This window comes from Perca fluviatilis, chromosome 18 (assembly GCF_010015445.1).
Source record: "Perca fluviatilis chromosome 18, GENO_Pfluv_1.0, whole genome shotgun sequence".
Taxonomy (NCBI): Eukaryota; Metazoa; Chordata; class Actinopteri; order Perciformes; family Percidae; genus Perca; species Perca fluviatilis.
Genome location: NC_053129.1, coordinates 15,344,691 through 15,416,779, shown reverse-complemented (window position 1 = coordinate 15,416,779; position 72,089 = coordinate 15,344,691). Strand labels below are relative to the sequence as shown.

General features: G+C 39.7%; 1 protein-coding gene across 2 annotated transcripts; it reads left to right on the top strand.

Moving 5' to 3' along the window:
• The first annotated feature begins 32,192 nt into the window (after nucleotides 1-32,192).
• On the top strand, nucleotides 32,193-69,020 carry syndig1l (synapse differentiation inducing 1-like). Of its 2 annotated transcripts, none has more exons than XM_039782715.1 (4): nucleotides 32,193-32,394; nucleotides 39,152-39,816; nucleotides 57,450-57,587; nucleotides 65,978-69,020. In XM_039782715.1, exons 2-4 carry the CDS (start codon nucleotides 39,316-39,318, stop codon nucleotides 66,134-66,136), a joined length of 798 nt encoding a protein of 265 aa, XP_039638649.1. In that variant the 5' UTR covers nucleotides 32,193-32,394; nucleotides 39,152-39,315; the 3' UTR covers nucleotides 66,137-69,020. The 2 variants fall into 2 exon arrangements, with proteins under 2 accessions (XP_039638649.1, XP_039638648.1); XM_039782714.1 differs by having other exon boundaries at nucleotides 32,193-32,640.
• The last annotated feature ends 3,069 nt before the right edge of the window (nucleotides 69,021-72,089 follow it).

The following is a 72,089-nucleotide window of genomic DNA, read 5'->3' as shown; positions in this document are numbered from 1 at the left end:
ATACAAAATAAATTGCAGTGTTGATATCAAAATTCCAGAGGTGCTATTTAAATTTCATAAGACATATGAAAAGGACTAAAAGGAATAATAACTCACCAAAACACCAAGCCAGACATCATCGAAATGAATAGAATAGTATTGATTTATTTCTCAAATGTCATTCTCCTTGTTAATGTCCTAAATAAACCTTAACGACATTGAAATTAACTGAGAAAAATGAAAAGTAAATAAGGAACGCCACATTTGTCTGGCAGAGAAAACATCAACCAAAGGTTCAAATTTAGCTTATGCACAAGTTCATGAAAGACTTGAGCACTATGTATTCCTAGACGTAAGCTGTAAGGTACATGACAAAAATATTATTTTATATTATCGGTCTCAATATATTTTGATTTGACATCATAAAACCTAATGCAGAGGCTAAGAAATCTTGATTTTTCATGCAGAGTTAAGCTCCAAAATCAGTGCATCCTTCCATAATGCAACTCCATAGTTAGTTTCTTACATTAAGCACTCCCTGACTGGTAAAGGCTCACATCTTTCCATTTCTACACCCAGTCTGTATAACAAGCTCTCTCTCTCTCTCTCTCTCTCTCTCTCTCTCTATTACCTACTATACATATATATATATATACATATATATATATATATATATATATATATATATATATATATATATATATATATATATATATATATATATATATATATATATATACATACATACACAGTACTGTGCAAAATTCTTAGGCAGGTGTTAAAAAATGCTGTAAACTAAGAATGCTTTCAAAAATATAAATAATGATTGTTTATTTTTATCAATTTACAAAATGCAAAGTGAGCGAACAAAAGAAAAATCTAAAATCACATCAATATTTGGTGTTACTACCCTTTGTCTTCAAACCAGCATCAAAAAGTCAGGGATTTTGTAGGTAATTATACTGCATCAGCAAGGTCTCTCCCAGACAAAGATTTTAAAGCAGACTGGTGTTTCAAGATGTGCTGTTCAAGCTCTTTTGAAAAAGCGCAAAGAAACGGGGCAACGTTGAGGATCGTAGACGCAGTGGTTGGCCAAGGAAACTTGAAAAACACATTCAAACTTATTTCCCTTCAAAATTGGAAGATGAAACCAGTGGGACCCAGGTACACCCATCTACTGTCCGGAGAAATCTGTCCAGAAGTGGTCTTCATGGAAGAGTTACAGCCAAAAAGCCATACCTCCGACATAGAAACAAGGCCAAGCAACTCAACTATACATGAAAACATAGGAACTGGGGTGCAGAAAAATGGCAGCAGGTGCTCTGGACTGATGAGTCAAAATTTGAAATATTTGGCTGTAGCATAAGGCAGGTTGTCCACCGAAGGGCTGTAGAGCGGTACAATAATGAGTGTCTGCAGGCAACAGTGAAGCATGGTGGAGGTTCCTTGAAAGTGTGGGGCTGCATTTCTGAAAATGGAGTTGGAGATTTGGTCAGGATTTATGGTGTGCTCAATGCTGAGGAATACAGGCAGATACTTATCCATCATGCGTTACCATCAGGGAGGCGTATGATTGGCCCCAAATTTATTCTGCAGCAGGACACCGACCCCAAACATACAGTCAAGGTCATTAAGAACTATCTTCAGCGTAAAGAAGAACAAGAAGTCCTGGAAGTGATGGCATGGCCCCAACAGAGCCCTGATCTCATGATCATCAAGTCTGTCTGGGATTACATGAAGAGACTTGAGGAAGATTTGGATTTGAGGAAGCCTACAACCACAGAAGATCTGTGGTTAGTTCTCCAAGATGTTTGGAACAACCTACCAGCTGATATATATATATATATATATATATATATATATATATATATCAGTCTTAACAAAGGAATACAATTGCCATTTGACCTTTTTTCTGTTTGTAAGTCATGGCTTTTAAACCTCCAAAATCCGTGTTGTCCGCTGAATAAAAGTTCTGGTTGCAAGTGCCACTCTGAAGGTATCTCTGGCCTGATCCAAGGGAGAATTTAAATGACATCTGGTTTGTGTGAACTCCATTTTCTCCTCTAAAAGGACCGGTTCACTGTATCAGTCATTCCCAGAGGCATCAGTTTAAATGTGAGACAGTGAGACAGTGAGACGGGACAGAGAGGAAAAGAGTGTGAGGGCTGACGATGCTTCGTCTTAACTAAGAGAGAAGGCTAGGTTTCAAAGGTGATGGGAAGGATAAGACGGGTACTAGAATGAAAACGAAATAAATAAATTACATACCATACCTGTTTTTTTTTAAAGGGGAACAAAATATAGTCACTATGTTATGTATAGTGCAGATTTCAGTTTAAACTTAATGTTCAACTGATTTTCTTTGACTAAAGGCATATTTTATTCCTATGTATTTCTTTTTTTTTCTATTCCAGAAGGTCCAGTGTAATCTTAAGCCTACATACATATACATGCAGCATACAATGCATACCCAAGATCACGGAAGGCTTTGAAATACAAACGCGGGTCGTATCACTAAAGAAGCTCAGCTAGCTCACAAACAAATCGCAGGGTTTTGAAGACTATAGAAAGAAGATAAAAGACAGACAGAGATTTGCTTCCTTTCTTCTTCTGCATCAGCGCTGCTTCTTCTCCCATGGGTGCAGGTAATTTTTTTGGGCATACGGGCCTTAGGGAGCATCTTTGGGGGCTCGACCACATGACAGCTTCAAGGAGTGAAAAGTGACTTTAAAGACAAAGAAGTAGAAACCACAGTATCAGTCTGCATTTCACTGCTGGTCTCAAAGATGTGGCACATTTGAAAGTAGAATAATGACTAATGGTCATTCTGTTGCCTAACTGAGACATACACCAACAGTGGTCTCTTAGAGACGGTGAAATAGTCCCATGGCTTTTGAGGATAATTTGAAAGTCACTGAATATGTCACTGCCTTCCTGCCTCCTTATTTCCTGACTGCCATGTGAATATTCAGCTTTTTTAGTTTGATTTTGGATTGATTTTTAGTTTGGTTTTGGCTTGTTTATTACCTTGACTTTAGCTTGACTTTAACTTGTTATTAGCTTGACTTTAGCTTGATTTTAGCATGCATATAATCAAATACATAACAGGTCAAAAATACTATTTTGTATTTACGGTCTCAATATATTTTAATTTGACATAATCCAACCTAATATATGTGTGTGTGTGTCAGTCTTAAAGGATGGTTTTCGCTTGATTTGTAGCTTAATTTTAGATTATTTTTTGCTTGATTAGGACATAAAAAAACATCTACTTGACTTAGCTTTGGTTTCAACATTATGCAGGTTTCCCCTCTACTTACATGTCATGATAGTTGAAAACACACAGGCTATTCCTCAAAGTACAGTGGCAAAAACATTTTGCGGCTGGATGCCATTTAAGAAATCTGCCAGACAAAAGAAAAGAGCCACAGTAGCTCAATCTGCGGTTGCCTGTGAAAATAAAATAAAAGTCAAAAAGGAATAATAGCTTCTGATTTGCTGAGTGTTACTGTGCAAAAGCTGGTTTTTATGAAGGGGGCCCAAATGCCGGCAACAGAAAAAGTGTGGTTTTAGTGGTACTGAGTAAATTAATTTAATTCTGGATTAATGCATGTCATAAAGATCCTCAAAGTAGTTTTAAAATGGTTAATTGCACTTGGTTCGAAAGGCCGCTATGTGGGGATAGGCCCACACTCGAGGGTGGGAAAACAATAATACGCATGCTCAAAGCCTTTAGCAATCAAAGTCAGTCCCTCCAGGATTTTGCAGCCTTTTTTTGAGATTGTTGCGGCCCGAAAATGCCTGATTTTGCGGGAGCTTTTGTAAAAAATTGCGATAAAAGTTGCGATGTCTTGTTGATATGAAGTTGCGGTAGACAGTGAAAGTTGCAAAAAAAAGTACAGTTTTTAAAAAATAAAGAGGAAACTTGTTTCGGGGAGAATAAAACTACTCTGGGCTGAGTTTTCCTAGTAACCTTACCAAAAAGGCTCATGATGTTGCAAATGTTGGTATAATATGAAAATGGCTGGTGGATTTAAGACAAAAAATAACAATTTATCAAATTTCAACATATGTGTCAGTGGCTTGTTGATCTTTACATTGTTAGTTAATTTCCTAACCTGGCCTGGGACACACATTCATACGGTTTGATAAAGTACTTATTGGACTTTAACTTATCATTTCACTTACAATAACGAGCGTAGCTGTCCTTAGTTTAGGTCATCGTGTCGTCTCATCTCCGGTTTTTCCTTCATCCATGTGTGTGCGCGTCAGTAGCGGGGGGAACTGTATGAGCAGCAGCCCCGCTTGCAGACAGCCGACAGGATTGAAACAGCAGCCGCTGACTTTAGAGTGAAAAAACGTTACAGCGTACATTGATGTTAAAATGTATACAGGCTGACAGGGCGGTCTGAAATGTTTTGCACGGTCTTTCGCTGTACGTCTTGTTGGTAAATGTGAGATGTTCGAGTCTCATCCTCATATCGGAAACAAGCTCTCTCTCACTCCCGCTTGGTCAGTGGCACTCAGAGTCACATTTATACTGACATTTAGTCTGGCACGTGGGACTACTGGGATTGGTTGAAGTCGCGGGAAACTCCGGTTATTGGTCAAATTTGCGGAAAAGTTGCAAGTCGCACCAAAGTCACGGTGATTGGTTAAATTTGCGTGATAAAACAAAATATATATTTGTTTTTATTATATATGTTTAAAGTATTGATAGTATATGTTGTTTTTATTTGTTGTTTGTATATCTGGAGTGGTAACGAAAATAATTTCCCCCTGGGATTATTAGTATTTCTGATTCTGATTCTGATTCTGAATTGGCGTGATCTCAAAATCCTGGAGGGACTGCAAAGTGGATGGCACTAATTTGATGGTATTAGCAGTAGGCCTTTGTCTGTTGCCCCACTGCAATTTGATTGGCTATTTTCCAAGTACTTCTGTTGTAATTTGCTTGTGGTTGGCAGTTAATATTTCTTTAGCATTTCTGTTTGGCAGATTACTGTGTGGATTACTGCATTTTTTTTCCTCAGGGGTAAACTAGTAGTAAAGGCCAGTAACACTGGACCGGTGTGTGGTGATATTTTATGCATATCCTGCCCACTCTGTTGAACTTTGGCTGCTGCAGCTGCACCTCTGACTGGCAGACAAATTTCTTTCCACTTATCAAAAGTCCCAATATAGGGTATAATATTATACAGATATCATACAAGACAAATGTCATAAACTCAGTGTTAATTAGCTTCAAACGAATGTATGTTATTATGTGATGGATTAATACTAAGATAATATTTGTACGCCACGATACAAGATGTAAATACAACAGAGCAAATCATAAATTACTATATTGATATTTTGAAGTGATAATACATGTCACAATGTGGTACTTTAGTAGTGCAGCATTTTAAGCTCATTGTAAATTAGACTGTACCACATAGTCCAGACAGAGATGTGATGTGAATAGTACAGTGATATTAAACAGGGATTAAAAGAGACACAGCAATTAAAAGGATTAAATGTGACCTAGGGTCTTATTGACAATTTATGTACTGTGTGTTTATGAACAATATAAAGAGGGCCCACGAACATACCTCTGCCTCCTTTCCGTCAGTAGGCCTACCCCGCCCCTGTTGCTGCGCATATCTTGACTCAAAATGTCACACTACCCCTTGGCTGCCAGAATCCCATTTGGTTCTCTGCACTTCATGCGACCACCAGAGTGGCTTTAGGGGCAAGTTAAAATAGTGTGGACACTTTTCAGAGTAAAGAACTATAAAAAAAATATAGTGTAATATGTGCTTTTAAGCCCTGTGGATGTTCCAAGGTTACGCATGAGTCCGAGCTCTGAAGTGTGATGATGGTTTCCTCAAGCTATTCAAAGGTGATGGTGGACATTAGAGGAGCTGTTAAAACGTAAAAAGAACACGACATTTCATCTCAGCAAGCATTTCTACTGCACGATAAAACGTTAACAGGGTCCAGGGTTACTGGGATCATCCATTATTACTTTCTGTACTGATAGACATTTTTTCTATCTTTCTATTGATGGCAAATACCCCAGAAACACACTGTTCTGTACAAAAGGTCCAAGAGGTTCCTATTATAATCTCTGCCAATGAGAAGATGTTTTCAATTCTGTCCGTTTGTTGTTTAGCAGTACATCTGATGTCTACGGATTGCAAAAGGCTTTTGCAGAAGGTTAGGCCTTTAATTCATTCTGTGTGTGAAAATATTTAAAGGATACTCTTACAGTAGCATCAAGTCAGCAATGTGTCTTCTCCAATGCATGTGAAAGTTAACTTTAAGTTAATTGAAGGAGTAATTATTTGCCCATTTGTTGTAATATGTCTTCTTTTCAACCTGCTTCATATGTTTCTTCTTTAGATAGTGACTTCCTACATTTCCCAGAATGCTTTTCAGGGAGAGTGAACCTAAACCCTTTTCACACTGAGCTTAGAATTACTGGTGGTCTGAAATAAGACCTCTTAAAACACTTTGAGAAGGTAACCAGCATGACATGCACTCTCTGCTCAGCAAGCTTTGTAAATGAGATCTTAGTCAGAATCTGCGATGTCATTAACAACATAAGGTGACATATTGAAGTATTTGTACTGTAACATTCCTGTTCTTAGCTTAATTTTACAGATTTAAGCTTGTTCCTATCTGCTCTCCTTTTCATTGCTCTGATGGAGATATAAAGAAGTTATTACTCCAGTGGAGTGTTTCAAACTGATCTGCTCATGAAAAAGAGCACCAGTGGCGGCAAGTAACTAAATACATTTAATCATGTGCTGTACATAAGCACAATTATCAGTGAGTATTTGAATTTGATGCTACTTTATACTTTTATTCCACTACATTATTTGACAGCTGTAGTTACGCTGTAGTCACGTTCCACATGATTTTAAAAACCTATACCAAACAGAATATATAAACGAGAAAAAATGATAACATATGTTACTGCATGAATAGTAATGCATAGTGAGTAAGACTTATACATTAAAGTGATGGTTCAGAGTAATTCACCCTAGGGTCCTTTGCACCATGACCTCGAGCCAAACACCCCCCCAGAAGCTTTTTTCACCTGGGTCGAACATTGGGAGAGTTGCGTAGCGTAGCGTTCTCAGCTGAATAGCTTAGCGCAGGGGCTAATGGATCCGAAGTGTCTCTTAACATTACCCCACTAATAATGCCCGAAATGATACCAAACGTCCACAGTAGTACATATAGGTTATGCTCTCATAAAACGATGGATTGTAAAGTTTGTAAGTACACCAGAAGTTTATGTAAATAACACTTGCCTGCTGGCTTCTCGTCGCTGCTGCTGCTGCTGTTACTACCGGGCAGTAAGGCTTAGGGCCGTCTACAAATTACAACACCGAAAAGAGATGCAACAAAAACGTTTATTCATTTAATGATTAAATAAGGTAATGTCTCCAAACTTACCTCAATTGTAACTTGTCTCCTGCTAGTTATACTACAGCACTTACTTTAAAAAACAAGTTAAATTAATAAATATTTTTGTTGCATCTCTTTTCGGTGTTGTAATTTGTAGACGTCCCTAAGCACTCGTCTTACAGCAGCAGAGAGCAGAAGCCAGCAGGCAAGTGTTATTTACATAAACTTCTGGTGTACCTACAAACTTTACAATCCATCGTTTTATGAGTAAATAACCTATATGTACTACTGTAGACGTTTGGTATCATTTTGGGCATTATTAGTGGGGTAATGTTAAGAGACACTTCGGATCCATTAGCCCCTGCGCTAAGCTATTCAGCTGATAACGCTACTCTATGCTAACTCTCCCAATGTTAGACCCAGGTGAAAAAAGCTTCTGGGGGGGTGTTTGGCTCGAGGTCATGGTGCAAAGGACCCTAGGGTGAATTACTCCGAACCATCACTTTAAGTGCTTTTTTTCTGAGACGTCTTCCCATCTAGCTTTAGACCTGTTTTTCTTGAGTAAGTTAGCCCTATGTGGCTAACCTCAGTCAACACTAAGAACCTGTAGCTGCTTCACAGTAAAAACTCTGCCAGTGATGTGGTTTCTGACTTTTTTTTTATTTCCAACATTGTGAGAAATGTAAATAGGACTATAACTCATTCTAACGTGATAAAAAAATTACTAGTGCAACTGCCTCGTCTATATAGCCCTTCTATGTTGAATGCTGAAAATTTTTTTTAACACAAACTAAAGCTCTAACTTTTTCAGAGGCTAATGCGTCTGCTGATGTCAACTCTGATGGAGCTATAAAGAACACAGACTGACAAGACATTGCAGCATTATGTTGTGGGGGGATTATTCTACAAGAAAAATGCACCACAAAACAACTAAATAGACCAAGAAAGACAAATTGCATAACGAATAGAGGTTTTGAACAATGCTAAGTTTAAAAAAAAAAATCTTCTTTCCTATAAATAAGCCACACACCCACATAATAATGAAGCAGTACTAAAACAAGAGAACACAAAGTATCTGAAAAAGTATGAGTTAATGTGCCAGTTTGTTGTCATAGCAATGCCTGAATACTGGCCACTATGAGAAGATACGTTCTGGCTGAATGAGTGACTGAAGGATCATAACCCTGGACCCATAAAGTGCTTTGCATCTAAAAACCAATCCTACTTACAGTAAGTAACTCTTTCGGCACAAGCCTGATATCTTTTCCTCTCTAAAATATCACTCTAGAACGAAAATACACCATAGACCCATGTGGCTGCTGAAAATGTGCTACTTAACAGTTTTATGTCAGAGTGCATGTCTATCCAAACCTATTACTGGTACAGCACATAGACACACAGCAAATAGAGTTCAGATCCCTCACCTGGGAAGCTCTAATGACCTTGGAAGTGAATGGCCACTCTCTTTGCATCTATAAAAAGATTCCCAGTTAGGCTACACTTGTTTGGCTGAGATAGTAGCAAGGAGGGAGTCACAGCTGTGAGCCCTGACTGCATGCTCTGCCGTGGGGGTCAGGCAGCAGCCGCAGAGTCCATTAGCACATTACACGGCCCTCTTAGCCAGGAAACGAGAAAAAGCCATTGAATGTTCCATTCCACCCCACCACTCAGATTAAAGTGGCGCTAATGCAGCTGTAGTAAGGTATGAGAGGGAGAGGAGGGAGACAAGAACAAGCGGGTGAGAGCAAGTGAGAGAGGCAAAGAGAATATAAGAAAGAGAAATGAAGAGGCAAATGAAGTGTGCACCACTGATGATCATTCTCTTTGATGGTGCATCGGTCTAACATTCAATAGACCGCATACTCATTAGGGGATGGGAACAGAGTGCCATTTCCCTCCATATGTCAGGTGAAAAGAGGCCAAAAGTTAAGATGACAAAACCTAATGAACAGCATATCAATATTCATCCTGCTTCATCAGCACAATGGTGCAATTTGGAAAGTGACAATCTTGTCTTTTTATTTATAGTCCCTCTGATGACAAGTGTGTAGAGGAAAGAGTAAAACATGTGACATCACTCCCACTGGAAAACGGTGTGGAACATGCTCCCTGTATGCTTGAGTTGAATGGTAGGGCATATATTGCATCCTTTTAATACTTTGTGTTACGGTTTGTGGGTTTCTGGGCCACTGCAAGTGCAACAAGAATGTGTCAATGCATTTGTTGTGTGTGATAAATTGTCCAACTCCCCTGGTTCTCAGTGAGGATAAAAAAAAACCTGCTCCATGCTAAAGGAGGGGCTGTTAAATGACTCCAAAGTGCTTTATTCACTTGTTGTATATCACTGCTACCATCGGCCAGTTATTCTCCTCTTCCGTCCTCTGGGTTTAGTTTGTCCTTTGATCCCTTGATAATGCAAACTGCCTCAGAGGCAAATGGAACCAATCCATTTAACCCTCGTATTATGTTGAAAAAAAATGACATTGATGATGTTACGGGTCAAAATGACCCGTACAGTGCAAATACACTCAAAACTAACTTTTTTTCCTCATCACAAACATTTTTTCCCCCAAAACTGTTTTTACCAATTATTTAGTGAAAATATTTCCGGTATACACTTGCATATTCCATGCATAGTAGCTAGATTTGGCATCCTAGGATGCCCATATTTTGATGCCATACTGCAGGCTTGTTGGGCATGTACTGTCAGAAGGGACAGCGCCCCCTGAATGGAACAAGGTGTTCATACAGTGACATGGGGACCAGGATTGTACAAGACAGGTACAATTTTGACCCATTCATCCCATACATCTCTGATCTCAGCTAGTTTGTCTCTTTCACTCGACCAGCTCTGGTGTTGCGGAACACCCAAGCTTTCGTATGAATTGACTCCAAAGACATTGTTGCTAGAAATATTGGCCTTCCACTCTCATCATTCCACAGACTGACAATTGCTTCTCCCTTTGACTTGTACACTCCAGCTAATACTATTCAATTTTATTTTATTTATAGTATCAAATCATAACAAGAGTTGTCTCGAGACACTTTACAGATAGAGTCGGTCTAGACCACACTCTATAATTTCCAAAGCCCCAACAATTACAGTTATTCCCCCAAGAGCAAGCATTATCAGTGGCTGTTGCTACAGTGGCGAGGAAAAACTCCCTTTTAGGAAGAAACCTCGGCAGACCCAGACTCTTGGTAGGCGGTGTCTGACAGGGCCGGTTGGGGGTGTGATGAACAGTGGCGATAATAGTCACATTAGAGATAATGGAACAGTGACTTTGAGGTAGTCATGGAAGTTCATGTCATAGCAGGGCACATTGTGTTGTACTGAGTAGTGCAGTCTCCAATACCGGATCCTGACTACTCTGTGGGAATATCACAGCAGGTTGTTGGCGGGATGTAACATGGCACTGCAGAGAATGGGTGGATGCTGCGGGGCGTAGCAGGACTAGGATTTCAATGTATGCATGCAAGTCAATCTTATCCAGTGACTTCCATTTCTTTTGAAATACACACCTCCCCTGCAAGTTGGTCATGTCCACTATTATCCTATCTATTGGTTGGGATATGAAGAGATGAAATGGTGATTGAATATCATCAACTAGTGTGGCAGAAAATCTTGTGGGGCTTGGAGTCATCTTGATGACAGTCTGCCTTGGCGTCAGTGTTTTGATGTTGACCATTTTATGTTAGCATCTTTAGCTGTCCATGTTGAGGATGATTGCTGCCCATTGTTTTCAGCTAATGTATACTACACCAGACTGGTCCCCTGAATCCTCTTCATCATAGGAAAATTCACAATCCGGATCGTCAATAGCATCGCGCACACACACACACACACACACACACACACACACACACACACACACACACACACACACACACACACACACACACACCCCACACACACACACACGCGCACACACACACACACACACACACACACACACACACACACACACACACACACACACACACACACACACACACACACACCTAAATGGGTGTTGAAAGTCTCCGGGTCAAAATGACCCGCAACATCATCTTTGTATACAAACTCTGAACAGACATTCCACTACACATCAGTTGACATCCAGATCATGACCCTAAATGAGGAAATGTCATACAATTTCATGGAGAAAAAGATAGGTTAACCAGTATTTTGGTCAACACAAAAACCCAAATGGGTCAATTTGACCCTTAACATAATATGAGGGTTAATAAACTTTTTTCCGCAATCTGTGTGTGCGTCTGGCAATGGTTCATCAAAGAATAGGCTTACAAAAGCTTTCAGAGTGTGTGCGGCCTTTTTAATTTGCTTGAAATCATTAACCAATCATCACACTTGTTCTTTTTTCTTCTCATTTTCCTCTGATCAGAGGATGTTGACAGAGGGGATGGTTGGGGCAATGGAATAGAAATAGAAATGGAAGCATGTAGGCAACTCATCTCTATTACATTTATTTTTGAAAAGCATTGTAAGAGAAGGGGAGTGGAAATATTGAAAGTGGTTGAAGGGAGGGATCTGGGTGCAAAGCGATTTATTAGAAATGTATGATTTGTAAGCTTGGTCAAATTCCCCGCTATCTGCCCTTGCAGATATGAAATCCATTTGGGTATACGTATGTGGAGGATGTGTTATATTGAATGCCCTGTCCATTGGATCAACAGATGGACAGATAGACAGGAAAGCACTAACAATCTATTATTACATTTAATATACCCAGGGGCGTAGCACAAAATTCTGGGCCGTGTAGAAAGGCATTCTCTATGGGCCCCTCCCTGCATCAACCGCTATTCATTCTGGCATCTTCTTGGGCCCCCCTCACATGAGGGCCCTGGGTACTGAGTCCCATTTCCACCCCCAGTCTGACACCCCTGAATATACCCCTGTGGTATGCAGGGGTATATTAAAAGTGGAATCTTTTGAAAAGCTGCATTCCTTGAGCTTTTGCCCAGCCTGTCATAAATAACCACTTTTCTTATATGCTAAAATAATGCTAATAATAATGTTTGTCTTTATAACTTTATGAGTCCAGTGAGACCTCACCCTTTAATCATCGAGGAAAACATATTTGGCCACCGTGTCACGCCAGTAATTTCATCCAGAGGCATTGCCACCGTCTTTATGCTAATATTCCATTAAACTAATCAGTGTGCTGTATTATGTGCGAGCATACTGCTGGTATGAAAATAACTCCTGTCACAACATGTTGCTATAGTGACTAGTCTGTCTTACCTAATTTGTAGCTAGTGTGGATGTTTTTCATATAACGTAATATATTGTCCTTTTGTCCTAAGAATGTGTGTCCTCTCATGATTAGCTAGTGAATTGATTAGCTTATTGATTGAGTAGCTAGTCAAGATTTCTCATAATTTACATTTCATTAAAGTAATTAGTAGTCATTGTACATCGCAGGCATGCAAATACATTTACTGGACATATTTGCAGTTTGTGAGGATTTTGTTGCAGATTTGCAATTTTCGTAACACAACTAAAATAAAAGTTCACATCTCAAACAATTATTGAAGAATTTGGGATGAAAAGCTAAAGTTTCTTTCTTTGTTTGTGTGTGTATATGTATTGTGTGTGTGTGTGTGTGTGTGTGTGTGTGTGTGTGTGTGTGTGTGTGTGTGTGTGTGTGTGTGTGTGTGTGTGTGTGTGTGTGTGTGTGTGGTGTGTGTATGAGATGCTGCTCCTGTCGCACCTTCACATCTCCGGTGCATTTCAAATCTAGCACACGACAGAAGTTGACATTTTCTCTCCTAAATTTATCTCTCTGCACAGAGACTACCACCTCTTGTTCCAGACACAGAACACAGTAGGCTCATTCATTCCTGCAGAAGTCTGTCACTTTCCATAAAACGCCCCCTTAGTTGAAATGCCAAGCAATGGCAAAGGTATTGCAGTAACACCTCCTTTGTTTTAATCATAGACTTGTCAGATAAAGAAAATTCAAATAAAACTGTAGGGCTCTCTCAGTTATACCCTTTATGTCCAGCTGGGCTGCACAGGACTTTACAGGAAAATGTAAAGAAGCAAAAATATGTTGGTAAGTTTAGCATATGAGGCTCATGCATATTAATCTATGAATCTTTAATGATCTAAAGTGAAGGACTGATTCCCTGCAAAGTAAACAGAACATCTGTTTAATAAGAAAATAAAAGTAGTCACTAAAATGTATGGTGTTGGCCATCAGATGACTAATTATACACACCCAGCATCAAATTTGAGTCCTTTGACAACTGCAGTAAAATCTAGTTTTTCTTCTTGGCAATTATGTTTTGATTTATTGCTGAAAAAACAATTAATAAAACACCCGTGATTATTTTGCATTCATGTGAACACTAGTTTTATGCCAAGTCTGTAATGTGCAATATTTCATATACTCTATTATTGTTGTATTGTGACGAATTGTGCAGGAACACAAAAAGTCAATCAATTACTTCTATTTCAAGTCATTGATTCCATTATTCATTTATTTCCCCTGCATCATAAAAATGTGTATTCACAGTATGCACAGAATGATGCGTATTATTGTTAGGAACAAGGCAAAGACAAAGAAGACATGTGTGACATCAATGATAGTTGAGCGACCGAATAGCTTACATCAGTAGCAATTCCTCTGACAAATGTCTATTTGTAATGAAAAAGCATCTCTTAGAAAAAAAGAAGACAGGCTCTGCAAAGACACAAAGACCCAGACAGGAGGGATAGACAAACAAAACAAATCAAACCCTGATGCAAAAAATGCTGCCTCTCATAACTTCCTAGTCTAAGCAGATTCTAAAAGACTGTCAATCTCTATCTGTCACTCAGAAAAGCCAGCATTTATGTGCCTTCTACTGGCTATTGTCTGTATTTTGGCAAGAGAGAGGGAGAAAACAGCAATTGAGGTGAAGGCAAGGTGTGCTTATATCCTCATGCATTTGAAGCCTATAAAAACACTGGTGAAATACAGCATTAGAAGGTGATAAGCTGATTAAACAGCCAATTTGGTCGACAATGTTGTGCTGTTTTAAAAATAGCCTTTACATAAAGCCACGTAAACGGCTTTGGTTTGTTCTGGGCTTGTTCATTTAGCCTGTTCAGCTCTTCACAGCATAATGGAGCGAAAATTGCCTCTGCCTGCTCAGGGATGAGGGTTTTTGGAAGGCAGGAGCAGAGTTGGATAGTGTTGACATAAACAAACAACATGCTATTTTTTGCCCGGATTGCTCAATATCAATATTGTGCTGATTTGGGAAAATACTATATATAACTCCAGTGTCTGAAAAATATGAACACACACATAAAAAGCTTTTTTTCGCAAGCATGGCACAAAAACTTCACAGAGTGGTCTAACGGCTGTATATGATATGCAGCACTGTATGTAGATTAGAAGTTTGGCTCACATTTTTGATAGTACTTAGGGGACAAAATTGACATTCAAAGAGATACTGGATGAAAGGAACATAATGTACATGTAGCATCTGACAATCTTCCCAGTTGCCACAGTCTCAGCCACTAGGGAAAAATGAAACATCTGAATTTGTAGCTTTGATGATGTTTTTTCTAATGTTTCCATGCATGCCTTTTCCTCTATAGTCTACTGTTTGCTGTCAATCTGTCCACTAAGGTCAAGAGCCAGACGCTTTATATTCACTACTACTGATGAACTGATTGTGTTCATTCTAAGATTTTATCAGTGTGAAAAAGGATTGTTGCAGGGATGACATATTTGTAGGCCGACTTGGAAGTTAGCATCGCCCTGATTCCCTTAACAAATGCCAATGGGATTTTTCCTTTGGTTTTTGGATTATTGCAGAAAATGAGCTCTGTGGCAAACAAACATCGATTATACTTACACAATTTGTTTAGCAAGATAATCTTCGCAAATTAACACCACTTTAATGATTTTTGAAGCGTATAAATGCTTATGCCACAGCAAACTACACCACGGTTGCATATACTGTATATCCCCAACACTAGCTTTTAACTCAATGGCTTCCAGCTGATTTTGCGTGCTCGACCTGATGACACCACAAATTGCCTTTTAAGACACACACAAGCTTCAAAATTCACGACGTTTCTTATGTTGTAAAACCAGAACCAAATGTAAACATCTCTTGAGCTTGTGTTAACCTGCAGCACTCCATGTCATCTGTTGCTCATGTTCTCCAGAGGGCAAATCCTTAGGTTTTCAGCGACGGCCTTTTTAAAATGTGATCAAAATCAGAAATATGCTGGCACTTACTAACGTCTCATTTATCGGTTCCTAAAACTAGAAGAAAAATGTATCTTAGCCAGGCTGAATGCAATTCTTGTAAGCCATTTTGAACAAAACTATCTGTGCTTAATGAATGTAATGTGATGTCATGTAAACTATAAAAAGTCTAATGAACAATAATTGCACACATTCATGCTACCCAAAGGTTGTACCCATTTAATTTTGGATATTCTGTGATTTGTGCTCTTGCGCTTCGTTCACTTGATAATGCACCATGCAAATTTATTTTGCACATTCAGTACATTTACATGGACACCAAAATTCCACTATTATTCAGAATATGACAATTTTGCGAATTTGATACAGGTCATGTAAACAGCATATCCAGGTTGGAAATTCCGAATAAGGCCTCTTTCCAAATATAGCATTTTCCAATTAAGGCATGTGTGATATTCCGGTAATATTCTGGTTTTAGAGGCATTGTTTGGACATGTATATAGCGCATTCGGAATATGCGTCTCAATCGGGGTTTTCACCGCAGGCTTATAGTCAGCTCTGTGCTTTGCTATGCTTTCTGTACACAAACCAACCAGCCAAAAGTCTGCAAGGCTGGAGACCCGATAAGAAGGAGAAACACAGCTACTTTTAAACACTATCAAAGACTTGGATATCAACAGGTTTTTGGATATGCGCACACATCGCTACGCCGACCTTTTCAAGAAGTTGGTTGAAGGAATGAAAGAGGGACGCTGTGTTCGCACGGTCGAACAAGTCCACCACCGCTGGTAAACTTTGAAAAAATCCTGTTTTGCACGGCTACATGTAAACGGGAATATTAGTGGAATACTCACTTTCATTAGCCATGTAAACAGCATAGTCGGAATTAGGTCAAAAACTGGAATATGATGTGCATGTAAACGTAATGCTCCCAGGATGATAAACTATTTTGATTCAAATAATAGCTTTTTCTCTTATGTCACTTACAGGAGAAAATGTTTATCTTTTTGTCCTCAGTACACTGGGAAAGTTGTGGTATCAACAAGTTATTTGTACCCACATGTATCTAACAGTTTTGTAAATTACACTGCAGTCCTTATGGAAGGCAACAGAGCATTGGACTTTTAGTCTTGTTTGTATGTATACACTGCTCTCTCATACACCAAATTAGTCAGGGTGAGTCACTCCCTGCATGTGTTGTCAAAAATAATGTCGGAGCACTCAACATCATTTCAGTGATAATCTACGACATACCTGGAGCAGGCTGGTGCTGGAATACTGATAACATCTGACTGTTAGCAAACAAGAAAAAACAACAACACGGGTGAATAAATCTCCTCCATGACAGGACTAATGGTTTGGCAGCTGTATTAATCAATCCTCATCTGTAAAAATGGCAGATTTATGTTATCCATACAGAGCTGTGCTTTGTCTCTGTCTGTCTACTGAACCGAAGATGATGTGCAAGAAATTGCAATTGATTTGGTTTCGCACACAACATGCAGATGTAGTAATTACTGATTAGTTACTTTAAATGAACTATTTTGATGTGTAGCCTATTTGAGTATTTGATGTGTTCCTATTTATTATTGACATAAGAGGCAATGTGAAAAATACTAAACAAAGTAAGTAATCATGTTGTAAGTAATTAATCTGTCTGCTTAGATATATAAAATATCGAGGTTACATTTACTTATTTATTTATCTTCCATTAACGTTTAGTGGGATAGGACTGCAAATGACAAATTAAGGATTTTATATAACCTGCAACAGGTCATCAGCTCCAACTACTATGTGCTCTTTACTCTAATAAACAATTTGCAGTTTTAGTACAAATATATAATCTTAATCAAATCATGCACTTTTCTAAATACACTTGACCGAAGAGAAATTCTCTTTGGTCTACGGCGTCGACAGCGCAGCAGATTGAGAGGAGTCGACCAAACTTTCATTCAGTTTCCTGGCTGCTGTTCCATATTTTTGAGGACCTTGTTGCAAGCTGCTTTATGGAAAAAGTAATTTACTTACAGGGCAGCCACTCAAATCACCAACCTTCCCACCCACTTGCTCTACTCCTCTGTCCTCTAACATATATAATACACCCTGGCGTTATGCATGGACCAACACAAAGTCTGACATTTTAATTGAATTTACAGAGAAGAGGCCTTGACAGCCATATTCTCTCAGCGTGGTAGAGCAACTTTTAGTTCAGTTTTATATCCACCTCCGGCTGAGTCATTCAGTCATAATATCCGTCGCTGGAGGGTGTCATCACTTTCTGGAAAGTGATAGGAAATGTATCGCTCCAGTTTAGGCTATATGAGATGTGCTAAATGAGGCTTTAATTGAATTGGGGGCATTAACAAGAAGCACATGTCCACAAACCTATTAATTCCTATCAACCCCATATTTGATTTAATTCAGTTGTGAGTATGTGCTGTTATAACTGGGGCCACTCTGTGGATCACAAAATCACAGTGCAGTGAAGAGATAATAATGTATGTAAATGAATAGGCCCCCATATTTGAATAGAAGTTGGATAACTGCACGACTTAACACATTGATTTTAACTAGAGCAATTAAGTGTGAACAAGTAATTGTATGGCTAATACTGGAAAAAAGAGGGAATATTAGTAAATGCAATATGTTTTGATCCACCTTTTATCAACACAATAACGTCATAATTACAGCAGTATATACAGTATATAGTCACATAGATGAATAATTGCAGGCATGCCTTTAATATTTTTAATATATTGGAAATATATTTTTGGAACTAGTTGTTCTTGCTGAAATAGCCACATCTACACATTTTGCTTAAATAAGTAAATTATAAAAGTTGTAGAGAAAACTCTACTAGGAAAGCTCACACTATTTTATATTAATGTCAAAATGAGCTCAACACTAGAAACAGTTTGAGCTAGAGACCAGTGAAGCATGGTCCTGATTCTGTGTCTTGTTTTGTAGTCATTCTACTCTCTCCTCTCCAGGTGTGTCTGTGTCTCTGTGTGTGTGTGTGTGTGTGTGTGTGTGTGTGTGTGTGTGTGTGTGTGTGTGTGTGTGTGTGTGTGTGTGTGTGTGTGTGTGTGTGTTTCCGAACTCAGCCTTGGCTGATGATTAGACTCCCTTGCCTCCTTCAGCAGTCAGCTGTGAATATTCCTGCTGCATCCCTCATTGTGCATTCTGACTCATCCAGAGATTTATTCTGCCCACAATGAAGGTGAGTCCAACACCTATCTTTCAGCACAAGTAAGACAGGTTTGCATTGTCAGTATACAAAATAAAAATATGCAGATATGTTTCAAACTCATTTGACACTTTTTGTTGATCTCAACTCAATAGTCAAGTCCAGTTTATGTGTTACTGTAAGCTTAGTATCACAATTATGTATTTAATAATTATTATTAAACTCAGATTAAAAAAATAGCTAATTGGTTCAAACCAAATTTAATTGTGGATTTTATTTCTTTTTTTTCGAACAAAAGGAGACTTCAAAATAGTTGGTGTATTGAAATGTTGATAGCCCAAATATGCTTATGTGGGAACAGAAAAGGAAAAGAACAATGGGAAAGAAATGCAAATGAGTTGATGAGCATGCACCAGACTCCCTCCAAGTAAATAAATAAATTAAAAGAACAATAGTGACCTGGGGTCCACTGAAGAAAGCAGGTTTAGTAAAAACTCTGAGTTTGTTAACCCTGAGATGAGGGTAACTCTGGGTTTTCTGTTTCAGAAAGAGAGGTAACTTAACCTCAGAGTCAGTTACTATGGTAACTGAGCCAGTAAACTTAACCTGGTCGGGAGCAGGTTTTCTTCAATAAACCTCAAGTTTCTCTCAGTCTCCTCCCTCTGACACAGCACCCTTTCATTTCCTCATTCATTCATTCAGTCTGTATCAGGCGCATTTTAGCACAGTTTGTTATCGGCATGAATAAAAAAAAACAGGGTTGGTTTATTAATTTATTATGTTAGGCAGACTATAAAATGTTTTTGTTCCGAACATGGCATTTCCTTTTGTCGACGATCCCGTTGATGAAGAAGCTGTATTACTTCGTTAGTTAAACATACGTCGGGAGATGATATTGGGGCCCAGTTAGATAGATAGAGATGGATTTTCATTTCCAGATAACTACCTATTTGAGCGATATCGTTTTTCTTCCCAGTCCATCAGATATGTAGATACCTTATACGTCCTCATATCACTAACGTCACCCATGGTGGACATGCTCTACATTCCAGCAGATTATTTCTGTCGCATTACGTTTTTTTGCAAACGGCAGTTTTCTTTACAACATTGGTAATGCGGAGCATTAATAAAGCCACTGTAGCAAAGCACCATCAGAAGACTGTGACTCACTCTGAAACATTTTTTAAACGTTTTTGTAGAGTTCCCTGGACACAAACCAGTAAGAGACATTAAGAAGAAATAAATGATTGTAAATCATAATTCTGTTAATGATGATGCTGCAACCTCAGAATGGGATTAGTAGTAATTTACTTTTTGACCCGCAGGATTGCACCTAAATGAAATTATAGGTGTAGCCTACTACCATTCCAGTTTTCACCAGTAATATTATAGGTTACCTGTGATTAAATATGAAATTAATACACTATATTAGAGCTTACGCATTGACTCGAGCAGCAATTGTCTCCCACACCAATTCTCGCTATTTTGCAGCAGCAGCCGTGTTGCTTTTTTTTAACAAAATATATATTCAAAATAGCTGTATGTGCGCATGAGTATTTCCGCCGACCAGTTTGTTTGTGGTTGTTGCCATGGTGAATCGTAGTATCATGGTTCCATTCATGCTGCCTTTTTATAGTGGTGGTGCACACGCTTAACCCTGAGTGAACCTACTCCGAGTTGATTGAACCAACTCGAATCAGCTGTTCTGGAACCGAAAACTCTGAGTTTCCCATCTCAGGGTAAATCAACTCAGAGATCAGGATTAGACTCAGAATGTCAAACCTCCTTCCTGAAACGGGCCCCAGGTTAACCTGAAGGGTGTTTATTACAGTGTGAGCTTGAAAGCCCAAAAAAGAAGAGCAGCACATGATCCTGGAAGCAGAGAAGTACAACACATTTGAGCAGAAAGCCAGCAGGTCACACAGCTATGAGCCATCATCAGGATTGATGGCAACATACAGCTGAGTGTCATCTGCATACAAGCAGAAATGTATGCCAAAAATGTAAATACAATCACCCCTTTACATGAGCATTGAGGGAAACTATATATAACAATATGGATAGACTAATTGCTATTGTTAGATAAACTAAGGTGTCTCTCTTTAAGGTAGGACTGAATTAACAACAGTGCTGGCTAATTTAAGTTCATTTAGTAAAATGTTATGATTGATGGTATGAAAAACTGTGCTTGGATCAGGAACTAAAACTGAGGTTTCAGAGGATTTTGTAGTGAGAAATACATCGTCAGGTACTTTGGGTAAGGTGATTTCAGGCAGTGAGCGTAAGAGTCTAATCTGACAGTTAGTTAGCTACTTAACATTCAGGGATTTTTAGGAGGAATGGTGGATGAGAATTTGGTCTGATATTATTTATACCGTCTGGGCTTGGTTTATTAAAGGAAAGGTTTAATAGCAGATGTTTTAGAGAAAGAAAGCATCTTGAATTTTATATTTGCTAAACTCAGGAAGAATATGTGCCATCTTCCAAAATCTATGAGCAATGCTCAACAACCTTCTCTCCTACCAGGCCAGCATTGCAACTGTCTTAATTCCTTTCCCTATAGCAATCTGGATACCCCCCTGTCTCGACTACTCAGACAGATTTGTCCGTCATGACTCCCAGTATAGAAGCAATGTTCCAAATTCTACCAGGGTTGCAGTCTCTCTGTTTTCCAACACAAGCTAAAAATATATCTGTATGTCACTTCTGATTAGAGAAAAGAAAAGAAGAACATGAACTCAGCAAGATTGTTGGAATGTGCGATAAATATTAGGAGGGCATCAATAAATACAATGCTATCACAGCATGTGTTAAAATCAGTTCCGTTCACTTAAGCTGTGCAGATGACATCACCACAGAGAAAGATTATCTAAAAGTTTGCACTGATAATCAGAATTTTACACAAGGAGCTGCATGAAATATCAACTGTGCTCTTTGACTGGCATGTGGACATGCAGCTCTACTGATTACCTAGGGTAGCCAGCACTGTATGCTCTGCTAATAGGGCAAAACTGATATGCTGTTCATTAGTGGGGCCTAGTACTCAAAGGTACACAGGCCCTCATTAAACAGTTGCCAATCACATACCCTGGATCAAGTCAGATCAGCCGCAGGAGGCTTTGCTGAGCATCAGGGATGGTAAAATTAGGCCTGGTATTCTGACAGGAACCCTTCTTTTATGATACCAACTGAAGGATGCAAGTGTATATGGATTTAAGTTTGATTCCATGCTGATTCTTAACCCCTGAAGAAGCAGGTTTCCCTTCCCTCAAAAAAATGGATGAAAAGGACTGCCAAATAAAAACACAACAGACTATCAGGGAAAGATAATAATAATAATAATAATAAAAAATTTTATAATAATAATAATAATAATAGAGGCACATTCTGCCCAGCAGTGCAACTATTTCTCTAATATATTTCCATTAAGATAATTAAATTTGCATTTTTAATTAATTGCCAGAGACTGTGCTGCTGCAGTCACAATAATGCATGCCGACTCATTTGTTGGTGATACTCGTTTTCAAACATTGATGGCTCAGTTTGTTTGTTCAGAATTCCCTGGTGGGGGGGTCGTGCGATTGTAAAGCAGCCTTTAGGGGTTATCCGTGGTTACTCAAGCAGAGATGCTGACTGGTGCTGGTTGGTGGCTAAAAGAGTCACAGCACAACAAGTGCAGGCAGGTGGTGGAATCAAGGAACCAGAGAGATGCTTAATAGGATATCCAAAGGCTGGCAGTGATGCAACAGAAATGGAGAGGGTCCTGATCAAAGAGAAGGGTGAGCTGAGCGCAGCCATTAGTGGAAATGTATCTTATTGTTGCACTGTATCTGGCATATGGCTTAATTTGAATGCAAAGTGCAGACAAAATACCAATCAGACGGATACAAACATTGGCCCTTTTGACACAGCCTTAATGGTAAGTACTTGCATTAATTAACATGTACAGGTATATATATATATATATATATATATATATATATATATATATATATATATATATATATATATATATATATATATATATATGTATAAAATAGCACCACACTTCCATGGTAGCATAATGAGGGTCCCTACATGTAAACCGAAGCATTGAGAACTTTGTGTACAGACAGTTTACTAAAAAGATAGTTTATAAAGACTGTACCGTTCATGTATACAGGCAGGCGCCATCTTGGGAAAACAGTCACGATCAGTCAAACGACAAACGGCATGCTTGAGCTATGTTACTGCTTACTGGTTGCACAGCGCGAATGTGACTCTTTTGAGCCTTGTTAGTGGTTTTTTCGACGACTAGCGTTATAAGCTAAATAGTGGTTTGCGCTAAAACTGGTCACATTCGATTAGCATGAAAACATATCCCGGAAAACAGTCGACTCGGTACAAATGTGTTATTAACCCCTAGGTTCATTTTGCATCAAAATAAACCCCTGGATGTATTAAGAGAACCAAGGAGATGTAATTATTATGTCATGCTACTAGCTATCGCTTGCAACTAGCCGATAGCTGGCAGTTTGGGAACAGAAACGTTAATAACGTTATATCCAGGTTACAGTCTTTACAGCATACAGCTCTCGGATGTATTATAAGACAATAGAAATTATGAATTACAGCAATTATATCTATTATTACAGCTACAGGAACTCGGGAGAGCCGTCATATGATGCTGCAGTGCAGGGCGGCTCAGCCGGGCGCAGTCCCGTGGGTTTGCTATGTGTACATTATGCACATTCATTATGCCTAGTTAACTAACTCTGGATTTGGCTATTAGTGCATGTTACAACTTTTAAAACATAATGATTTAAATAAGGACTATTTATGCGTTCGGACTGGTAAGTTGATGTACCTCAAAAACATTTATTCGCTGATATGTAGGCATATCTTTCGCCATGTTAAGTCTATGGGAAAAGTCTTTCTGGGCCAGAGGGCATCACATGACGTTGCAATTCCTTCGTTTGGCGGAAGGATTTGGACCACGGATTTGGACCACACAGTGTTTCCTCTATGTTGATTTGACCGTGGCAGCCCCCCACGGCAACATTTCTGCCCCCCACGGTATCAGAAATAGGGCTGCATTGTTAGAGTGCATGTCGGAGAACAGAATGGACATGCGCTTCACACAGCGAGCGGCACATGCGTCACTCGGCAGAAAAGGGAGAAAGGAAAAAGAGACGCTGTCCGGATGATAAGCCAGTTGAGATCGTGTGTGTACGTCGTTGAGAACTGTAAGTCGTATAACTTATGTTGTCAGTTCATTTAAGCCTGGTCTTGCAAATTTAAATTAAGTTAACTTAAATTAAGGTGATTTTCATTGTTTGTATTCTTCACCTGCAAGCTAAATTGCATGTGGCTGTTGATTCAATAGCGATTGCTGAATGCCCTTGCTCACGTTTGTATTTTAGGTACATTATTTACATGCTGAAGTAGTTACACTGCATTAAGATAATGCAATTAATAGTGGGTTTATTGTTATTTGCTACAGCATGCTTAGTCTATATGTCAAGATCATAGTTGGCCTATATAGTAACTCAAAAAATACAGTTCAATCACAACTGAAAATATGCTTCATTGTGTATGTGAATAGAGGTGAATAAATAATGTTTTGTGTTGCAGCGAAGTGTCAGTTCTGTTTCACTGCTAAAAAAAGCCTAAAGGAAACACTGGGACCACATATGAAAATAGCCCAAATTAAAAATGGAAAAGATCAGATGCCATGTGACTTGGGCTGTTCACACTGTCAAGAAAAAATCTGATATGAGCAAAAAAAATTGGATTTGGGTTACACTGACATGCAGTCTGAATGTAGCCTTAGAGTTTAGTGCAAACACACACACACACACACACACACACACACACACACACACACACACACACACACACACACACACACACACACACATACATACATTGTCAGATCCAGGGTTAAGCCTTGAGCCATGCCAGGAGCTTCACAGGTTCACCTTCAGGCCAACGCTGCTCTATTTTTCATCTCTTTTCCTAACATTAAAGGGAATTTCCTTCATGTCAACCCTTTATTGTACATTCATCTGGCTGAGCAACATCATGGCCTGTATTCAAAGCGACTGGCTACTTTACCCTTATCAGTCATTAACACTATGAGCCTGGAAAGGTTTATTCCATTTGGGACTTTACAATTTTTTATTTAATTCTCTTATCTTGAGAAGTATTCATTAAAACAACTGACAGTTGAAATATTACTTTGCACAGTTGAACCCCCAAACCATGTGAGACTTTGTGGTGAAGGATTAATCTCAGTCTGAGTAGGTCTATATGGCTGAATTAACTCTACTGCTTTTTATGTCTACTTCCGCCTTTATGCACCATGAATTCATTCATCTGAACAGTTTTGATAGATAAGAAAGAAAGATATGAACATTTGTATGACTTACCTATACTGTGTGTGGTTAACAGAAGATACTTCCTCCATATGGAATAATTTTAGAATGACAATAACAATGCAATATAAAATGAACAATTGCTTTCAAAGGCACAAGTATTTACCCTTCTTTTATGAGAACACTAAATACCCAGAGGTGGGATTTTATTTGGACTACAGAAAGAACAGTAAAGAGAGTTATTTTTAGCAATCTAAAAAATAAATGGATCTGTGGTGAAAAATTTAAATTGGGGCATGATTTTTAAAGGTAAAAAGTGGGCAAAATGTCAATCTCAACAAGGAACCGAGGATTTCCAATAAAGCATATTAAAAGGCCAGTTAATATAAACAGAAGGGTGCTTAGGAGCGTAAAAACAATTAATGTTTGACAATAGCGGTGGGCGAGAAAAAAAGCATCGTTGAGGACTCGTCATGAATTTACACTAAAGACATAGCTGCTGTGGAGAGATATGTCTTGACAGCCTCAGTGCTTTCTCCAATAATCTGCTATGACTGCTCTCTTCATATTCAAATGGCAACCGTTTCATGAAAGACTTTCAAAGGCCTTTTTAGTGTGTGTTCAGCTACAAGGATGGTTACACTTCTACTGTAGCTTGACTATGTTCGCACAGTTTTTGTTCTCCATTTTGTTTGGCGGAGAGAACAAAAATATCAGTTTGAAAAACCACTGTGATCGGCTCTCGTTCATTGTAAAATTCCATGAATGTGTAAACAAAGTTGAAGTCACTTCTAAATATAAATGGGATTTCATTAAATCACTGAGGCAAGTGTCTTGCAGACTTGAAGTCAAAAGATGAAACCGCAATTAAAAAAACCTCTAGTTTGATTTTCTTCATGTGCTGAGCTCAGAGGGATGACAATGGTGTGTTGATAGCATGCAGGCAACAGTTACGGTCTCTCTTCAAACCTTGAAGTTCTCTCAGAAACTGCAGCACTGGTGTGTAGGTGCTATGCTATGTGTGCATGACTCATGGTCTGACCTACTGATTTTACCTTCAGCACAGAGTTTCTAGTCCCCAAAATCTCTATTTTGTTTACCTTGAGGTGGTAGTGTTTAGTATGCTGCATGCAAACCTTCAGCTCTTCTGCAATAGCCACATTAAACACACAAAGCGAAGGTTAGACTCTACCCATCTTGCAGCTATTGACATGATCGAACACTTGGGGGTCATAAATATATTTTTTGATGCATTTAACATGACTTCAAGATGATTCTGGGCAACTTTTATATAGCCTATAGAGTATTATATACATTATTTATTTTCATATTTGAAACTCCTTACCACAAAGTAACTTTTTTTCAATGCATATATTGCAGGGCAAATAATTGAATAGCTCACAGACATATTAAAGCTGTTGCATATTGTATTGGTGTTATTGTTGTTTTTTAGTTTTTCTTTGTGTGTGTTAAAGAGATGGTTAAATATTTAGGCAAATACACTTATTCGCTTTCTTGTTGAGAGTTAAATGAAAACATTGATACCACTGTTACGTCTCTGTAGTAAATATGTAGCTGCTACCTGTACAGACACAGTCATACAGCTGGTTAGCTTAGCTTAGCATATAGACTGGAAACAGCTAGCCTGGCTCTGTAAAATATCCTACAACTATTAGCTTAAAAGCTAATTAAGCAAATTAGTATTTAGCTTAATCTAACGTTTTTTAATCCCCAATGACTTTTTTTAAGCCAATGTGCTGTCTGGTTGTGCCAAAGAAATATTCAGCACATAATTGTAACTGATTAAACAACAGATATAACACTAAAACCAGGGTGCTTTTTGTGAAAAAAGCAAAGGGGATGGTTGTTTTCAAATGCACAACAAAACAAAACTTAAAGCAAGAATTAAATCCCTGTTTCAGTACCATGGATACATTGCCACTTGGCCAGGCATGCCAAAACACTTATTTATGCACTTCAATATCCAATGGAAAATAATCTCAACATGAAACGTGGTGTCAACATAACACAGCGCTTTCAAGTCAGAGAGCGGAGTTCACTTTGCGACGAAAACAAAATACTTTCACCCAGGAACGCGTGTTCGTTCCTCTGGAGTGTTTTAACCACAATGTTTTTGCTAAACTTAACTAGTCATTTTGGTGCCTACACTTAACTGTCATCGCCGCATGAAGCTCACTTTTTCTGGCTAAATTCAACAACCATGGCCCCTGAAAGGACCGTCATCTGGCGGTGTCTGAAGCCAGCTCACAGTTACCTATTGGCAGCTAAACAACTGCCGCATGTGCTGGTGCAGGTGCTGGCATAATCAATAATCATAATCAATGTTAAAGTTCCAGAACAGATGGCAGTCCATTTTTACTGTTGTGACTAACTAACAAAATTATGGCAACTTATTTAATAACCTTTATGTAGTATGTGTCAACACAAATGTGTTTTGGGAGAAAAATTAATACAACACACCCTACACACAGATTAAACATTTAATGCATGCAATGTAAACACTGCATAATGTATGATGATTTATATATCGGTGATTACCATCCACCATCTGTAAATATCACCATCATCTGGCTCAGCTTTCTAAAAGTTATGGCTTCTCGAAACTTTATTTTCACATTATTTCTCATTTGTATTGCCTCCTGTTCCTCCCTGTGAATGTCTGCTGAGAGGTAAGAGTGACTCGAGATGTTGTAACTCTGAGCACGACACTGTAGATGAGGCTTCTACCTTCTTAACTCATTTGGGAGAAGGTCTCAAAAGGTGACAGATGAAACCAATGAAGGGAAGGCAAGAAAAAAAAGGTGGGAGGGGAGAACAAGGGTTTATAAAGACGAAGGTACCGAAGGTCTTAAAAAATTCCCCCCATGCAGCTGCCATTATCCCAGTTTGCCTGTCTCCTCTCTCAAAACAGAGCTGTGAGCCGCTGAGCCCAGGGATATTAATTTGCAGCCCTAATGTCCTGTGGCCAAGGAATTGGAGTCATCTCAACACAAACAAATTGGTTCTTGCAGCTCATCTGTAATGCAAGCCATGCCTGCCTGCTGCCGGTGTGGCGCCGAGCTGAATGACCCCCTACGACAAGCAGGAGGAGGATATGGCTAACTTGTCCGGCATGACAGCGGTTCAGTGACCAAGTTAGGTTCATAATAAAAGGAACGAAAGAAGGAAGAAAAGCTGTGTATGATATATGATGAACACCTGTGTAGTACAGCTGGCCAATGGATCAGAATCTATTTGTCAAAAAAAAAAAAAATCGGGAAAAAAATAAGCCAGTAGATGACAGACAATATGGAGAGAAAAAAAACAGAAATATATTGAGAGTGGAAAAGCAGTAACAGACACCGCTGGGTAAGAAAAGAGGGTGGTTTGGGGGAAATGTTGAAATGGAGGTGTGATCGGTGTTTCGGAACGCTCGGGCTATTACACAGCCCGTCAGAGCCACCTCCCTGTGTGCTTGTGCTCTTTTCTCTCCCCTGTTGTCCATCCCCTGGTCAAACCTCAGCAATGATCAGTGCAGCTACAAGACTATATTTGATCCTCCCTCTTTCTGGCTATTTGTTGACCCCCCACCCCCCTCCCGTCTTGTACTTCACATGTCCACATGCCAAAAGCACACTATATATTGCACATGAAAGGAAGGAATTGTCAATACCAAAATGCCAAGATAATGGTCAGGACCACTGGTGTTAAAGCAGATTTAAATCCTAGATAATGATGTAGGATTCCAGACCTGGAGCAAGGCTACCTTTAAAGTGCATTCACTTAAAGGAGCTCCTTGAACTACACATTAACCCCGTGGAGGCTGTCTTGAACTCTAAATAATAACCTTCATTTAATAGTAGGAACATAAACCACACTTATTTAGGAGTTATAGCCTATAAATCAGAAAGTATTTATATTACATCTACATTAAATCAGACTACTGCAATGATGACGGGCCCAGCTTTTTATGATCACATCACATTTCTAAATATAAAAAAACAGCAGTCAAATGACACTACACAGTACACATTTATAGAGCAGAGTCCTTCAGCACAAAGCTAGTAAATTGCTGCACTCTTCAGTTTTCACTTCCACACAGCATTAATAGAACTCACTTTTCCCTTTAAATTCTTTAGGAGATATTTGTTGAATTTTCGTGTGCATTATTGTCTTGTACTCCAAAACATGGCTACAAAAATCTCGTGCGCACAAAAAAAGCAAAACATGCACACAGAACATGAAGTCTGAGAGCTTTGAATTAGTCAGATCAAAAAACAGTTTCCCTCACATCTTATAGTTGTGCGTGTATGCTTGATTTTTGGTTGTTTTTTACTAAACCAACAACAACAAAAAGACATTGAAGATAAAATGGCAGCTAGCCATATATAGAAAGTTTTGATTTGCGAGTGCATGTGCATTGAAGATAAAAGGGCAGCTAGCCATATATAGAACGTTTTGATGTGTGAGTGCATGTGTGCATTAAATCTATAGCATGGATGGTCAAAACAATGCGCTTATTAATAACTGTCAAAAGAGGCAGGAGGAGATTTACAGTGCAGGCATCAGCTCCACATACTGTACAGGGACATAAATAATTCTTAAGTCTCCAGGAAGCTGATGTGTGTTGACAGATTTTCCAATAGAGAACATTAGTGATAGTCAGTTCAACAGTATGTTTATTTAGTAAAAGAGTAAAGAGTAAAATAAGATTACTATCATGATTGGAGGTTTAAGGCTTGCTGAGATTGACAACAAGTTATAGGGCGGTGTCAAAGGGACCGCTCTGAGCAATTATGGTGGATAGAGTTAATATGATGTGTGTCCAAAATTGGGATGCAAGGGGACAGTTTCATAATTGTCAGTTACTTGCATGATGCAGTGATGGCTGTTTTTACCAGTTTTCAATAAAGTTCTGCAGTGCAGGTACAAGAAGGGGGGTCTAAGGGGTAATTTCATAGGAGAAAGTTTTGATTTAATAAATTGACATATCTGCATTTAGCAGAAAGATTGGTTTGGAGGGAGGGAATTGTTTTTAGCTAATTGCTGAAAGTGTATTGTTCTATATTATATGTCCAAGCTGGGTAGTACAATAGCTTGCCAAGTTCAGCCCTGACCTTGAGTTGTGTTAGTGCGTGTCGATATAGCAGATATTTCATTAGCCTATTATTATTATTATTATTATTATTATTATTATTATTATTATTATTATATTGTTGGTTTCATATCCTGCTCTAAGTTTTCTCGATGACATTATATTTTTAGCAACATTTATTAGTTAAACATTCTTAGTTAATATTTATCAAGAGTTCAACATCCAAAACTCAACTAATCTGCATCATTAGAACTGGAGGATGAAGGAAGAAGCCTGCTTTATTAATCCTGCTAGGGAAAATTCAAGTTGCACGTACACACACACACACACACACACACACACACACACACACACACACACACACACACACACACACACACACACACACACACACACACACATTATCAGGGGCGATTCTAGGATCAAACCTTTAGGGGGGCTCAGCCCCTAATGAGAATGTGACACAGATATAGTGCCTAGCAAAAGTGCCCCCCTCCCCCCCATTAAATCAGTAATTTCATTAGCCGATAATCTCCGAGCTAGCTATTAAACAACTAACGTCAGCTAACGTTTTTGACACTATTAACACTATGATGATGGAACTAAACCTGAGAATGTATAAGTCGCAGTAATAACGACCAATTTGACACAATGTTCCATTCAGCAATTTTAGTTGCTTACTTTTCAATTTGGGTTCTAATCTGCACCATTTAATTACCAACTTCTTCTCTTTCTCTGGGGACTACCAACATTACACTTCTTAACCGCACTCCTGCTCTCCCTCTGACAGATAGGACAGAGCGACATTCAGCCAAAGGCGGGATTCTGGCACAACCACCTCCGATTGGCCAACACTACATTTTTGTTAACCCTTTCCTTGATGGGGTTACAGGTGCATAGCATCGGCTACAGTGACACAGGATATTAAACCTGTTTCAAGCCCTTTGAACCTGTAATTGTTTGTCCTCTGTCATGAACAGACAAGTTCGCAAACTCTAACTTGATGCACTTTTTTTTTTTATTATTATAATTTTTAGGGGGGCTGAGATGAAATTTAGGGGGACTTGAGCCTCCCTAAAAAGGGTCTAAAATCGCCAATACAGAGAAACAGAGATGTCAGTGCGAAGGGGCTTCCTCACAAGATAGCCCCCCCAGAAGTTGGGGGTTTGGTGCCTTGCTCAATGAGGCGAACTGGCATCTCTTCCAAGCCAAGTTGCCATAGACCGAGCTACTCCACCCCCTTGGTGTGTTTTGATCGAAATGGGTTGACAGGGGCCTGGCAATCAGATTTTGATTACAATGTTGCTTGAATCTGATTAGCACTTAGAGGTATATGACATCATCTTTTTCCAACGGAGCCCCGCCCACTTCTAACCAGTAAGAACAGCCGGACAAAAACAGAAATGCATGTCATTTAATTAAAAATAAATGAAAAAAAAAACGTTCTAACAGAAAATGTTTTGCTCATGCAGGACATCATCACTTATAATAAGAAGCTGATTGAGAAAATAGGTCTTCAGGGCTCTTTATGTCTTCATTAGCCTCTCCAAGTCTATTTTTAAAACTGAAAAAACTCTAAGTGACTAACTTGAGTGCCACAAAAATGTCAGAGAGTGCTTTAATTCCCCTTGAACTAATCAAATCAGCGGGCTCACGACATACATCAGTGGTCCACTCAGAGTTAATTGCAGTGGCAGTTTAAGAAAGGTGCTGTCCTGAGAGACTTTAACTCATGAGAGATGGCAATCCAGCCACCCAGTCATATCCCTGCTCAATTCTAAATTTAGTGACGATTATGTGGTATTTGTTATACCCAGACTGTAGGGTTGTGATTTAAATAAATGGTGACTGAAATGGTCTGTACTATAATTGTCCAGTGCTTTGGATACTGCTGCGTGGTGATGGTTTGCAGGAAAAAAAACATCCGCTCTAAGAGAACACTGACCTCGCTTGCACACTGGAACTCGGGGAAAGTAAGCGCATGCATGCAGGGAGGGTGGACGTTGTTTTCTCTCTTTGCGCGCTTGCGAAGCGCATCGGGCTCTCCTCTCTCCAACTGCGCCTGCAGAATTCATCCCTCCCTCCCTGTTTCTCTCTCTCTCTCGCTATCCCTCTCTCACAGAAGGTGTTTTAACTTTACGAAGGCGACAACATTTCATTCTCAAGGTAAACGCTTTATTGGGAAGGGAGACCTTGTAGGAGGAGAGGGAGATAACGAGACTGTGACGGCGGCATTTTGCCGAGCGGAGACCTGTTCAGCCCGAAATGATTGACTATTTCTTGAAATGAGAAAGTCTTAGAAATGTCTTTTTCCCTGGGCGACACCGTCAGCATCACAGCCACAATGTACAGGCGGAAACAAGCGAGTGTTTGCATCCTCCAAACAATATTTGGATTGTCAAGAACTCAAAGGTAGGACATTAATTCACCAATTAAAAGCTAAAACTGCCCAGATTTTTGAGTTTGCTTTTAATAGCGCGCGTTCTTAAAGCTAATAATAATTGTCTAATGATGGGTGTCTTTACGGAAAATATGTTTTTACATTTACGCACATGATCACATGTGTTTAATAGAAATAAGTGATGAAGTGTCGCATCGCAATGTGTGATGGAGGATGTTGTTGATAAAGAACTCTGCACACAGTTTCCACCTGCGACTGCTGGAGCATACGTAAATCCCATCCTCTTCTCTTTGTGTGTGTTATAATGTGCGATATGCCTTTGGCATGAAGTCATCAAATGACTCTTTGTACTGTAATAGCACCCTTTTTTTCCTCTGTGGAGATTGGTCAGAACACTTGGTCAGAGTGAATTCAAGAACATTTTTCACCCTGTAGCCAAGAAAAATAGACAATAGCTAAGAGCGTGAAAAGGAGTGGTTCAGTGTCTACATTCAGGATATTTTATTATTATTATTATTATTATTATTATTTTCAGCATGCAGTACGTTGTTGTATAAGGTGAAAACAGGGATAAATGTTGCAGCAAATATTTAGCAATTTGTGCAAAAAAGAGGTATGCAGCAAGGAGCTTATTCTCTCTCCACACACACACACACACACACACACACACACACACACACACACACACACACACACACACACACACAACACACACACACACACACACACACACACAGCTATCAATCCCTACCCTTTCCTTCTGATGTACCCCTGGTGCCTGCAACAATTGGGATGGCACAAGTGATGTCAGGTCTGATCTCTGCTTGAACTGCAGTCCTTATAGATTGCAAAACCATCACCAAAAAGTACCTGGTTTTCAACTAACAGCTTCAGTAGTCATTTTTGAGGGAAAAAAACATATACGTTTCTAAAATTAGTTTCAGGCTCAATCCGGGACACATTTACTTCAATGTCTGATTTTAAGTTAGCTGTGAAGATCTATCTATCTATCTATCTATCTATCTATCTATCTATCTATCTATCTATCTATCTATCTATCTATCTATCTATCTATCTACAGACAAAACACAATCTAGATTCATGGTGTCTTGCCATTAGCTACTGGAGATCTATAGTCAATGAAGACAACTTAGCCAGAGCCTGCCTCTCACTAATGTACATGGCTGCTATTGACAGCAAGCTTCCCATTGTATTATTCTATTGTATTATGTGGCAGAGATTTTCAGGGGAGGATTTACACATGAAGGAACACTTTAAATCATGTGATGGAGGTGTGGAAAACACTAAGCCAAGTGATAAAAGAGGAGAGGAAACAAGTGTCCAGAGGAGTCTTGACTCTTCTGTGGAAGGTTCCTTGCTAAGGGTTTAATGTCTTATCAGCTCCACAGATAGACGTGTAGACAGAGGGAACAGACTATCAGCAGCGGCTGCTGACACAGGAATAGGATTCAGATTAATTTCAAGTGGATTATGACATTTTTACACAGTCTCCTTTGATGATAATAGTTCATAACGGGATCAGTCAACGCGGTTATAAGCCCATTACTCACTTCATCATTTCTGTTGCTTAATCTGTCAGTGGACTTTCATGTGCTGAGGCCAGGGGGTAAGGTTTACCACGAATGGGATGCATTTGCATTTTCTGCAATGAGCTCTCATGCATTATCCCAATGTGCGATCATCAATAACTACCTGGCGTTACCGTATTATGCACATTATACGCCAGCCAGCGCTTCCAAAATGAAATTACAGAAAGATGAAGTTGTTGTTGTCGAGTGCAGGGAGCAGATGCGGCATCCAGGAAAAGGAAAAGCTGTGAGAGACAGGCCGGATGAAATGGGTTGGTAAACATGGCCGACAGATAAGACACATTGGTATTCAGCTGCATCTCGCCACGCTGGCCTCAAGGCCTGGCCGATAATACCCGCTCTCGGCTTCAGGGTCAGAGGTCTGAGGTTGATTGGCAATGGGCTGACACAGGGAAATAGAGTGTGCTGACTGGAGTCTAATGGGGTTGAAGCGCACCGATGTCTGAGCGTGGCTGGCATGTTAGCGATGTCACGGTCCCACTCTTCCCCTCGCGCACCTGGAAGCTTACAGGTTGTTCACTAATCTATTAGCTCCTTTTGTCAAACACCTCTGGGCTCTCTTACACAGCAGCACTGCAACACACAGGCCGGTGCTTGTGCCATCTCTGTCATGCTGGATTGTTTTCCTCGCACACAGCGTTTGCTCCATTCTCCGCTGTAACTTTCGCCCCCCAGCCGCTGCTGTCTACCAACACGCCCAAGTGCACTCAACCAGAGAATCGCCTTTAAGTATGATATCTCTCTTTTGTTCCCCATTTTCTCTCTCTTTTCTCTTCCAAACACATCCACCCACTGGTACACATGTATATTTACTCACAGCCGTCTATGCACAAAACACAAACGCCCACAAACAAATGTGTGCACACATAAACACGCAGAACAGTGATTCTTTCTATGACTCTCCACTGATTCCGAGGTGTCCTACATTGCTCAGCTCTCGCTGAAATAGCTTATTCACACACAAAAAAAAGGCCCCTCTCTGCACCAACAACATGGCAGCAACGTATTTGGAAGCATTTTTTTCACCAAAAAGATTTCTCAGAGCATCCCTAAGTAATGACATGAAAAGTAATCCGCTGTCAGCTCGTAGCCTTTGTGCAGATCAGAAGTGTTACAGTGGCAGAAACAGGGAAGTACTTGGAAGATACTTATTATGACAATATGCATGGCAGCCACTGGTTCCATGTCAGAGAGTTCATTTGCATTGATCTGTTGGCAATACCTAATGCCCATCACTTACTGAACAGAAAACAAAATGGTCATTTTTGTCTCTTAAATATTTAGCTCTTTTCGGAAGAGCAACATGCTGTTTTGCGCTGTTGAGGCAATATCTCTTTGAGCTGCAAAATTCCACCATCAAATCTAAACTGTGGTGTAGAAGCCAGTAGAAGTAGCTTGTCCTCTGGCACGCTGTCTCATTTTATTATGGTATCCAAAGCAAAGCTTTAGTATTAATGCGGTGGTGATTTATTGATGTTGAAATGCTATTTGTAGCCCCTTCAACTTAAGTGCCATTCTCTGATTTGAAAAATATACTTTCTGACATTCTAAAAACTCACAAGGGTGCGTTATGTAAAAGTTGCCTTTGACACCCAGTTGGAACCAATGAATAAGGAAGCTGTACAAATTCAAGAAATGTAGTTTATTTCCACAAAATCAGTTTTGATTACTCATTAACACCACCCAGGAGCTCAGAGCCAACACAGCAACAAATTATCAGTATTTTAAGGACATGTTAGCAAGGTCACGGGGCTTGAACCTTTAGCAGAGACCATCCCGCTCCAGGAAAGCAGCAGTGTACGCAACAATAGTATCCTTAGTAGATGGCAACCTCAGCACCTGCTCATCTTTAGTTTTTCATGAGGATTTCCTTCATAACGGAAAAAATACTCACACTTTCACTCAACTGACTCAAGAACTGCATGATTGTGCGATCCCTGGAGCTATATGTGGACCAAAAGGCGCACTGGTGTGGAACAACAATGTCAGCACATTCCGACGCAGGAGGTCCAACAGGGAGGAAAACTTTGTTGGTTGTCCGGTGAGCTTCAGGAAGCCTGGGAGCGTGAGGCTTGTGTTTTATTCATGGGGCAGGAAAATATGAAAAGTACAGCAAACGAAAAATCCTACATTGGGGGAAATAAGGAAGAGAAAGAGAAAGATTTAGAGCGACTGAAAGAACTGCAACATAAATGAGTAAGGGAATCTAAGAAGCATGTGATGGTTACACTGTAAATGGAAGATTAAAACAGGAGTTAAAGCGTTACGTGACAGAGGATGCTGCATAAAGGAAAAGTGGGAATGTAAGACACAGCAAGTTATTGCAGTCAGCCTCTTTTTTCTGTCTGATTGAAGGCTATGTTTACAGCTCCATAATATCCTGTAATATGGAGCTTAAGAAGTTGAAATGAATTTTTTCATTGCATGTCCTGAACCTCTCGCGGAAAGCCATTTATAATGGACGTCTCTTCTTTTTAAATTAATGTATGACACAGAATTTGAAGGTTAAGCAAAACAAAGAGGATGTTTGCTGAATGTGAATCAGCAGAGGTTTCTGACCATGATTAACCAAAGGATAAAGGAAATATATGAATCGTTCGTGATAATCAATGTATAAGTTATTAACCTGTGCAACAACAAGCTATTGTCCATATCCCATCGCCACAACGCTATTTGGCATTATGTGTAATCTTGTTGTCTTCGATTGGAAATGCCCTCTCTTTAAGCATTTGGAAATGCACGATTGGGGTCAGGACCCCCAAGAAATAATCTGCTTTTGGCATTTCTATTTTAAATGCAGATTAATCAGACAAAGGTCAAGGGTGACAGCTAAGAAGGAGAACCCTGGTGGGTTTTTTTTGCAATGTGGAAATAACTGAGAAGAAAAGTTTATAATTTTGTTTTGATTCTTGTGATAGTTAAATGTTATGTGCCTCATTTTACAGCTGATCAGGGCATATTAATCATGTGGCAAGTACTTAGTCTGAGCACCACAGGGTGTCCCCTGTAGGAGAGACACCCAGAGCAAATATAAGCATTCTGCTGTATGGTTGCATCAGTATTATGAAGATTGATCAATGGTGGCTTAAGTATGCAACTTCTAAAGTCTGTAACCATCTGTTTGTATATATGTGCTTCTTTGGTTTACATTTATGGTGAAATGTCAGAACATTTAAGGCCCTAACCTCGCCAGCTTTGTTGCAAACAGACACAATTTATGCAGGACCTTTACTTGCAACAAGGTATTTTTTGTAGCGTTGTATTAGTACTTTTACTTAAGTTAAGGATCTGAATATTTCTTTCGCCAGTGCAAGAGGCAAAGCAATGTGTAACCCTCGGTCCAGACTATTTACCATGGGAGTCGGGAACATCATCAAGGTCCTTATCTTATCCTAACCTCGAGACACCCAGAGACTCCTCACACAAAGCAGGCCAAGTGTGAAGGACTCTGACACCTCACAATACAAAACCATGACAATGTACAAATCATAAATCCTTTCATGTCTAATCATTTTCTACCACAACAACTGATTTAAATGGCTCAATTTCAATAAGCTCAATTCAGATCCAAATATCCAAGTCAAGTCAGAAAATCCGGTTGTTCAATTTGACGTGGTCAAATTCAGACACTAGAATTGATCCAGTAATGATTAAACTTCACAATTACATATTCAGATGCTTACACCCAACGCATTCTCATGAACAGGTCCGTATGATATTGTACGAAAATGTATGCACACCAAAACGTACGATAGCCTACGAAATTAGGAGACCGCCGGCTGGTCAGGTGACGCCGACTGGCTACGAGCTCCATGACGCCGAGCGGCAGTTGCTTTTTCTTTAAGCCGGTACAGAGCTTTGCAACGTGGGCTACAGACCTCTGTTGTATAAGCGGTAGTTGGTGCTTAAGCGACCCGAAGATAGGTGACTTTGAGTTGGGTACAAAGCACCGCGAGCTGGCGGTCGTTTCGGCGGACATTATGGTTAAATTTATTCCCCAGAATATGAGCATTTTGCCACGACTAGGCACAAAACGATTAGTTAAGATAAGGATCGTGGTTTGGATTAAAACACTTCTAACGAACACGTATTTCCTGGGTGAAAGGCTTTCGTTTTCCCCGGGAAGCAAACTCCGCCCTCTGGCTTGAAAGTCCTCAATGTTAATTCCCTTCTATCCACCCTGACCTCCTCCCTTCACGGCCAGCCGGGTTCAGCAAAAAAAAACATAGAATGCTCACGAATTACAGTGCAAAACTTTTCGTAGCTTTTTGACAAATGGTTCATGAGAACAGGCTGCAGTACAACATTCAAATCATTATGGTCATTAGTGATTCCATAGAAATGAGGCAGACATGGCCATCTTACGTAGTTAACTCATCATCATTTGTGATTACTATACAAATAATGACACTTTAAGCTCTGCCAACTGGGATCCTCATCATCAACCTATTTATTTTTTACTTTTATCATATATTCCTATAGTAAATATCGAATGTATATTCAGATGTGGAAGATTATAGCCCTCTGAGCTTTATAGGCTTCAACTGATCCATATTAGAAAGTCAGGCTGACACCTTTTAAGGCCTAAACAATGGAGCGATACAAATCTAATTAGATGGCAACACTTTGATGTACTGCTGTTACTACTCTGGTATGTGTTACTTTATGTGTCTAAAGTCAGGCAGCAAATTAAACTTAATTGAATAATCTGCAGGGTGCCGCTCTTGACAAGTGGGATTGCTGTAAAAAGTTGTTGTTGCTGAGGGAACGACGGCTAAAACTTTCATCTAATGTGAGCAGTTGTTCAATGTTCGGTAAACTGTTACCTGCTGGTAGAATGTCAAATAAAATCGTCCTTCCAGTTTTTATATTGAATCTAAAAACTCTCTCTGTCTGTGTGTTATCTCTCCAGATCTGAGAGTGCTGAATGCTGAATGTCATTAACAACTTCACTGAAATCAGCGCACGCCATTGAGGAACACATCCTGTTTTATTTCACCTGTCACTTTCCCATCTCTTTGCAAGAGCTAACATCACTAAGAAGCTCCCCCTGTGTACCGTTTGACACCAGTTGCTATGGAGAATCTCAGTGAGCTCCAGAACCCGTTGTTGGACAAAAACAGTAAGCACATGGTCAACGGTTATGGGGGTGACTTCCCTAATAACCAGTACCAGGAAAACATTATTAATTACTTTGCTGGTGGAGGAGAGGGAGGAGGAGGAGGAAAGGTGAATAACGGCAACGTAGTGAGCGGAAGTAGTTACAATACCAATGGGAAGATGAAATCTCAGCAGCTTTTGGACGCCACCTCACTGCATCTGGCGGTAGAGGCATTCTACAGGCCTAACTTCATCCTGTACAAGGAGGACAGTGGCAGCATTAAGGCTAAGGAATATAAAAGCGAGTGCTGTGAGACCACATTCACAGAGAAGAAGGCGAAGGAGGCATCCAACACAGCGGGGGCGGACACGCCTGGCACCGAGGATCCCCAGGCGAAGCTGCTGGAGGACGGTGAACACATCAAGATCCAAACCGTTTCCTATGAGGTCGAGGAGGAGGAGTATGTGGAGTATGAGGTAAGAGAGAAAAAGCACAAGTGGAATAAAGAAAGCAAAGAAAGCTTGCATTTGACCAGAAAGGATTGTTTTTAAGGTGAACGAGATCAGCTGTAAATAGACAGTTTGTTTCAGTGTCAATTTTGATCATTTTTTAAAAATAATAAAATGTGTTTAGTGTGTAGCACTTAACCTAGTGCTTTACAATAGTTTATAGACCATCAAGGACGAATAAGATCCATGCAGATGAATGGATTTTAGATTAGTGAGAGATTTTAAGGCAGGTGAGGTACTTTTATCTGGGGGTCAGGGAGAAACTTGTGTGATCTCAGTGTTTTCAATGAAATGCTCATATCAGGCTGATATATCCATCCAATCAAGCCTTGGGTACCTGAAGTGTAGTGCTGTTTGTGCTAAATTAGAGAAAGAGCGAGCATGCTGGTATCCCTGTGGTATTTGTACACTTGTATCGTTACACGATTGGGCTCGACGCCTGGATCAGACTGACGTTTTACTAACCACAAATCCCATTTGATCCACTGACCTTGGCCTCAATTCCCAATTCTAGTAAAATTCACAGTCGGATAATAATAAATCACCCATGCCTGGCTCACCCAGGGATATTAGGTGCTACAGAACTACAGCATTAGCCACAGTATTTTCACTTTCAACTGGCATGGCCAAGCACAAAGCACTCTAAAGGATTTAGGGGATTGGACAAGCAGAATAGGGTGTTGAGTTTGACCAGTGTCCTGGCTGCAAGACCTAATGGACCGACTGCCACACACGGGCGAGTCTGCTAGAATGAACCTGGATTGCTATGATAAACATGTAGCTGCTGAAATGCAACGTGACATGGGTGCATATAGCTTGGGGGCTCTGCAGAGAGACATGGTTGCTCACTAACTTCAAGAAAAACATTGCAGATGCCAAAGAGCAAATAGCCTAAATAAATTATCAAATAAATATATTTTCTGACGTGATTAAGTTCTTCCTGTTGTACTTTTTCACTTAATAGAAATGATTTTATGCATCAACTAGAGGCTCCTCTTAGCCATTCAAAGGTTAAGTGAATGCATTACCATATTGTTCATATATTTCCACGCGCTTCCTGTTCACAAATGAGCAAGCATATAAAAAATGGCATCAGTGACAAGATGCAAAGAGGAAAATACACAGTGGGACTTATCATGTACCATCCCAGCAGTAGACCATTGACACCACAAAGAGCAGTGTGTGTCCGCCAGCCTTACCACACTCAGGCACAATGCAAAGACCTCTGACAAGAAAGCCTCTCCGCTGACATGCACGGATTAGTTGGTGTTTTAAGGCCCGGGCACACAGAGCCGATAATCGGCCGTTGGACAGTCTGGCGAGGTCAGTGACTCGAGTCTGTTCGGTGTGTTCCGTGCCGTCGTCTGTCCGAGGGGCCATCGTCCTTCATTTTGGCCGATTTGACATGTATAATCGGCGGGGCGGGCAATGCCGGCAGTCGGACTCAAATGACCCATCTGATTGGTAGAGTGCTAACCCGGAAACGGGGAGCGGAATGAGGTGACTAGAGTCTCTCAAAATCTGACCAAAATCTTTTAAACTGACCTTTGTCGATCTGAAATGAAGACAGATTCAGCAACTGCATGGCCTATTTCTCGCTTAAAATGTTTTCAGAAACATGTTTCGGTGAACTATTTTAGTACTGTATGAGATCGTGTTCTGAACAAGCCGCCATTACAGTCTGTCTTTGTATTTCCGGAGAAACCAGACCCACGTGACGCGTTCATCCAATCAGCTGCCGGTTTTCATTTTTGGGCGACAATACAGATTAGCCCTGCCTGCTGGTACGGAGACGTATTAAGTCTCGTCGCTGTGGTGTGTTCCGAGGCACTTTTTTGACCAATTTGGGGAGACTGATCAGCCCAACTGCCTTTTCTGCCGACGTTTGGTCGTCGGCTCTGTGTGTCTGGGCCTTTAAACGTTTACAGCAGTTAACAAAACACTGTACAATATGTATTTATTATGTAACCTGTTAGCAAGCACATAACAGTTAACTCCCAACCGTTTATTATTTATTAATTATTTACTCTTGCACCAAGTTTCTCTTCTATGGGCTTGTATCTAACACAATGAGGGCAAAATATAGTTTTGTGGGTTTGTTTGGCAGTAATATTAATTAGCTCAAAGGTACCCTGAGGGGTTTTCTTGTGTATCCTTGAGCTCTTAGAATTGTGTTGAATGTGATTCCTTCCTTAGAAAACATTAAGAGAGCTGATCTTCTGAATATTTTAATTTGTGAAATATTTACATATGTTAACCTGAGCAAGAGAGCCTGGGCGAGGGCGTATGATGTTGAGAGACCCGAAACACCCAATGAACCCAGGATACATCACTGATAATGTGTCCGAGTTGCACCAGAGGTGTATGTTAAGAACTACATACTGTACATGTTTGCTAGCTTGCAGCATTGCTCTTTACCGCCTATGCTTTGCATGTTGCTGCCACTAACTGCTGATCAGCGGGAAAGTGTGAAACGGCACGGCAGGAATGTGTTTTGTGTCGCCCACATGCTCACACGTGCATGATACCAAAAAATAAAACAAAAGGACCCACTTGTGAAAACCACTACTAGTGGTCAAAAACTCCACAGAGTTCCTTTAAAGGCCCAATTACAGTCTGACCACAACTGTTGAAAAGACTAAAATCTCAAAAACATTAAGAATTGCATTGCAAAATATCTGTTTCTTTGTTAGAAAGTCCGGTACAAACCTGTGTACGTAGAACTTTGAGGTACACATTAACTACAATATAACTCCCAAAGTCAGAAATATTGGAAGCTAGATTACTAAAATCAGAATCTGCAGCTTAAATCAGTTTTAAATCCTGGTTTAATTCAAATGTGTATGAATTCTGCAACTATGGTGCCGTGTTTTGTTCTCAACTGTAACGAGAAAAAACATTTCAGTTCATGTGCAGTGGTTAAGATAAAATGATCAGATAAATGATGATTGAGAGCAGAATGTTGAATTTATCTCCTAAAAACCTCCACTTGAAAACTCTGAAGCACAACTGAACTGAAATTGAATCCAATCTCTTTTTCTCTTTTTAAGGGAGGTACAAATGAGACAAAAGATTTAGGTAGTAGAGGCTTCCTCTTGAGGAGGGTAGGAGTGGGAGTGAGACAGAGGTATGAACCATGATGCCTTTATGTGCAGGCAATTTTCTGGTATAACCTAAACTGTTCAGTTCTTCATAGTTACACAGGGGTGTTGTGTGTCTGTATCAGTTGATGGAGGAATTTTAGCTCTTTTTTTGAGGAAAAAGATGGTTGTTTTTTATTTTGATTACGAGTGACAGTGTGGTGGCTTAGTTTAACATTATAAGGCACCGACAGCTTGATAGCAGTGACACATGAGAGGGCAACATTTGCTACCATTATAGATATGGTGGCAGTAAAAGAACGTCTTTAAAAGAGTTGCTGATCATTATGTCCTTCGACAGTGCTCACACTTTAAGCATTGTATTTGAGCTGCTTTTTAGCTGGGATTTTCCTCAGCTGAAGTATAAACTGCCAAACAAAAATGACGTGGCTATAAGGCAGTCAATTTTACAAATATGTAGGGCTGGGTATCGTTCAAAAACATTCGGTACCGGTACCAATACCAATTCCAATACCGTGTCTTCGATACTGGTTTCTAAACGATACTTTTTTCGATACCATTTTTATAGATCAAAAAGAAATCACAACATTAAACATTAAGGCACAAATATTTTTATTTTTCATCATCCTACTACGTGAGCCCTGTCTCTGTGCGAGCTTTTCCTGCATGTCTCTAAGTGTAGTTAGACGTGTAACGTTAGACAGCCAGTCACCAGCATTATTACAGTAGATCTTGGTAGAAGCATGCTGCATGCTTATTGGTTCACTGACGCGGATTAAATTTACTCCTTAGGTATTGAAATTGGGTTTTGAATGACAAGGCATTTTTCGATACTCAATACTTTAGAGGCAATTCGGTCGGAGCCTAAAAAGTATTGAACTCGGTACCCAGCCCCACAAATATGTACCACCTTTTAAATAACCTGTGTGAAATTGCTCACAAATTGTTAGACGGTGTGACCAGGCCTATAGGGACATCTTTCAGAGATGGAACCGCTGCTCCTTTTTCACACTCCAACTGTCAACTGCGTCTTCAAAGTTTTTTTAAAATCCCACTCTATCTTCTTTGTGTCTCTTTATATGCAGCTCCTCCTCAGTGAGTCGTATTGATTTAAGAAAGGAATCATTAAAGTGTGATGTCTTTTGCCTGATTCAGCTCAAAAGTTTTCAGCAAGAAAAGAGTTTAAAAGGTAAAAATTAAATTTTTCACCAATCATTTTGCTTAACTGGATCTTCGTCTTGTACGATGCCTAATCCATAATCATCAAAATCCTGCGATATGGAGTGATTTTTTTACTCTAAAAAGTTTTCATCAGCACTTTTTAAGTAGATGAGACAGGAAGAGTGACAATACCAGAAAGCTGATTTAACTACTTTAGCTTTGCTTGAGATTAGCAAACTGTTCTTACCTCAAACGTCTCTCAAAGGTCGATACAGCAGCACGTATGTCAATACAGCTCAATATTTAACCTGCTATATTAGAAGGATTACGGTGATCAGTTATTGTCAACTTCACTCAGAATTGGAGGAAAACTTGGCTTGAGGAAGTGACAGAAGGATGTTAAGAGGTACAGGCTGTTATGGAAGAATGCCACTGCCTACCAGGAGCTACACACAATACGGGAATCAGTGTAAAATAATAAGATTTAAATCCTCACCAATTCATAAAAGGTCTTTAACTTCAGGCGGTACCAGATGTGCTCGTTTTGCTTTTCCTTTAACATGCAGATATTAAAAGCCTGCTGTTTCTAGAACCCATCACCAAAAAATAAAAATGGGAAACTACTGCAGTGGAATAAAGAGTTCTGCATTTTACTTATAAATGGATTTATTAAAAGCAGCACAAGTTCTCCAATTAACAAAGTACATGAGTACATTTGCAGATAGCATCTGAGGAGGATAAGGAGATATACATTTCCTTTCCTTTGTTTTCTTGTCCCTACCTGTCAAACTTGATCTGCATTATACAAAAAATTACTGGAAGCGTTTAATGGCATCACTTGAGAAATTTGCAATCCTCCTATGATTTGAACTTCTTGTTCTTACTTCAGTAATAGATGCAGAAGCAAACCTTTTATTCATGCACCAAAAACATTGAATTAGCTGTTCTCTGTAAGATTTTCTGAAATTTAAAAAAAAATCCACAGAGCCTGGAGCACATTGGACAAGGCTAGCTGCTAAAACTAAACTGTAATTAAATTAAATTATTTGTTTACATGTATTAATCAGAGCATTTACAAAAGTACTCAAAATCCACAGGGGAGGCATGTGGACACTGCTTTTTAATCCGGTTTGCTGCTCTCTTTCTCATTGTCGAGGGGGGATTGGGGGCGTCAGGAACACCAACCTCATTATTCTGGGGGGTCGCGACTCAAAAAGGTTGAGAACCACTGGTCTAATGAATAGAGAGTCCGTGATGATAAGCACTAGCCCTGCTGAAGTACCCCTAAGCAAGGCGCTGGGCCCCTGGCAGCTGCGAGGTGGCAGTTGTGCACTCTGCCCTCCGTGGGGAAGATTGAAGCCCGGAGAATTTTGCCTCCAGAGGCCGTCAAGATAAAAAAAACAGAGCTAAGGTTCTTCCATGTTAGAAGCCTCTGTGCCACACAACCAAAACAATCTCATCTGTCTCCTTTTATTAGCTCCAGCCTTGACAAGTGTACAGTATGCACGGGGGGGGGGTCTTTTAGTCCCCCATATCTTTTAGTCCCATTATTGTTCACTGGCAGGTGAGATCATGTCCAAGAAACTGTATTTAAATTATATATATATATATATATTCAGACGATTTCTCTAGCATGAAACAGTGCTGTGCCCAAATCACTGACAGTTTAACAGGTTGCATTTATGAGCCATGGACAAATTGCTGCTTTGTTTTATGAGAAAAATATCAATTACAAAAACTAAATTAAGTGTATTGCTTTAAAATTAAAGTGATCATTGGGAGTAGGAGGTGCTACAACTGAGGTTTTGTTGGTCAGTGTTTACAGAGTACATTTTGCAAATGACCTGAGGATGCTGGTGTTACAGTGTTTTTAGATTTATCTGACATTTTGTGAATGCAGTTACAAAGTCCTGGCTGAGGGGAGACAGTATACTGTTGCTCCTTGCTGAACTATAACAAACTTGGAGGATCGACCCCTGTAGCTCTGTGACTTATGTCAGGTGGATCTTCTTTATGTCGACACACCTGGCAAAGTAAGTCCATCTTACAGCAGAGTATAGTTCCAGGAAGGTGGTTGAAGAAGACAGGCCATGGTCCAGGCATTGTTTTAAACCACTCATCCCTGTGAATAGTGCTGGTAGCCTCAGGTTGAGGAGCTGACTGGGGTTAATGAACCAGCAGGGATTGATTTACCTCCATCTTTACCAGATCCCATTGCTGCACTTCTTTCTCAGTATTGTCTGGGTTTGCAGACCACACATTTTTCAATATCAGGAAATGTATTTGTTGGTAACTCTTTCACATAGTGATTTGGCGACACCTGTGGTAACTGGTGTTAAAACTTCTTCATAATACTATGGGCCCTATCTTGCACGCGGCGCAGCGCAAAGTGTCTTTGCTAGTTTAAGACCGACACAGATGTCAATTCCCCAGCCAGCGCCCACGTCGTTTAAACAGCAAATGCACCCGCACCCATGTGTGCACCCATGGGCGTGCTGGTCTTACAGGGAGGTGTGTTCAGGTGCATATTCTTGGCGTATTGCCGTCTTGAGGCAGCGGAAGTGATCACACCATTGACCAACAAAAATTGAATTTGAAATTACATGTTTATAGATTATTTGGAGCCAGAAACTCGCCTCGAGCAGCTACTCTATCAGAAATACAACAGAAAGAGGTGAGCAACTCATGCAACCTGTGTTATTTATACTCACTAGCTAATCACTGTAGCTATACATGGACTTGAATATGCTTCCTCTTCAAAATGACTGGATGTCCTATTCTCTGGATTACTGAAATGGCGGACTCCTTCAGGGACAATGCTAACTACTGCAAAGAGAGGTAACTAATGAGTGGAAATACATTTAATGTCTATAGCCGAACAAATACCAGTCTTAGTATCTAAAATTGTGTTTGACGTCATGAAAATTGGAAGGATTATTATAACTTTCAGGACAATGCTACCTACCTGACGTGATCCTGGATATCTTAGATCTTGCAGTCATGCATTTGGTCCATTAAAATGTATTTTCACCTGCAAAGAAAATAGCACTTGAGCTATGGATAAGACTTGCCATTTCTTTTTGTCTGCATGCAGTTTGCATTCATCAGTCCATTTCATATTTACATAATAATTAGAAAATGTGGTAGTCCCGCCTCTGTGCAATATTTCAATAAAAATGGCTTCTACTTAGCTTTTCTGATTGAACCCCTTTTTTCAGCACAGGCATTGGAAGGCTAAAACCATGGGCATGGGTGTGAAATCAATAGTTAGATCAATTTTAAAATAAATATATTTCTAACTGCCCTGTGCCTCACCTCTGCAGTATTTTAAATCAGACCAGGTTTGATTAGAGGAGTTATCCGTTCTCACTAAATCTGAAGGGACATTTGCTCTTACACCTTCGTTAAATCTAAAATGTAGTCATGCTGTGGTTCAGTGCGCTCATATGGTTGCTTTCCTTTCCAGCACCCAATATGAGCCAGTGTCATGTGTTCTATAGAGAAATCTATAGTGAGATATCCCATTTCTCATTTAGCACTTAATGACAAACCGATCTCTTGCATCATTTCAATTGAGCAGTTGTCTAAGCAACTCTTTGACGTTCAATCGTTCAAAGGAGCAGCCTTGATGGGAATTCCAGACAACATTGCATATTATTCTCCACAGTTCTATTCACGCTTGGTGCAGGATTTGGGAAAAAGGTTTGGTCATTTTTTCAAGTGTCGGTGAAACTGAGTTTTCACAGTTTTGAAACATTACTTAAGAGTTGATCAAAAAATGTGAGCAAACTCAAACCAGAGGTACATTCATGAAATTTCAGACAATTTAGCACACTATATACAGTATAATATATATATATATATATATATATATATATATATATATATATATATATATATATATATATATATATACACACACACACAGTATATATATATAAAAAGTAAAAGTAGTGTATAGCGCAATTTTATTTTAAATGTTCTGCCATATGAACGAAAGTGCCATAACATTTGTTCTGCAAACACTTAACATCTGCATTTTGTTTATACAGTAGCAGATAAATAAAATATTTAGTGTAAATCTCAACTTAAACAATGTAATGAAAGCAAATACAAAATTAAAGCTTATTGCCACTGCCAGGGCATTGCACAGTTGAAGAACTACTGCCGGTGTTGTTTAATGCAAGGTCTCTTTAATGGTGGGCGAGTGCTTCTTCCTATTACCATGTTTGTGATAAGGTGTGTGTAGGAAGAAGCACTCGCCCACCATTGCAGAGACCTTGCATTAAACACTTAAACGGTAGTAGTTCTTTAACTGTGTGAACCACAGCTGGCATGGCTTGTGAGGGAATTGTGTCACAATTATAATGATAGGAATGGGTTCATTGGTTGTCTACATACTCTTCTGTCTATACCCAACCCAGAGAGACTGGAAGTTGACAGCACAAAAATCTGGCTCTGTACATATACAGCCTCGGTGGACCCCATTCCCCTACACCGATTGTCACACCTGTACAAATAACTGAATCAACAAGTAAACACTTGCATTTGTAGCAGTTACTAGGTTGAATTAAATTAAATTGAATGAAGACAAAGGCAGAAAGCCATCTTACTCTGGTCTTACTCTAAAGAGAGAAGTTTGAACCCTGGCTCCTTTTTTCTCTTTCCTATTTGCATCAGTAATGTTTTAGCAGTATATGAACATGAAACGGCCAAAACGGCCAGTCTGAATGACTGTTTTAAGAGCTTAAGTAAAGAAAATAATATGTGAGACAAGTGGTTATAGCAGTTAAGTAGAAAATAAGAAATTAAAGATTCCCATCATTCTTGGTCTTGAATGAAGTTCCTAAAAAGGTAGCAGAGCATTGTTTCTCTGCCAAACTTAACTGGTGCTTCCTTAATCCTCGCCTGAACGGCAGCTCAAGAGTATTAGAAAGTAAATAATGAGAGACGCTTCTGTAATGCAAGAGGTTTTAAATAATATCAGCCCTTTGGGGTGGGGGCAGTCATGTAATGATTGTCCATCAGTCTGTTGGATTTAGATTTTATATTCCAAAAGAAACTAAAGGGAGATAAGGCTCTTGTTGCGATGAACGTATAATCGGTGGGCAGTTACAATACCTTGCTTTTCAGCCTTAAATCCACTCTGTCGCACTACTCTGGCAGGTCACCTTCTCATTGGGTGTGAATATGTAATACAGCCTTGTCATATGCCATATTAAATGGCTATATGCACAGGCTAATCAATTACCCTCTAAAATATATACTTCACTCTAATGTAGCAATTTCACACTTATCTTAAGTTGTTGGTCTTGGTTATACTAGCTGAAGTATTTGGAGTTAGGACCTTTGGATCTGGTTTTTGTTGTATGGAAAGATGAATATGTGTCTACAGTCCAAAAGCTGTATAGACTGTGTAATCCAGTCCCATCTGTGGCTTTTGGGTCAAGTGTGTGAGTTTTCATATGGTTGTTTAAACACTATTGCCGTTTATGTATTTATATGCATTTACTTGCTTTGTTAGTTGCAATGTTTCTACCTGAGTTGACCGATGGATTCTGAAAGGTTAAACCGGCATGTTGCAGGTTGGTACCTTAATCCCTAGGCCACAAGGTTTTTTTTAAGATTGAATCGCTAATTCCTTCACAACCCATTTTTGCTTGTGCATTTCAGCCTGTTTACAGAGCACGGTGAGACAACCTGATCTCACAGAATGATGAAATGAACACGGCCCCTTAACTCAAAATCGGTGGCAGTTTCACGGAATCGCAAAACATTCCGTGATGGGCCAACGGAAGAATTCCGTTAACTAAACATGGCCCCTTAATTTAAGGAAAAGGACTTGGGTGGGCTTATGGTTCCATGACACGGGGGAAGAACAGGACGGAAAAGAAGAAAGCGGCTTTAGGAAACTTGACATGCAGGACACAAACCTGGGTCTCCTGGGTGAAAGTCCTGTGTTTGACCCATCCACCACCCCAACCTTATGCGGAATTTCGGCATTACATGCTAGTCGCTACCATATTCGCTCTTAACGCTACGTCATCTTCTCATTGACTTTACATTGACATTGTTTTCTGTGGTGGCCACACGGAATTTTCACACATTCCGTGCCACCACCACGTAATGCACTGTTAACAATTCGTGATCATTTCACAGAATTCTGTGCGACCAGGCTGGGGGAGAATACCAAGCATGATGTGTAGTGTTCCCCTGTTGTAGCCTCATTACACCATCCTAAATTGCACACCTGTCAACAATAGGCCACGCGGCAAGGGAGAGAAAGAAACAAGTATTTTGTTAATAAATTTACCGCAGGCAGGCAGCCCCCCCCCCCGACGACTGTAATACATATTTGAAAGGACTGCATCATGACGAGGCTCTTATCATTGGAATCACACACTGTGTGACTGAGTGTCCCTCTGAGGTTCCTGAGTGTGGTGGACCTCATAGGGCTGCTGAGCCCAGGCACTGTGTAAATCACAAGGTCTTATAAACAGCGTGGTAAAGCTTGTATTTCTTTTGACCAGCCGCCCCCTTTGTTAGCACTTAATCATACTGCCTGACAAATCACAAACCCTTAAGAAAACACCCTCACATCTAGAGCCATGACCTCCTAACCCGGAATAACTTAACATGACCATCTGGAGCACGGAGACAGTGTGTGTATGTTGAACTGATGCAGCATTAGGATGCAAAGGGTGCGACTGAATATTGTCTTGGCTGGAACTGCCTCGCCACAGACAGGGAGGCCAGATGATGTGCAAAATGAACATGCACCATGTTTTGTCAAAATATAATTAAATGAGAGGGGACTATTAAGAAGGCCCAGATCCTAATGAAATGGCGTGTTTTCTCATGGACATAGGACGTTGTTGCAATCAGAAGATGACATCATTCATAGTTTTTTGTAATTTCCCAATGAATACGTATTCTCTATCAGGATTGCAAATGTGCTGAAAATGTAATGTTGTGCCGTATTGCATCTTTAATTGCACTCGCTCATTAACTTTGCTTATGCATTCAGCCAAGTAATTGAATTCCCTTTGGTCGTTAAGTAGTTTCTGTCTGCAACCAGAACTCTCTCTATACTTCTTCCTTTGTGTAGCTGTTTTTTGCTGCATAAAATGGTTGAAGAGACAATATTAATATCTGTGGGTGCTTTAATCTGATTCAGTGTGCTCAGGAATTTGTGTTAGTGGTGTGTAGTTTTAATTTTTCCTCTCTATACTTTCAGACAAGCAAGCTGCATTGCTCAGATCCAAAAGATGCCTTTTTTCCTCCAGTATACAACCTTTAATTGCACAGTTGGACTCACCGACTATGGAAGGGGAAATTATATATTCACATTTCCCTATAGAGGACTGTGGCATTTAATTTCAGAAGTCAGCTCCCACAACATGAATCTGCATTCAAAGCATATCAAAGAAACTTACTTAAAGAAAACCGTGACTGTTTGATTTGATATATTCTCAAGGACAATAAGACATTTATTCCAGACCGTCCTCACTCAGAAAATAACTGTATACAGGTTGATTGTGCAATCAGCTCTTATCAACCCATATTTACGTTTGCTGTTAGGCAGCGACCTCTCGTAAATATCTTTTTGGGAATCATTGGAAATTGACCTATTCTGTCATTTAGGTATGATGATGTTATTAATTAATTATTATTGTTATATTTGAAGGTGGACAGACAAATAATGGTGACAGGGTTCATTTACTAAAATACCCAAAATGCCAGATTCATTGTCTTTTTGCAATCTGTGCACAAAGTCTATATATATTTATGTATTTATTTTACTGTCATAAGTAAATCACGAACAGGGATGATCTCTGTCGTGCTTAGGTTTGAATTTCTGAACACATTAGCGCTTCACAAATAAAAAATAAAATCAAATGCCGCATCCTGTGAGATACTTTGTACACAGTGGAGCGGTTCAGTTCAAAGATGCATTAAAATGCTCATGTTCACTGTCATGCCATCTGTACATGATTACCTGCCAGCTACACACTGGATGCGTGGCGTGAGCGTGTCAGCTGTGTGCCGTGTCCGTTTTTATTTCAGCTCCCATGTTAACAGGTTAGAGCTTGCACACTGCCTGCGTGACACGCACGTCTCAGGCGCGGCTCGAGCTGCACCTGAAACGCGTGCATGCTAGAAATAGAGCAGACACCTATTTTTCACGCAACACGCAAGCATGTTGGTAGCATATCCAGGCAAAATAGAATACAAAAAGATGTGTATATGTCATTTTCACACGAATACATATTAATAAATGACATTTTGATGTTTGAAAGTCTCTAGGTTTTGACATAAATGCAGATATAAATGTAATTTAAAAAAAATTATAAATAATTATCGATTTTCAAATATTGCACCTGTCAATACAGAGCGAAATATTCTGTAGCCTATTTTGCCGTCAATACCACCGACGTTTTCTTTGCTGTAATCAAATCAGAATATATTTATGTTTAACATGAAGTATACTACTGATTGAGTGCAGTTTATCAATGGGAAACATACATATACAGACAAGGCTAGCAGCAGCACCGCGTCATACATGTTTTTGGTGTGCAAAGACAAAGAAAACGCCACGCAACAGAAACGCCACGCTCACGCCACGCATCCAGTGTGTAGCCAGCCTTAAGGTACAGTACAAGACCTCCACTTGACATCAGGACACAAGAATAAAGGTATGATAGATCTCCAGGGGGATGGAGCGCAAAAAAAAAGTGGACAGGGGCACATTTCCTGTGTTGTGGAGGCAATTTTGCAACAAAGAAATTAGACAAGCCCTCCTCTTGGTTATGCTGTCATGGCAGAGTGGTGAAACCATCCATTAGTTCTTCATTACCTGTCAGCCGGTTGCCACATGTTGACAGGATTAACGCCCCACAAGACATATCTGAGTACAGATAGCAGCACCGGCATGCATAGTCATTAGGACTCTCGGGTATAAGGGAGATGGTGAATGAATGTCAACACACGCACACACATGCTCATTAAAAGTCAGGTAGGAAAAAAAATTCTGTTAACTTTAAATCAAAACAGCTTCGCAGTAAATCCAAAGCCTGTTAGTCTGACCTGTAACTTCTGGTTTGCTGAGCTTCTTGTAGGATTTACAAAGATGGACAAAGTGAATTTGGGGAAAAATAAGATACTGGTGGGATCACACTCCCATGAGACAGCTTTGCAGAGGGATTGGTGGCCTGTTTTCATCTGCTTTGGATCTCCTGCAACCATTTGAAGGTTTCATGATTAATGGCCTTCCTATACGTCCAGACAGGTTTGCATGTAGAACGCATGCAGCCCTGTCTGCAGGCCTGCACTGACTCCAGCTGGCCTCATTGTTCGCCTGCTTCACTGACTTCCTCTGCTTCTTTAACTTCTCTCTCCATCTTCCCTGGTAGCCTAAGCCAACCGAACAGCTAGCATCCCTGGATGATGTATGTTTTCATTCTCCAAACAGCCAAAAGGCTGTGCAGATATTGTCAGTAAGCTCTGAGGCACAGGGCAGAGGAAGGCTGCCTCTGCAGAGATTACGCTATAGTGTTTGCTTAAGGCCATGAAGGCAGAATAACATTATGCAGAATGTAGGCTGCCTTATACTCGTGTGATGACCTTTTTTGCCTCCGCATTGCATTATGAAGAGAATGAAGATATATCGATCATCTCGGCAGGGGTCTGTGTTCGCAGCTTTAACAGATTCATAAGCTTCACAGCTTGACAACACAGAGTGGCATTCTGACGCTGCAGAGACGGATTGGAAAGGTTTCACTTGCTCAGTCTCTTTTGGAGTTTAATATACTTGTTTTGTCTTCTAGTATGTCTATTTTTGAATTAAGTGTGTGTGTTCCCCACACCATTAGTAGACAGGGCCCCCCCACACATTTTAACCACCCACCCACTAATCCCCCCCACCATCAATCAGGAAACATGGCTATAAGGGCTGCATGTTATTAAAACTAATTGAAAACGGTTTCACCCCTCAAAGCAAATTCATTCCCAGCACTCCCACCCAGTTACAGTAATTTTACTTTTAATACAAAGCAAACACCACTACACTGCACTCTTGCTTATTGAAATGCACAATAGAATCCATGTTTTTAAAAGAGTGGTCTGTAGCGCCCTTGTTGATTCAAATTATTCATCCGCAAACCTTTGCACCATTGTAATAAGATGACCCTATTTAAGTAGTTTTCCTTTAAATTTAACAAGCAAGCTGAGGATGCCCTGGTGGCCTAGGTGTTGAGGTGCCATATGTGAGCCGCATCATACCTAGTTCTGCTTCACCTCTTTATTGTTCTCTCTGCAATAGAATAAAAAAAAACAGTAAAAAAAAAAAAAAAACAGTAAAAAACTATTCATATGCTCTTTTGATTTAACAGCACAGTTAACCAAGAGAAGCCTGAAAATTCAGGAGTAAAGGAAAGTCATGCGAATCAGGATTACAATGTTTTTTTAGAGCAATAACACCAGCCCTGGAAAAACCAACTACTCTAACCTCTAACAACCTTTGAATGTACACATGTTCCACCAAAACAAGTTCCTATCGAGGCTATTTTGCAGCGCCCAAGACGATTGTGATTGATTTAAAGAAATGCCAATAAATGAGAGCATGTTTTTCTCCCATCCCAGAATGCTGTGTAGTCTCCCCTAGATCATCCTCTGCAGCACTGTGGAGGAAGGTCTGGCAATGGCTACACTACAGCCACAAAAACACATGCAGGAATTAAGAGTTATAAACTCATTGATAAGGATTATAGCGACAAGATGTCAGATTGCTCAGTGAAAATCAGGGAAAAGAATTTTGTCAGATTGCCATCTTAAATTTGATGATTGGACTTTTGATATACCCCCTATCTCTAATTGAAATATTCAGCTTTATATTGATCTCAATTTCTTTGACACAACAGTACATTGTTAGCCTTGATTTCTTTCATTTATTTCTCATGTCCCACCCTCATGGATCATCCTTTAAACAGGATGATATGTGAAGGATGCAGCTTAATGGCTCTTATAGAAACCATGGCCTCAATCTGTGATTTCTTTTCATTACAGGCACCGTGGAAAATAAATCTCTATTGTCCTGCCTTTGTTGTGGGGCAAACTACACTTTATATGTACAGTGCATTAACGGTTGTCCAAACATGGTCATAAAAAACTAATTTTGAAATTGTAATATACTGACATTTCCTGCTTTTGATCAGAACCCCCTAAACAGCATGCAGATGGATGAGTGTCTATTCTCTTTTGCCGAAGGTATTTCAGTTCCATGTGAGGAATGTTGTGTGGAGCGTGAAATCGTTTCATAAAGCTTTAGGGAGGAGGTGTGTTTGATTCATAACTATTTCTCATTTGAAAGCCAATTGTACTTTCAACCGTAGCTCTTTTTTATGCCATCTGTTGTTTAGATGCCAAAATGTAGGAATCTGCATATCTCAAAACTAATGAGAAACTAATGGGCCATCACAAAAAGTCCATGAATACGAGCTGTGACATTAGGTGGAAGGAAATGATCCGGCATGCAGTGACTCGTCTGTTTTGTTTCCCATTACACAAATGGCTTTTGTCTTTTTTAATGAATGCAGATTATTTCTCCTCCCAGTCAACTTAAAAATCACCTCTACCTGTACACAGATAAAAGAAAACTTTTTCTTTCATCGTTAACAGTGAAATGTGCCTCCACCCACCTGCATGAAATGGATGCACTGACCGATAATTGTTATTGGCCGAAAGGATGCCGCAAATATATGACGTGTTAATGATGGAGGGAAGAATAAAAACTGCCAAACTATGTATGCAACTATGTATGTCTTGTCTGAAGTCGCAGTTAAACAAATAGTTTACCGTGAATGAAAATAAGGCCCATTCATGAAGTATCCGTAATGTACAAGGATTAATAGTATATCATGCATGACTTAATGCAGGAACAATACGTTAATTAATGCATCAATTAAGATTTTTGAATCATCATGACTTCTGATTTATTAATGATGTTCATGTCTTCTTCAAAAAAACTGACCAGTCCCAGCAGTTTACATATATTCTTAAACATTTTTTAATTGTTGTTAACATTGTTAACTAAACATTACTTCTTCATAACTTCATCATGTTTGTGGCCCTTAAAAAGTGCCGACCTGGTCCATCTTTAAAATTGATGATAATGTATTAAGAATTAAAGGAGTCAGTTTGAAATATGATACTGAGGTCACTACATTGACACAAAATACAGTATACTGCAGATGCATTGTTATAGTTGCTTTATAACAACAGTAATGCCTGAGAAAAATGCTCACCCAAGTAGGGTATTTATGAATTTTACTTTTTACTAAATAACTAACTATGTGTCTGAACACAAGAAATGTCTTGACATTTTTTATTGTATTTGAGGGGTCACAAAGATTGGGGCGTATGCCACCATTAATCATATCTTATTTATCAATGTTAAAGATTACAACACTACAATTCAGTTTCTTTAGCCTGTCACTTTAACTACTGATTTACCTATGAAGAAGACATGATCATTAATAAATCAGAAACCATGATGATTAATATGCCTTAATTGATGCATTAATTAAAGTACTGTTCCTGCATTAAGGCATAAATGAGATACTATTAATCATGGTAAATTACTGATAGTTCATGAAGTACTACATGAATGAATGCATGCTTTTTAATGCATGAATTCATGCTTATTCATGTACCATTATTATAAAGTGTTACTATCAATCTCATGTTTGTGTGCTAAATATGAAGCTTTAGCCAGTATCCAGCACCAAGACTGGAAGCACGGGGAAACAGTCAGCCTGGCTCTGTTCAACAGTAAGAAAATCACCTACCAGAACCTCTAAAGCTCACTAATTAACACATTATATCATGTTTGTTTAATCCATATGAAAACAGGAGTGTACAAACGACAAGTTGTGTTTTTACGGTTGAGTATGTGCCAGGCGTAACTTGCCACAACTTGTCATTTTAATACTTTCGCAAGGACTAAACAAACAAAACATAAAAATGCTAACTAGTGAACTTTAGATGTGATTATAGGCGGATGTTGTTTGTCTTCCCGTTTTCAGTCTTTATGCTAAGATAAGCAGCTGTAGCCTAAATTTACCACATAAACATGAGTGAGGTATTGATCTTATAATCTGTATAATCCCTTCGAAAGAAAGCAAATAAGCTTATTCCCCAAAATGTCAAACTTCGTCTTTGACACAGGACCCGCCTGTCTGTTTACTGCTAAGTCACCACTCATGAATTGTAACATTTGCACATGTATAGTGCACAAAACGGGTGTGTGTGTTTTGACCTGAGTTGGTGTTCTCTGTGTAGACTGACTGCTCCAGCGACAGCGAGAGCGAGGACAACTTCATAGTCGTCCCTCCACGAGACCACCTGGGCCTGGCCATCTTCTCCATGCTCTGCTGTTTCTGGCCTCTGGGGATCGCAGCATTTTACTTTTCACAGGGGGTGAGGACACACACACACACACACACACACACACACACACACACACACACACACACACACACACACACACACACGCGCGCACACACGCAATACAGACACCTCCAAAGTTGTGGTCTGTCATGCTGCTGAATGATACATGATCAGTTTGTTGAGCTCTAACATAAAACAGGTGCATCCTCCCATACACACACCTTCATGAATTTGAGAAACGCGAGCACACAAACAGACATGCGCATATACCCAGCTCTATGTATGACTCATCACACATAAAAAGGACTGACAGCTGACTCTCTTACTGCCAACGCAAGGCCACTTTTTACTGGGCAACCCATCAATAACTCAAGGCCAGTCTGTAATGGCTGCTTGATGCTCTGTAAACAGGTTGAAAGCCGCCTTTAGGAATAATATATATATATATATATATCACTTCCAAGGCTCTATCTGCAAACTCCACAAAAAAAAGGAGGCGACCAAAATACTAAGATGAAACGGCCTTTGAAGTAGTGTCATTTTCAAGAGGACTAAAGATGAACCCAATTACAGGTGTGCCGACGGATTAAAGGTGATCTCAGACACATTAAACGGCCTTGTCGGAGCTGTAGTTTGGAAAGCAGGATTTGTTGGAAGAAATGCATGAAAACACACTAAAAACACAGTGTTTAGTCAGTTTTCTGGCTTTCATGCACAACTATCCTGTTTTTGAATGTTAAGGAATGTCAAGGAATTAAACCAAAAGAGTCTATTTACGGATCAGAGCTTGGGTGTTTAATATCCTGAATGGGTAATAGATAAAACAATATTGCCTTGCCAGAGATATTTACCGTGATGGAAAGATAAAGCCACATTATTGTGAACCAGCCGTTATTTCCAAAGAGTACAAGCCCGTGTGATTATAGAGTGTGATCTGTCACAGTATGACCAGGCAACACTGTTCATTATACCTTAGCCGCTGTCATTGGCAAACTGCACATAATGGTCATCTCAAGGATTCCAACTGGACTTCCTCCCTCCTTTCAATTCTGTAGGAAACAACTCCAATGATGACGTGTCATTCTAACAAAGAGCAGAGGGACCGAACCTTGTCTTGCTGCTAATCAATTCTGTCTCTTTCAACATTCAACATGAAAGGCCAAACACATTAAAAGGCCGACACACACACATGCAGCGTGTTTAAAAGCACATGTAAACACACACACTAGAGACAGACAAGTCTCAGTCAATCAAAAGCTTGAGCATTTAGTTTACTTATCTGCGGGGGCGAGTAGCCCGAGGCAGATGAAGGCAGTCAGTGAATTATCTGGTCAGGGGCTAATTTGATTCTTCTTGGGTAATTATGGAGAAGTGATGGCTGTGTTTAGGGACGGATGGCTTTTCTGCCAATCTCCTTTAAAAGGTGCCATCTAGAAGAGCTGTCAGGAAAAGATATGGTGGGAGTCTGGGATTGTTTCCTTTTATTGCTCAATAACCCACTTCACTGGTCTTCATTACATTCAGTCGTTCAGGGAGGCCCCCCTAACTAAATGAATTAATTCTGTATAGGTGTGAGGATATTCTCAGTTTTGTCAGAACACGGCCTGGAATTTGATTTTCTGTGTCAACTTCTGCACCATCTTATTTATTTATTTATTTTACGAGGACTACCTCTTGAGATGTATCATCTCATTTTCGAGAGGGTCCTCGGTAGGACTGGACAGTACTGAGAGAAGAGTGTAGGGATCTGGATTGACCAACAAAACCAGACTGCAGTATCTAGATTTTTTTACGTCATATGTAAAGTCTGTGACAATGATTTTTGGGGGTAAAAATCTGCCTAAAAAGACAGAATTAAGGTATAATACTAGCCGTGTTTCAATTCCCATATTTTAATGCGCATTTTGAGGTATTGCATTAGAAAAGCTGGATGGAAACGACAACATTTGCGCAAAAAAGTTTTTATGACAGTTTTACCTGGTGGTCTTTGTCAAAAAAATAGTTGATGAGCTGTCTTTATCTCCAGACAGCATGAAACTAGCTAACTGACATGAAAAACTATCGAAACTTGCCCAATTGAACCAAATTCCTAAAGACCTCTCTCTGTTTTTCTCTAGTAGATGGGCAAGTTGGCCAGGACGACTTGTTTTGTTTCTGGTTAGCAACCTCTACTTCTACTACTACCGATTACAGCCATGCAAAGTCTATAGCGCCAACGTCTGACGAAACTACACTGTAGCCTAGTTTATTTTATATATTCATAGTTAATGTGCCTAATTTACATTTCTTTATTGTTACATTTCAATAGGTTGCTTAAAATTGGATGGACAATTTGTCAACGGCTACAGTTTTTGTTGTTACTGCTCTCTGCCTTCGGCAGGCAGTGTAAGCAGATGCATTATGGGATTAGACAAGGGCAGCAGAATGAGCCGAGGCGGAAAGTTTAGAATTGATAGCACCTGAGCTTCGTCATTTACTCGGAGGACATTTACAAACAAACAGCTTAGCGACTGTAATAGAGTCTGTGGATGGCCGATCAATAGTGTTTTTGTCCCAATGGAAGGTCAGATCTAAGAGAGCCACTGCGTGGCTTCCCAAGGAGAGGAGTTTAAGTGAGAGCATCAACAAACACACAGAAACAGACGTGCATTCATGTACTAATTTAAATATGCTCATATCCTATTTGCCAAAGACTATACATCTTTAATTCTGTGTATCGTCTTTATGGTAAGTAGTGCTTTGTTGTTTTAGGATTCAGCCTTAACCGCCCACACACACAACCGATAATGAATAAAATAACGTGGATAACTGCGGGGAAATTAGCTCGGAGCATTTGATTGGGAAGCGAATTGAGTTTCAATTATCGCCACTAATAGGGTGAGTGTTTTGTTTGGAGATGCTGATAAATGTTTCCCTAAGCTCTGAGACATCTGTGCTGAAAAGTGCAGAGTTGAGGAGCCGCATTCCTGCCATGATTATGCAAATAAGACTCCCCTGAAGTTATCTCACAGCATACAAGTCATCATAATGGATGAAAATGAATGTGCTAATTATTGTGAAAGAGTTTATGTATTTGCATGCTTGTCTGTGTGTGGGAGGCCGAGAGACATACACAGAGAGAAGGAGAGAAGAAGAGAGGGATTTGTGTGTTTATTATTCGGAAGAAAAACCTGTTAAGGATGCTGAATTGACTTCCGAGAGCACATCGCAATAGGAGTCTCCATGCAGTCATGTCTGAGATGTTATCTTTTTTTCTACGACGCCTCATTTCAATCATTTTGTCAAGGTTGTGGAGATAAAGACTTAATGCTTCTAACTGCTTTGCTCTCAAGGGGATTCAAGGAAAAATCCTCACAACGGCATATATACGGATGCTGACAGAGAAGAGAGCATAGGCGCACGCACTTCCAACCTTCTATACTCATTTATTTTGTGCACATTATAGCATTATTATATTTGGTCTTTCAGAGTCATGTCTCTCTGAAAGAGCCACAACATGCTTTTCAGTCCCTCCAGGATTTCGCAGCCTTTTTTTGAGATTGTTGCAGCCCAAAATGCCTGATTTTGCAGGAGCTTTTGTAAAAAAAAAAAAATTGAGATGTCTTTTGTATTTTTGTTGCAATGAAGTTGTGATTTTTTTTGGGTATAATTCTTTAAAAATAAAAAGGAAACTTATTTCAATTCAATTCAATTCAATTTTATTTATAGTATCAAATCATAACATAAGTTATCTCGAGACACTTTACAGATAGAGTAGGTCTAGACCACACTCTATAATTTACAAAGCCCCAACAATTCCAACAATTCCAGTAATTCCCTTTCGGGGAGAATAAAACTACTCTGGGCTGAATTGTTAGTTAATTTCCTATCCTGGGCTGGGACACACATTCATACGGTTTGATAAAGTAACGTTACTTATTGGACTTTAACTTATCATTGTACTTACAATAATGAGCGTACTTGTCCTCAATTTAGGTCATCCTGTACGTCTCATCTCCGGTTTTTCCTACATCCACCGTCAGTTGCGGGGGGGAACTGTGCAGCAGCCCCGCCCGCTGCAGAGAGCCAACAGGATTGAAACAACAGTAGGTTTCAGCAACTTTAGAGTGAAAAAAAAACGTTACAGCGTACAGTGATGTTAAAATGTATATAGGTTGGCAGGACCATAGATATAGAACATACATCTATGGGCAGAACAGTCTGAAATCTTTTGCATGTACGTTTTGTTGGTAAATGTGAGATGTTTGAGTCACACACGTCTCGTCTTCATATCAGAAACAAGGAAATTAATTTGGTGACGTACGTGTGTTATGTCAACCCGTTCTCACTCCCGCTTGGTCAGTGGCTCTCAGCGTCACATACTGACGCAACGTCTGGCACGTGGGACTGCTGTGATTGGTTGAAGTTGCGGGAAACTCCGGTTATTGGTCAAATTTGCCGTAAAGTTGCAGTGACTGGTCAAAATTGTGAGTTGCACCGAATTCACGGTGATCGGTTGAATTCGCGTGCATTGTTGCAATCGCGACATCGCAAATTCCTGGCTGGCTTTTATTTAATTATTTGTGTTCGATGGGGAAAAAGATTGATGCATCAACTACAGTGTTTAATAAATGCTTTCACTGGCCAAATGCATAACAAGCATGTGCCCTTCAACTTTCTGTCAGTGAAGTGGGAACTGAAACCGCTACATTACAAATCTTTTTAGGATTTTCTTTTCCTAAAGAACTTGCTGGAGTCAAAAGGAGAGGGCTCGGTCTCGTTTTGAAAGCAAACTCGAACCTAATTTCCCATAAGGCCTCCATAACGGTGCTTTTGTTTCAATAATTACTGCATTGACTTGGAAATTGAAGACTCTGCCTTGATATATGTCCTTTGTCCAGATTTGCTTCCTGACCTTTCGAGGCATTTGTCTGAAGAGTCTTTCTCTCTGGCTCTCATCTGGCTGTCTTTGTCTTGGACGATTAGGCATTGTCTTCTAAAACCTTTCTTGGCACTAATAAAACATTTGGTGCACAGTGGGAAAGACCGCATGTGTAGTGTTTTTTACAACATGTCCTCATACCTAAACGATACAACAGGTCAATTGCCAATGATTCCAAAAAATGACATTTAGGAGCTTTCTATTTAACAGTGATATGGTCATACAGTGGCCATTTAAAAAATGTGACCATAACATGTGACCATAACGTGTGACCATAACGTGTGACCATAACACGTTATGTTTTAATAAAGTGACAGTTCTATACAACGTAATGGTTGCGGTTTTAAACACGTAGTTAATGTTGGGAAATGGAACTAGTTTAGGCAACAAAAATACTTAGTTTGGGTTAGGAAATCAGAGATTGGCTTAACATGAGTCACGTAAAACTACTAAAATGAGGATGGAACAACATCACAGATGACCAACATCACAGATGACCAACATCACCGAATTAAGTCGGCAAAACCTCATTGACTTTTGGTTTCAATCAGGATTTATTTTTCATTCCTTATTCTTAAGATGATGTGCTATGAGATGCAGAGCTTGGTATATAACAAGAAAGGTTCAGATATTTGCACTGAGTCTGTGCCAGGGCTTACCTTATGCCTGATTTATGCGTTGAATCTACACCATAGGTACGTAAGTACGTACCTAGATGAGTAAGCAGCCGTTATGCAGTTAGAGAGGCATCTGTCCTTTCTGCATTTGCTTAGCAGTATTTTGCATATTTCTGTCTTATATTATAGACAAAACCCAGTCTCAACACATCATGCTTTGTTTCAAATGTAATTTGCATCCGTCTGACTGAATTGACTTGGCTACAAAATTGCAGAATGCAGAGCTAAACAGGGAATAGTAGAGTCTAGATGGGAGTTCGCTGTCTGGGGCGATTGCTCTGGTCCAGTTTGCATTACTATTATGCAAATGAGGAGAGGCTTTGAACAATACAGCATTTAAAAAAAAGAAATTCTAGGTATAATGTACAGATTAAAAGGCATCAGTAAATCTTAAATATTCATAATAACAAAAACATTTTTTTAAACAAAAATACTGGCACTTACATTGGAAAAGGTTTAACATTAGCCTGTTTGTGAACCATTTGTTATTACCATTTTCAAATCAGTTAGAATAATTGAAATTATGACTAATTGACTCGCTAACAGTCTTTCTGGTGTGTTACATTTACCTCAAGCTCTCTCTTCAGTTAGCCATGCAGAGCACACCTAAAAATAAAGCAGCCACAGGGTCAGGTACCTGAACCAAGTGGCTCCATTTCAAAGTCCTCCCAGATTTCTGAGCTTCTCGTTCTGTTGTGATGAGCAAGGTTAGGCGTCCTGCAAAGAAACCTCATTTGAGCCTCTTCTATCTGCATGCAAAGGTCAAAATAAGGATTTGTGTAGAGCCTTGCATTGGTGTTTACTTTTCTATTCACTGCCAGTGGCACATACAAACTCAACATCACAGCAGACTCTCCATCTAACGGCCAGTCACAATCCCTCTTTTCCTCAGTCGAAAATAAGAAACCTAACCTTGTTTACTTGGAGATCCACTTCGGTCGGATGGTTGAAAAGACCCCCCCACCCTCACTGCCAAAACAAAAAATGTTAACCCTTTATCTATGGACCATAGATAAAGTCAGTTTTTTTTTTTTAAATAAGCAAGTGTCTTTTTAAATAACAACGGCCAATAATATGAATTATCTATACTAAACCGAAGCCCTAATCTTGTTAAAAGCACCACTTTTGTGAATGTGTTAACTGGCACACAACATGTACAATCTAACGTCTAATGTATCAACAACCCACGCAATTAACTTTATGCTAGTTACTCATAGCAAAATATGTGAGGCCAAGGACATCAGTGAATACAAAATAATGAAGGTCATTTCACACACTCACATTCCATTCCAAACTGTTGAACAATGTATTGTGTAATATGTAACATAAATAATGGTTGTGCCTTGAAATCAGTGAATCTAATCAACTAGAAAAAAATGAATAGATTAATATGTGATGGCATTTGGAGAAAAGTAGAACAGAAATTGGTTTAGGGAAAGACAATGGAGATGGAAACAAAGTCCAAACAAAGCCACTGTTAACAATTCCCACTGCTGTCCGCGTGTGTAATTTCTGCTGACCTCTATTCAGCTACGGTATATGAATGAAAACAACAAATCAAAATAGGCGTCTCTCCTCTATCCATTTCCCTCCTGGCAAGCAAGTTCATTCAAAAATAGTAAGATAGCTAGAGGATACCCAGCACAAGCAGCAGTGTGTGAACACATCAATAATGGGCAGGTTGAACAAGAGAATACTAGGACTACAGTTGAAAATTAGCCGACTGGCTAACACTGGCGCATTTACAGAAATGTTGATTAATGTGCATTGTCCTAATAAAAAAAAACTTACTTACAAACTTACTTACAAGAAGCCCCTGTTCATTCATTGTCATTTTTTCAAGCAAAGTACTCATATCCATATCCAGATAGTATGGAATGATATACATAGCTAATGTTTCCTATGTGGCTAATTAATAAACGTCAGTTGGATAGTTTACTTTGTCTCATTCATTAACAGGGACTCCCAGGGATGATTTATTTAACGGTCTTAATAGTATTAGATACCAGAAAAAGACAAGGGCAGGACAAGACTTTGAGTTTTTAACTTAAGAAAACGCATTATTTAAAGCTGCTGTAATCAATATGTTCATCAATGGATCAAATCAAACAGACTCTGCACTAAGAGACTTCAGTTGTTTTATACTGGGGCTGGTCAGAGTTAAACAACTGTTATTTAAGCAGAATGGTTAACGCAACACCTCACAGGATCTATATGTGCCTATAGTGGATTGTAAAAATGCACTATAACCTTAATACTTGGTAACTGGGTCATGCTCATGGGGCTTGTTGTCTGGGAAAATAAGTATAAAACCCTCCCTGCTTTCTAATGAACTGTTTCAATACGCATTACAGCGTTTAGCTTTCACCTGTTAGCATGAGTCGTTGATGAAGTTCTTTCATGTTCTTTCATGTTAAACAATAGCAGCACTCTCAAAATGTACTCTCACGAGTCTTGAAAGATGTTTTATAGCTTAATCTCTGCTGCTCTTTGTGGAGTTTTTGTTTTCCCTTTTAATGAGATATTATGATAAATTTGTTGTTCTCGTGTCATTTATCATTCAGCGCATGCAGCCGATATAACCATGACGTCTGGTCCTTGACATTTTCACACTAATTGCCATTTTTTAGTCCTGTCGTGCACCATGAGCGCTCCCAGGTTATGCCGAGCAGCGCGGTCAATGTATGGACTTGCATTTGTTCTTGACACACAGAGATAATAGTTTTGTTTTTGTTTTTTTTGTTTTTTAATATGTCACTCTTTTTCTTGAGCTCCATGCAAACTATATCTGACTTTCTTTTCTTACATGTTCTCCTTTCCAGACCACCAAGGCAGTGAACAAAGGTGACTTCCCACTGGCCAACATCGCCTCCAGACGGGCTTTGTTCCTCGCTGCTCTCTCCATCACCATAGGCACCGGTGTGTATGTGGGGGTGGTGGTAGCTCTCATTGCCTACCTTTCTAAACCAGGACACATATAGCAGCTGCACCTTCCCTCCAACACACCTCCCAGGAGCCCAGGAAAAGAACAACCTCCCCCCCTCCCATGGGAACGGCATTGCTCCTGCACACTTCGAGGAAATGTTTTTTGGTTTCGGGGATGCACAGTTTTTTCCCCTCCGCCTTCCTTTCTTTCCAGCTTTCTCTCCCTACAGGCCCTCTGGCAGCCACCATTAGCCACAGTGACTGGAGAGAGGTCAAGCTGGAGGGTGAGAAGAAGGGGAATTGGGGATAGACAAAGTTTTTCTTTTGTTGAGACAGTGAGAGGGTTTGAGTAATGGAAGTATTCCATGTTGGAGTGCAGTTTGCATCCCCTGTTGGCTTCATCCTCTTTTTCCTGGTTTTAACTTCCAAGACCCCGACAGACACATCGAGGAGAAGAGACAGAGGCGATAACGCTGCACACTTAAGCAATTATTAAAGAGCAGAGGTATAGGTGGGTTAGAAATTAACACAAAATCACTCTTAAACCAACTCAGTGTCATTGCTATTTGAGCTGCAGTTAAAATAAGAGTCTCTCTGTGGAGTCCCGACTCCTGTCATCTGACTTGAGCTGCCCTCATCGACTCAAAAACACCAAGGCTGCATTTGTCTCTCGGCTCACTGCCTCACAGCAGATGACCACACTCGCATTTTCTGAAATCGTGACAAAGGAGGGTTTTCCTTTTGCTGAGAAACTTTAGAAAAGAAAATACAGACCTGCTAATTATAATTTAAATCAAAGAAGCTCTCAGAGGAAAAATAAAAAGATCAAACACAATCAGACGCTGTTTCTGACTCATTGAACAATATGCACTGGCATGAATTACAAGAATCTCAATGGAGCCTCAGGCCTGTATTTTTACCTCTGAGGTGTCCATCAAAGACAGGCTCTGAAAGCTAACAAAATCTGTTTATGCCAGATATGGTTGCCTACGTACACGCAAATTTGCTTTGTTTTTATGTTGTCTTTTTGTGTTCCCTGCTGTCTAACGGCACCTTGATTAATCTTGCTTTAAGGAATGTTCATTTGTAGCCTTTGAAGTAAAGCACATGCGAGGTGGCCAGATGGTCAGAATTTCAGAAGGAGGGCGCCTGAGTAGCTCACCTAGTAGAGCGCGTGCCCATATGTATAGAGGTTTACTCCTTGACGCAGTAGTCGCTGCGGCCCTTTGCTGCCTGTTGTTCCTTATCTCTCTCCCCCTTCATGTCTTCAGTGGTCCTATACAAAATAAAAGCCTAAAATACCCAACAAATTCTTTAAAAAATAAATAAAAATAAAAAAAAGAATTTCAGAGGGAAAGGGTGCACATTGTCTCCCTAAAAACACTGCATCTGCTGAGGCAATATGAAATGAAACATCAGCCATTCACAATGGGCAATATAGTTATGAATCAGGTAGGTAATATCATTAAAAGGCAGGCCTTACGTGTCCTCCAGGGCTGCGCATATAAACAAAGTGTCGCAGTGTGACAGCTTTGAATTTAGCCTTGATCAATTACTCTTTGCATGACTCTAGCTGTATGCCAGCAGTATTACTGCTACGCATGATTGATTGGATTGAGAACTCTTTTTTGTCAGATCATAAAAAAGCTTAAATTAAAATTGATCAGGCTCATATTTTGTGCAATGCTTAAACCCACATTCCCCAATTCGGCTATTAAAACAGAGGACATGTCACAGTGATAAAGCATTGAGACACTTCAATTTGCTCCTTCACAATTTCAAGATTTTTTTACTTATTGTATGAAGGGCTTATTACTTTTTTTGTTTTGATATTGTAGTTGCACGCCGATGCTAGTCCATGCCTCAAGAGGTGACATTATACACTTAGTTTCTCTGCACAGGTACTGCATTAGTCATACCTGACATTTATGGTGCACAATTAGCTCCCCATAATGGCTTTTTCTGAAGGAATGTGTACTCTCTGGAGCATAGCCCTAAAATAGCACAACCACATTAATTTCACTAATAAGCAACTTTTGGCGTCACTGGTTGCTGTCAAAAGCTGCAAGTAAACAATCAATTTAGACATCCACGGCTCTGTGAACATTTTAAAATAACCATGTAAGTCGGTTCTGCTGTGCTAATGAAGAGCGAATATTGCCCTTATTCTCCACAAGGGGACATTTCCAGTGCGCTTTGTTTAAATTAAACGGCAGCCAAGACTCTCAAGACTTTCCTTTGAATTGTATATTTGGCTGCCTGTATGAATAAACATCAAGGCAGTCAGTTAAGTACAATAAGCTAAATGCCGATTGATTTCTAGGTATTTGTTTGGGGCCCTAAGATTCACCTCATTGAGTTTCTGGTCATGTGAGAAGATGATCAATACACCCTTATAACCTCTGAGCCCTTCTGACCACATCTTCCAGTGGTAACTCATGAGCTACCGATTCTTCGTCAGTGTACGCACACATCATGGCCATCACTGTAACTATACTGAAATACTCTGTACACCTGCTTTCATCTCTCGGAGAAAGTTTTATTGCTGATAACGATGAACATGCTTTGTGTTATGTAGCGTGTCATTCAAAATGATGTGTTTTTATCTGGCTTCTTTGGCAACCTGGTATTGTGCAATGTGTTACAACAGTACGTGGGTTTCAATGCTGTTGTTATTTCCTTCTCATCGTGATGAGTTAATGTACAGATCCACGCAACAAAGACGTTTGCTGAATGCGTTGCTCAATGCCAGGGTGACAGCGCTCTATTTGTGTCGTGCTCTTAAGCCGAATTAAAGAAGATGACATTGTTTTATTAGGTTTTGGGGATTTTGTTTCCTATCTTGTGTGAAGGCAACATGTACATAGTGCAAATAAAGACATGTTCAAATGTAATGACAAATAAATCAGAAAGGAAGGATGTCCTTTCTTAAAAGCAAAACACTGTTTTTTTCTGTGGTTTATATCAGGGGTCTTCAACGTTTTTTAAGCCAAGGGCCCCTCAACTTAAAGAGAGACAGATCAGGGACCCCCTACTACATATATTGTATAAATTGAGTTGCATATTAACCTGGGCCTACAATAATGTGTAGGGCAGCTTAAAGCCTTTATACATAACTTGTTTTACATAGAATACTAAGATATGTGATGGTTGGAGTATTTACCTAGGGTCTTTGCACGACCTCGAAAGAACACTTCAGAAACTTTTACCTGGGTCTAACATTGGGCGAGTTAGAGAGTAAGCGTAGTAGCGTTGCCACGCTGAATAGTCGGGTACGTTGGTAACTCTTAAATGACTAATAATGCCGAAATGATACTGCAAAGTCTACACTAGTACAAATAGGTTATGCACTACATAAAGGATGGATTGGAAAGTTTGTAAGTACACCAGAAGTTTATGAACACTTGCCTGCTCTCTTCTGCTCTCTGCTGCTGCTGCTGCTACCTGCAGTTAGACTCACAGCAGCAACAACAGCAGCAGAGAGCAGAAGCCAGCAGGCGAGTATTATTTACATAAACTTCTGGTGTACTTACAAACTTTCCAATCCATCGTTTTATGAGTACATAACCTATATGTACTAGTGTAGACCTTTGGTATCATTTCGGGCATTATTAGTCATTTAAGAGATACAAACGTGGGTCCATTAGCCCCGCGCTAAGCTATTCAGCGGCTAACGCTACTCTACGCTAACTCGCCCAATGTTAGACCCAGGTGAAAAAAGCTTCTGGGGGGGTGTTTGGCTCGAGGTCGTGGTGCAAAGGACCCTAGGGTAAATTACTCCGAACCATCACTTTAAAATAGCCTAATAATTGTTGGCATGATTTTATAAATCATGTTTTAATGTTAAAACATACATGTGGCACAGTGACTCCTTAGGATGAACTGTGTCTGTGGATGGCCTCAGTGACTACCTTACCTATAGGCCAGTAAGTCTATCATCAGTGGGGATTTATATTTGCTAATAATATGTTAGATTCATGTTAAGACTTTTTAATTTTTGAAAAAACTTCAAAAATTAACAATAATTTGGAGCCCCCCCTGCATTGACTCTGAGGACCCCCTAGGGGCCCCGCACCCCCTGTTGAAGATCCCTGGTTTATATAACGTGAAGCTCTGTAGTCAGATTTATATCCCAAAAAAATCCTCCACGACCATGACCTGCGAGAATTGAACCAGTAATTGAGATGCTTGAGTTGTCCTTAAAGCTAAAACAAACACAGACTGAGTCATGGAGCGTAGGTGGTTTTGCCAGAAAGAGATGGAGGAGCAGCTTGGAAATTTGTAGCTGTAGTGTTCTCATACTGTAGCAGCGGGCAGGAAAGTACACCGTCACCATCATGGTTATTGAACATAAATGCAAAGCCGCACTCAACATTTCACACTGAATAATACAGGTAGGAGACAAACTGACATTTCACACAGTGCCTCTATATTATTTTGATAGTTACATTCTTGCAGTCTAACAGAGTTTTAGTGGCTTGGGATTGTCAGGTATGTGGCATATTTTCTACAACAGTCCTTACTAATCTTTTTTGTCTGACGTACCCCAACAGTTATATCAGATAAGCTGAAGTACCGCTTCATCGACACCACCCCACTATCTTCTTATGAATGGAATATGAATTGGATGAACTATTTCAACTGTTTGTTATTTTTAGCTATCTTAAAACTGTATCCATTACTTTTATTATTTCAACACATTAGCTATTTAACCATTTACTTTTAGCTATTTCAATAGTTTGTTTTACTTTTATACTTTATTCCAACAGTGTACTTTTAGCTAACTATTTTAACCGTTTTTTTTTTATTACTTAACCTCATATCTATTTCAATTGCTCATACATTACTTTTAGCCATTTCAACAGTTAAGCTGTCAGCTTTTGTTCATTACTTTTAGCTTAGCATTTTATCATTATCTTAACAGTTTCAACCCAGATTTAACTATATATTTTAACCGTTACTTCTAGCCAAGTGTGGAGCATGGATGGACATGAGGCTGGCCAAATGAAGCCTAACGTCTATGCTAGCCACCTGCGATGGCATCCACCTGTCACTCAAAGCGGCCCTTAATTATGCATAACTTTAAGCCTGAATAGAATTTAAATAGGTGAGTTATTTAAAAAAAGTAATCCCTACATGCAGACAAATTATTCTATGTCAGAGCTGTTTCGGAGGTAATGTAGGATAGCATAGGTTACCAGTGTTCAACAACAGTGGGTGTGACTGCAGCAGCAGCTGGGGAAGAGCTCTTATTACAGGAGTGAGTAAGTGGTGAGTCACACGCTGAAGTCTTTGTCAGTGAACACGCTGCAGCACAATAGACGATGTTAGATGCTTGCCTAGTCATCAGGGGTGAAACATTCTCATATAACACAAAACAAAGAGTATGCTCCACTTATTTCCCCCTTCATGAGAATATGCTAAACAGGCTGTGCTCAACAGCAGACACACATGCAGATTGAATTAATAAGCGCAATAGATCAAAAGAAGACTGTTGTGTTTCCCAGCGTTCAGTGACTTCGCCTAAACAAACAAGACAGTGAGCAGGAAAATATTTTGCACGTCCTCGTGGAGGAGGGATTTCACTAGCCTGGTCCTACCAGACTCTCGTACATTTCATTTGTACAGAGAGTCTGGCCACTCTCCATTGACAAGTGTTAACTTCCTTGAAGGCGGGTACTCTGTTGAAGTTTAAAACTATTGGATCTGACCAGAGCCACTCTGGATCTGCCATAACCAATCGCTAACGTTTGGTTGTGACGTATGTCATGCGCATGTGCGAGGGGAGACCGACAACCACTATTGGATTATATTTAGCATTAGCATCGCTAGCGTTAGCCTTAGCCAACTCCTTCACCACTAACGGAGCGAGCTGGAAAATCAAACTTTTCCCGAACCCCGTGGGGAGGAGGGCCACAACATCATGGCCACCAACACAAAAATTGTTCTTGCTCGGGCTTTAACTTCTGGATATTCGGCAGCGTTGCCACAACGGACCGAATGTCTTCG

Excerpts from the sequence above, each read along its gene's own strand:
- syndig1l (XM_039782715.1), top strand. The coding sequence starts at position 39,316 with ATGGAGAATCTCAGTGAGCTCCAGAACCCGTTGTTGGACAAAAACAGT. Across the intron at positions 39,817-57,449 it reads AGGAGTATGTGGAGTATGAG|ACTGACTGCTCCAGCGACAG; the intron begins GTAAGAGAGAAA and ends TTCTCTGTGTAG. Across the intron at positions 57,588-65,977 it reads CATTTTACTTTTCACAGGGG|ACCACCAAGGCAGTGAACAA; the intron begins GTGAGGACACAC and ends TCTCCTTTCCAG.